The sequence below is a fragment of the Myotis lucifugus genome, unplaced genomic scaffold, assembly GCF_000147115.1.
Source record: "Myotis lucifugus unplaced genomic scaffold, Myoluc2.0 scaffold_382, whole genome shotgun sequence".
NCBI lineage: Eukaryota > Metazoa > Chordata > Mammalia > Chiroptera > Vespertilionidae > Myotis > Myotis lucifugus.
Genome location: NW_005871430.1, coordinates 728,079 through 790,572, shown reverse-complemented (window position 1 = coordinate 790,572; position 62,494 = coordinate 728,079). Strand labels below are relative to the sequence as shown.

At 43.5% G+C, this 62,494-nt stretch overlaps 2 protein-coding genes across 6 annotated transcripts; one reads left to right on the top strand and one right to left on the bottom strand.

The window, feature by feature from the left end:
* Positions 1–29,925: 29,925 nt before the first annotated feature.
* Positions 29,926–36,060, top strand: ACRV1 (acrosomal vesicle protein 1). 2 transcript variants are annotated; one of them, XM_014467164.2, is made up of 5 exons: positions 29,926–30,516; positions 32,560–32,763; positions 32,854–33,102; positions 34,883–35,002; positions 35,685–36,060. In XM_014467164.2, exons 1-5 carry the CDS (start codon positions 30,468–30,470, stop codon positions 35,807–35,809), a joined length of 747 nt encoding a protein of 248 aa, XP_014322650.1. In that variant the 5' UTR covers positions 29,926–30,467; the 3' UTR covers positions 35,810–36,060. The 2 variants fall into 2 exon arrangements, with proteins under 2 accessions (XP_014322650.1, XP_014322648.1); XM_014467162.2 differs by having other exon boundaries at positions 32,560–33,102.
* Positions 36,061–46,539: 10,479 nt separating this feature from the next.
* CHEK1 (checkpoint kinase 1) lies at positions 46,540–60,675 on the bottom strand. Of its 4 annotated transcripts, none has more exons than XM_014467160.2 (13): positions 60,485–60,675; positions 59,785–59,869; positions 58,576–58,799; positions 57,315–57,379; positions 57,157–57,226; positions 55,189–55,377; positions 54,410–54,514; positions 52,495–52,590; positions 51,699–51,807; positions 51,335–51,512; positions 50,946–51,077; positions 48,563–48,664; positions 46,540–47,266 (listed from the first exon to the last, which is right to left on the bottom strand). In XM_014467160.2, exons 2-13 carry the CDS (start codon positions 59,847–59,849, stop codon positions 47,171–47,173), a joined length of 1,431 nt encoding a protein of 476 aa, XP_014322646.1. In that variant the 5' UTR covers positions 59,850–59,869; positions 60,485–60,675; the 3' UTR covers positions 46,540–47,170. The 4 variants fall into 4 exon arrangements, with proteins under 4 accessions (XP_014322646.1, XP_014322647.1, XP_014322645.1 ...); XM_014467161.2 differs by lacking the exon at positions 60,485–60,675 and adding an exon at positions 59,990–60,196; XM_014467159.2 differs by lacking the exon at positions 60,485–60,675 and having other exon boundaries at positions 59,785–60,196.
* Between the last annotated feature and the right edge of the window lie 1,819 nt (positions 60,676–62,494).

The window sequence follows — 62,494 nt, the reverse complement described above, 5'->3', positions numbered from 1 at the left end:
CGGAGCACCACAAGCTTCCAGGCCCACACCAACCCCCATCAGATCTGCCAGTAATGTGTCCAGGCCCGGGCCCAACAAGGGCGTGCCCTGGCCGGAGCACAGACTCAGATATCAGACCCATCTAGGTCGGAAGCCTGGGTCCAGCATTTGAAAATGAGGCCATGGCAGGTTACATCATCTCTGTGCATCTCAATGTCCTCTACTGAGGAGAGATTTCCTCTACTAAGGAGAAATGATAATCATTGTGCCTAAGTCATAGAATGGCTGTAAGGAAATGTATGTATCTACATTTATATACTGGATGAATGTTAGGTTTCTAGCACAATATGCAACACAGAGCAAGGATGGGTAGATGTGGAGAGCGGCTACAGTGTTTGGACAGGTTCAAGCCTTGGACTAATGAGAGGGCACAGTCCTCTCATGGCCACGTGCAAGTCCCAGCTTGGAGGGCAGAGCCCTCCCAGCACAATGATAGCCAACAGCTAGAGTTGTAAGCTTGAACCTATGGTCCGAACACGTGGCCCCACGTGCCTGAGTGATGTCGGCTTGATAGAGTTCAGGTGCATGTAGTTGAGTAGGATCAAAACCCACCAAAATGTTGTAAACATCTTGACCACGCCCTTACTTGCCTCGTCGAATCTGGCTATAAAAGAAAGACACGGCTTGTAGTCCTTGGCGCTGTCGCTAGCTCTCCATCAGAGAGGACAGCGTCCCACCCAGACCCAGCTTTCATTCTCTTGTCTGTCTTTTCTCCATCCTTCACTGCTCTTCTCAGGGTCACCGAACCTGGCTGAGCTGGCGCGGCACATAAGGCGCCCAATGTGGGGTGAGTATGTCATGGCTGTGCCGGCTCGCCACAGGTAGACCTTTGCTCTGATGGTTCTTGTGGGGCCAGGGAGAGGCTGTGAGTAGGATGCCTGACTCCTCCCATCCCTCCTGTGAAGGACAGGCTGTTCCATGATGTGACCGCTGGCTGACCACTGCCAGCCCTTGTGCGAGATCCAGTTACATCCGGGGCAGAACAGATTGCTTTCTGTAGACGCCCTCAGAGACTCTCCGGCCCCTCCCTGTGGCCCATGCCTGCTAGTTCCTGGGACAGGCTGTTGCCCTTCCCCAGGTTAGCGTGTGAAGCTTTCCCCGTTGCTTGGGGCAGGTCACCCCTCCGTACCCCCATCCATCCTGCCCTGTCTTGACCCCTTAACGCCTGCTGGGTGGTGCTGAGGAAATCCATGCTGTGCTGCTGCCCAGTGAGACATATAAGCTCCCTTAATAAAGTCATAATGTCGTATTGGAGTTTGACAACTCTTTCTTTTGTCTCTCAGCCCCAAGAAATCTGACATAACCCCTCCCCTGAAGGAGCTGCTCTGTGAGGGAGTGTGAGAGGGTAGGATGGAGCGAGACCTAAGCTGGTCTGAGACACATAAGGCGTCTGAGGCTTTGTCTGTGGCCTTTCCCAGGTCACCAAAGAACAGTTGACATTCAATATACTTGGAAAATATGTGGATAAAAATTCATGTCTGTGTATATGTATACATCTCCATGTGTGCATCCATGCTTATGAGAAGTCTGCACATCACACATAACATTTAAAGTGTTAATCTCTAAGAAGTGCTTTGGCCCTAACCGGTTTGGCTCAGTGGATAGAGCGTCGGCCTGCGGACTCAAGGGTCCCAGGTTCGATTCCGGTCAAGGGCATGTACCTTGGTTGCGGGCACATCCCCAGTGGGGAGTGTGCAGGAGGCAGCTGATCGATGTTTCTCTCTCATTGATGTTTCTAGATCTCTATCCCTCTCCCTTCCTCTCTGTAAAAAATCAATAAGATATATTTAAAAATTAAAAGAAGTGCTTTGTCGGTTTTTTTTCCCATAATATTTTGGGTTTTAAATTTGTTTTAGACTTACAGAAAACTTACAAAAATTTTACGCAGTTTCTTACTCCGTTTCCCCTACTGCTCACAGTTCACATTATATTGGTCTATATCACAACTGGAAAAAAATATTCATTCATTATTATTGCCTAATGGGTGGTAGTCAGGTTTCCTTCGGTTCACGCCCAGTATCTTTTTTCTCTTCCAGGAAACTGTGTTTCTTTTACCCATCATGTCTCTTCACCTCCTCTGGACTGTGCCTGTTGTTGTTTTTGTGATATTGACAACTTTGAAGATGACTGTGCAGATATTTTGCAGAATGCCCCTCAATTCGGGTTTATCTGATGTTTTTCTGATTCGACTAGGGTGGTGGGTATGAAGAGAGGATCACAGAGGCAGAGTGCTATCCTCATCACATCATGTCAGAGGGACATGCTGTCCACCTGCCTAATTGCTATTGACCTTGGTCACCTGGCTGACACGATTGCCAGGTGACTCCACAATAAAGCGACTTTTCCCCTTCCCACATTGTACCTTCCGAAAGCAAATCATTGAGTGTAGCCCATTAATTCTTTTTTAAATTTTTCTATTACTTGGTTAGTGTTTTTTAGAATAGTTTACAGTAGTTAGGATTTACATTGCCCATCAGAAGATGGCTAATGAGGCAATTTTCATTTTTTTAAAATATTTTTATTGATTTTTTTTTTAGAGAGAGATGAAAAGGAGAGGGAGAGAGAAAACATTGATGTGAGAGTGAAACAAGAGCCGCCTGCCTCCTGCATACATCCCACCTGTAGGGACTGAGCCTGCAATCCAGGCATGTGCCCTGACCTGGAAGGGAACTGGCAGTCTTTTGGTATATGGGATGGCGCCCAATCAAATGAGCCACACTGGCCAGGGCTAAGGCAGTTTTTAAAATAAGAAAGGCGTCTTACTTGTCCTGCCTCCATTACTCTGGCTCTCCCAGGGTTCTCTTTACTACAACAAGACCTATCTAGACAAGTTGAATGTCGGCTGGAATGCCGGAGGTACGTTTTATCACTACTGGCGTTGTTCCCGATGTTTTAGAGGCCCCGATTTAGATTGTGTCCACAGTGGCTAAGCCAAATGGCCTTCCATTTTAGCTCATATCCTACCTCATTTAAAAAGGTAAATCCATAAAATATAATTCCATTTGACATTCTGAAAATAAAAATAGATTTTTAAAAGGTCTTCTCATGAGTTCCCCCCAAAAAAAATCAACCACGTAAAAATCACACAAAATGAATTTGTTCTACAAGAGAAACAAAATATCCTTCTCGCTTTGTTTTAATTTATAACTGAGAAAGGTAAGATTATATTTTATAAGTAATTTTTTCAAATATATTTTTATTGATTTCAGAGAGGAAGGGAGAGGGAGAGAGAGAGAAACATCAATCATGAGAGAGAATCATCAACCAGCTGCCTCCAACACACCCCACACTGGGGATTGAGCCCGCAACCCAGGCATGTGCCCTGTCCGGGAATCAAACTGTGACCTCCTGGTTCATAGGTTGTCGTTCAACCACTGAGCCACACTGGCCGGGCTGATAAGTAATTTAACACGACAATAATTTTCTCCATTTTTGTATCAAGACTGATAAAGAAAATGGAACGAAGGAAGAGGATAAGGACAGAAGCGCAACAAGGTGAAAGAAAAAGGGGTCAAAAGACAAGAGAAATGCATGCAAAAGTTTAGCATCTAAATCCCCTCGCATCTAAAGCTGATGATCCCATCTTCATGCCTTAGCCCTTGCAACCTTCTCGGACACTGAGGCCTGTCAGCCCATCTACCAGTTGGACACATTTTCCTGAATTTTCCACGGACCCCTCAGACTGCTGATGTGTAGAATGGAACCCGACTCCTTTCTGGGCACATTCCAGTCACTTCTGAGTGAGAGGGAGTAGAGGTCAGGTAGCCAAGGAAATGCAATGATGGTGAGGGACCAGGAATGCAAGGTGAGGAAGGCTGATGGTGAATTGCAGATGTGCAGGAAGCAGAGACTTGAAACAAGGGTGAGCTGAGAGTGTTCCACATCATGGGGGAGAGCCCGTGGGGCCAGGAAGAAAGTGGGGAGGGAAACGTGAAGGAGAGAGCAGTGCCCTGCATGCTCTTCAGGAGCCCATGTCGGGGGAACTAGGACCAGGGATGCCAGGGAAAAGACAAGTGGAGTGGATATCACCATCACAAAGAATTCGTTGATTCTATAACTTGTATTCTCGTCCCTTTCCTTGATATCGATTACAGAACTCTTGACCTTTACAACAAAATATTGAGATCTTCATGCCCCCGTAATGAAAAGACATCGGTGAACAATATTCTGAGCAGTCCAATTCGGTGTAGTTGTGCTTCCACCCATCTGGAAGAGAAGGAATTCATGTTCAGTGCCAGAGGACAATGCTTGGAACTCAAGTAAGAGGAACTTCCCTACTACACCAAGCCTGGTCCAGGCTACAGACACATCCACCTCTTAGCAAGGGCTTTCTCCAACTGGAGAGCCCCTACACGGTGTCTGAAGTCGGAGGCCTGCTCAAGACAGTAGAGCCTGGCTCAACAGCATTACCTTTCTCATTGAAAACGAAGAAATCCCTGGTTCTGCATCCTGGGCCTTGTTTCATGGTGCAATTTCCCTTGCCCCTCAAACAATGACCTTGCTTAAAATTGTGGCATACCATGCATAATGTGGCCGGATCTGTGGAAAATAGAAATGAGGGCTGACCCCAGGATTGAATGGGTTGAGACCAAGGTGGGCTAGGACAATGAGAGGGCTGAGGATTTCAAGGGTAAAGTACAGCCTAAAATACCTCCTCTAGTATACTCTTAAAGCCTGAAGGTATTCCCATCTGATGATGTCCATTGATTCTTTAAGTATATGGGACTTCAACACAAGGTTCTTGATTCCATTAAACATAAAGTGAAAGGTCAGACTTCCAGTCAAGATGGCTGGGAGGTAAATGTGAGTACTCAAATCATCCTACAACTGCATCAAAACTACAGATAAATGACAGGACAACTATTATTCAGAGCTGCCTGAAATAGAGCTGAATGGAAGTCCTACAACTAGGGATTTGAAGAAGAAGCCACAGCAAGACGGGTAGGAGGGATGGAGACGCAGAACAGGCTGGCCCCACACCCACGTGTGGTGATTTAAAATTAGGAGGGATATTTTGAGGAGTGAGAGATCCCAGTCCCACACCAGACCCCCCACCCCCCAGCCCAAGGTTCCAGTGCCAGCAAGAGAAGTCCCCTTAAAACCCTGAGGGGTGTGTGGCTAGTGGGATGGGTGCTCTCAGAGACCCAGGCAGTTCCTCTGAAAGGGCCCATGCACAGACTACTTAGACTCACTCCCTCTGAGCTCCAGTGCTGGGATAGCAGCTTGAAAGGAACCAGGGACATACCAGGAGGAACTGAATTATCAGGCATCAGGGCAAGAATTGGGAGGTAGCTTTCTGACAGACCAAAGGACTGGCAGAGGCCATTGTTTCTTTTGTGAGACCCCCTCCCACAGACAGAGCAGACTGGTGGGTGACATTTCTAAGACTCCATCAACCTGATTTTCTCCTGTCTAAGTCATTCCCTGAGGACCCATCCCACCCAACCTGAAGGCCCATCCAAGCTGTTTCCAGTGGCTTTTCCATACAACTGGCTTCTCTTGCCTCATGCTTTAGACTTTCCTAAAATCTCTCAAACTAGCAGCATCTGTCCTCTGTGTACCCCTTACCTCTTGCAAGGTCACAGGCCCAGCACTAGCAGCTTCCCCCCCTTGGTTCACAGCTCAGTTCCTCCTGGGCACCTCCAAGCCCAACACAAGTAGAAGTCATCTGCAGATAGCCCTGTCGCTTGTGCTGGGTGGCCCCAGGCAGGGTACAAGTGGTGGCTGACTTTGCACCTCATGGGAGGCCCCTGAGCCAGTGCACCTGTTGGAAAGCTTCAGACCACGTCAGATTACCACCCTCCCATCTCCATGAGTGACACACTGAAGGCATGGACTCCATGAGCACCAAAGCTCCCACTGAAGCAAGCCCTGCTCCGTAGGTTCGACTCCTGCGCAGTAGTTCCCTCGTTATAGTCGCAGCCAGTCCTCACAGCATTGGCGTGGGGGTCTTTCCGTCCCAGTGACACCAACAGCACTCAAGACTCAACTATGACAGGACAGTGCACACAACCACAGAGGGGCACACCTGGAAGCCCAGCTCAGGTGACTGGAGAAACTGTGTCCCTGGGCCCTGCAGGACACGCACTACACAAGGTCACTCTACCAAGTCTGGGAGATGTAGCAGCAATACCTAATACATGGGGGCAGGGACATAGGGAAGCCGACAAACTGTGGAGACAAAGGAACAATTCCAAAATAAAAATATTTTTTAAAAAGAAAAAGAAAGATAAAAATATGGGCAATAAAATGGCAATGAATAAGATGGGAGGGAATTAGGGGTATGGGTGAAAAAGGTGAAGGGATTTAGACGTACAAATTGGCAGTTACAGAATAGTCATGGGATGTAAAGTATGGAAGAGATTTGCCAAAGAACACAAATGCATATATGCATAGACAACAATGTGGTGAATACACGGGGAGGAGGGGAGGCAGGGGGAGGGGGAAAGACAAAGAAAAATGGGGGACATATGTAAAAGTATCAACAATTTAAAAGAATACTTTTAAAGAAAAAAAAGGGCATGGTCTCCCCTTACCTTGGCGCCATTGTGCAGAATATAATAAAAGTACCTGCTTACGTCCACGTGAAGCTAGAGATCTGTTAGAATATCATGAGACATAACAACCGTGCTGGCTCCAAAGTGGGGGTGCAGTCCCACAAAATTCCTACCACAGCTCCCCACCAAAAAAAAATCACTAGCTGTTCATGACAATGCACATAGCATGAAAGTATTGGTTCTAGTTAAGTCCTTCCGTGACCTGTTCCCGCTGGAGCACTGCCCCCTGGTGGCTGCTTTAGAGAACGTCTTGAGCAACCAACCATTGGCTCTGCCTCTGAGGGCCTTCCCAGCCAGTCCCAAAACCTTAAATTGAGAAAGGCCCACAACCCCAGTCAGTCCCAAAGGAGTGACTGACCCCACTCTGAGGCTATTTGGAAGGAACTTGAACCATTTTGCTGAGTGTAGTTAGGGTGGGACAGCAAAGAGAGACCTTAAACCCTTGCTGGTGATCATCTCAGAACCTCATCCTTGACCTCATTCCCTCTCAAGGGGACAGATCATCATCCCGGGAGTGCTCCCCTGCCCCATGTCCTCACCCTGCCCAGCTAGCCCAGGGCCTCACCCACTCCTTGGAAGAACATGAAAGGGAAGACTCCCAGCAGCAGCAGCAGCAGGAGCACAAGCTTGTCCATCTCAGTCCGGGACGGCAGGGAGATGCAGAGGGGCCTGGAGCAGGGAGCTGTGTCCCAGGAAGGGCTGGACAGGCTGCCCTGGGGTGCAGATGGGAGGGGGCTGGAGATCTGGACTGAGTTGCTCCTGGGCTGTGGGCAGAAGCTTCCTCTTACACACTGGCCAGTTAAATATTAATAAATACCCACTTACTCCCTAAGTGTCCCTGGGTGTTTCGCTGGCACCCAGGCCCAGGAAATGCTCCGCAGAGCCACCCCACCTGGATACTTCTGAGGACGGAGGATGTTCTAGGTGCCCCCTCCTGCTCCCTTGAGTCTGCCCCTGCGAGAGTCCACGGCCAGCGTGGCTTTCGCAGGTTCAAAGACTTGGAGGAAGGGCTGACACGCAAATGATACACAAGACGAAATATTATTTTTGACTACCAGGGGAACCAGAGGACAACTCAACTAAAGAAGTCAAGTTCTCTCTGTTGCTCCTTTCCCAGCTGCTTTTATTAGCTAGAATACACAATTGCCTTTAGGAATGCAAACAGACATATCAATGGTAACGTTTAGCAAACAGTAAGATTGTCAGGTTTGGGGGAGTTTGCTTTAGGCCATTGAGTCAGCAGCAGGTAATAAAATGTAGATATTCACCCTGTTAATATCAAAAGGAGTCCTGGTCAGCCTTCTGCCAGACTCCTCACATTTATATCAATTACTGTTGATCTTGGTCTCCAGCATGCCCCCTGAAGAATGGAGGCATGATTCTTTTTTTTTTAAAATATATTTTATTGATTTTTTACAGAGAGGAAGGGAGAGAGATAGAGAGTTAGAAATATCGATGAGAGAGAAACATCGATTAGCTGCCTCCTGCACATCTCCTACTGGGGATGTGCCGGCAACCCAGGTACATGCCCTTGACCGGAATCGAACCCGGGACCTTTCAGTCCGCAGGCTGACGCTCTATCCACTGAGCCAAACCGGTTTCGGCGAGGCATGATTCTCGACCAGATCAACTGGACCTCTCAGTAGTCTGACCCTTTACTGTCTGGACATCCCACTGCCCAGGCCCAAGAACAGGGCTGTGCTAAAATGCCCATTTCTTCTAGGTCCAATGCCCCTTATGACCACCTTCTCTCCTGCCTTTCCGCCCAAGCCAGTCCACAAACTGGCCAACAACCCATCTCAGGGCTCAGGTTGCTTTCCCCATAGATTCAGTGCTTCCACCATTATGTTCGCAGTTAGGACCATGGCCCAGTGTTGGAGAAAAAATAAATCATGGCATTTGTCAGTGACAGTGAAGTAGACTTTATTCAAGGGGCCGGTGATAATGGGGTTTGGTAGTAGGAGAGAGAGATCAATCTCACCTCTGATTACAAGGACAAGTGCAGATTTATACCCAAGGAGTAGCGTGGGGGTCAGTCATGCAACATCACTAAGAGGAAACATGAAATATCGAAGTAAAGGGTTTTGCTAAACTGACCTAGCAGGGTTATAGCTAAAACAAGAACAAAATATGTCAAGGACAGGATCCAGTCTGGGACTAGTCAGAGAGAGTACTCAGAGGACTTGACTCCTGTTTGATGAAAGTAGAGAGTTTTATCATCTCTCGGTACTAAACTGGTATTGAAAATCCACCCTGGTTATGCATAGTAAAAAACACTTACTTAGTTCTTTCTATAAACCAGATCTGCATCCCTTACTATCAGACAATACATCAGCCTGTCATAAACACATCAAATATACAGCATATACTATCTGAACAACAAGGTATAGAGGCCTAACAGATGGATAGATGGCCATGTTATTTTACAAACTATAAAACAATTCCTACTATGTTCAACTCTTTTTTCCTTTGTAGCCACTAAACACACAGACCCACGTTCACCAAGCAGGATGTATATAGATAGCGGCTCTTGCCGACCGCTGCAGGACTTGGTTGGAAGGCTCAACATTTGTACAGACACTTCTTCATCAGTGTGAACAAACCAGATTCTAAATATTTTTTCTCCATTTTTATTAAAATTTTCTACTTATATTTTGTAAGTAAATCTCGTCAGCTCACTGATCGTGCCTACTACAAATAGCCAAGCCTCCAACAGAGTGTTTATACATGGAGATCCCGTCAAGGGAAGGAGAAAGAAGCTAGAGAGAGATCCCAATGTGCAGAGTGCACACTAGAGAAAACCTTCCAGGGTGCAGGGCATCTCTCTCTCTCTCTCTCTCTCTCTCTCTCTCTCTCCTTCTCCATCTAGACACCCTTTCATGACACAGACCTTGACAGTCATGCTCACCAAGAAATCAGAAGAACTTGGCACAATGCCTGGTCAGGCTGTGCACGCGGTAAGCATTTCCAGCTAAACAAGGATTGATGGGACAAATGAATGAGTACATGAGGCTCAGCCAGCCACCAGGAGAGGGAAAGGGCCAAGCACCCACAGACAGAGAGTCCGGCTGCATCCCACACTGGAGAGCAGAGCGATCACGCATGAGCGCTCCCCTCACCACCTCCAGAAGACAGACGCCCTGCACAGTAGATTCTGGAGGAGTGTGGGGTGTGTGAGTAACTGAGTAACTTTGCTGAGTCGCAGAGTCACCTTCCTGTTCAGCCTGCCTCTCTAACAGTGGCAGTTGAATTCCAGGGGTCTCACAGTTCCCCAAGGCTACATCACCCCCATCGTAACTGTGCAAACAAGGGGGTGAGAAAGGGGTAGAAATGGGGTAAATTAGATATAAACCCATTGTTGGAGCTTCCAAGGAGCCGATTTGCTCTTCAGTGGCGTTATTTTACTGAAGATACACTGTTCTGTGCCAATTGAAGAATGTAATAATGATACTACATGATGCATAACGTGATATTGGAAAGTGACGTGTTATCCTGGGAGAACCTAGGAAAAGGGGGTGGGAAGGAAAGAAAAGAATGGTCTGGACAAATTTTCCTGTGGGAATGAATGCTCCACAAACATCCCAATGGTGTTTCCTAAGGCAAGCACAGTGGTGGGTCCTTTACTACGGAATTCTTTTAGCGCGAGGCACCTGATCTATCTAGGCTGCTCACAATGAACAAACTTTGACAGATTTATGGGCTGAGGCCCTATTAATAAAGGTCTGTGATGTCTATGTAATTATAGCAAAATAAAATGGAGCTGGTGTGTGACTGAAATGGCTCCATTTACATGTCTGATACCACACATGGGTCATTGAGAGACACCAAGGGTTCCGGCCTACCTTCATCCACTCTTCCTGAACACCATTCCGTAAGGTCTCTACCTCAGGTTGGATGGAAAGGTCATTTTTAATGGTAGAATTGAAGTAGGGGAGTCTAGGGGAGGTCAATGAGGAATTGGAAGCCTGATGGATGCATGTATTAAATTCATTCTGTGCCCACGAGTGCCTGCCAGACTCACAAGTTGGCAGAGATCTAATATTTAGACAAATCCATGCCTCTATTCCAAGTTAAATATTAATAAGTGCCCATTTACTCCCTAAGTGTTCCAGTCCAGGAAATAAATCACATGGCCCACCTACTTGGTCGTCAGGCACCATCTCTCTGCCTGTGTAGGAGCCTCTTTCTCTGCAGCAGCCAGACAGTGGGCACCCGGAACCACCACAAGCTTCCAGGCCCACGCCAACCCCCGTCAGATCTGCCAGTAATGTGTCCAGGCCCGGGCCCAACAAGGGCGTGCCCTGGCCAGAGCACAGACTCAGATATCAGACCGACCTAGGTCGGAAGCCTGGGTCCAGGATTTGAAAATGTTGAGGCCATGGCAGGTTACATCATCTCTGTGCATCTCAGTGTCCTCTATGGAGGAGAGATTTCCTCTACTAAGGAGAAATGATAATCATTCTACCTAAGTCATAGAATGGCTGTAAGGAAATGTATGTATCTACATTTATATACTGGATGAATGTTAGGTTTCTAGCACAATATGCAACACAGAGCAAGGATGGGTAGGCCTTTGCTCTGATGGTTCTTATGGGGCCAGGGAGAGGCTGTGAGTAGGATGCCTGACTCCTCCCATCCCTCCTGTGAAGGACAGACTGTTCCATGATGTGACTGCTGGCTGACCACTGCCAGCCCCTCATGCTAGATCCAGTTACATCCGGGGCAGAACAGATTGCTTTCTATAGACACCCTCAGAGACTCTCCGGCCCCTCCCTGTGGCCCATGCCTGCTAGTTCCTGGGACAGCGTATGAAGGGTTCCCCCTTAGCTGGGGCAGGTCACCCCTCCGTACCCCCATCCATCTTGCCCTGTCCTATGTAACCCCTTAACTCTTGCTGGACAGAGAAGTTTTAAACTGTACATTGAGAAAGATGATAAGATGGTGGCAGGTATTCTCACAGTCATTATATGAGAGGCATTTTACACTAAAGAGAAGACACAGAACTTTCTTTGCCTAAAAACATATTAAGCTCACTCGTCTTACAAAAAAATACTATTTCACTTTCTCAGTTCTTCCAAAACTTCTGGGAAGAGTTGCCCATACTCACTACTTCCTCCCATCATAGTCCATCCATTTCTCAACTCACTGTAATGTGGCTTCTGGCACCATCACCCATGAATCTTCTTGGAGAGTGACCTTCACCCACTTTTTAATTTTTTTAAATATTTTTATTGATTTCAGAGAGGAAGGGAGAAGGAGAAAGTGATAGAAACATCAGTGATGAGAGAGAATCATTGATAGGTTGCCTCCAGCAAGCCTCCTACTGGGGACCTAGCCCGCAACCCTGGCATCTGCCCTGACTGGGAATTGAATAGTGATCTCCTGGTTCATACTGTAAGTCGAAACTCCACTTTTTTGTTGTTAATCCTCACCCGAGGATATTTTTCATTGATTTTTAGAGGGAGTAGGAGGGAGGGGGAAAGACAGCGAGAAAGAAAAATCAACGTGAGAGAGACACATCGATTTGTTGCCTCCCGTATGTGCCCGTGCCCTTGACCTTAAACAAACGGGTGGCCCTTCAGTCCTCGAGCTAACGTTCTATCTGCTGAGCCAAATCGGCTAGATCCCACTTTTTTTTTAAAATATGTTTTTATTGATTTCAGAGAGAGAAAGGGAGAGGGAGATAAGGATAGAAACATCAACAATGAGAGAGAATCTTTGTTCAGCTGCCTCCTGCATGCCTCCCACTGGGGATCGAGCCCACAACCCGGGCATGTGCCCTGACTGGGAATCAAACTGTGGCCTCCTGGTTAATGGGCTCAACCACTGAGTCACACTGGCCGGGCATCACCCACTTTTTATGGTGGCAGCCTCTAGGACCTAAGATTCTTCCCCCCGTTCCCTTCTCCTCTCATGGGACAACCTCCTTAAGTCTCATGAGGTAAGCTCTCAGTAGGTCCAGAGTTTGTATGTAGCATCTAAAGCTGATGATCCCATCATTATGCCTCAGGGTTCGGAACCATCTTGGACTTTGAGGCCTCTCTGTCCACCTGACATTTGGACACATTTTCCTGAATTTTCCCACTGACCCTCAAACTCCTGATGTGTAGAATGGAACCCACTCTTTTTCTGGGCACATTCCAGTCACTTCCGAATTGGCAGGGTTACAGATCAGGCAGCCAGGCAGCCAGAGAAATGTGATAATCGTGAGAGACCAGGACGTGCAGGGTGAGAGGGGCTGGTGGTGATCGCAGATGTGCAGGAAGCAGAGCCCTGAAACAAGGGTGAGCTGAGAGTGTTTGGTGTCACGGGGAAGGAGCCAGTGGCCAGGAGGAAAGTGAGGAGGGAAGCATGGAGGAGAGAGCAGGGCCCCACATGCTCTTCAGGAGCCCACGTGGAGGCAGATAGGACCAGAGACGCCAGGGACAGGAGAGGGCCCGTGGCCATCACCACTGACAAAGGATTCATCAGTTAGTGCGACTTCCAAAGCAGCGATTTTCCTCGATACATGTTGCAGAAATCTTGACCTTGACAGCAAAAGCTTGAAACCTTCAGGTCCCCACGAAACAACTTCCAAGCCCTACACTCATTAGAGCAGTCCAACTGTGTGTGGTTGTAGCGCCACCTATCTGGAAGAGAAGGAATTCACACTCAGTGCCAGAGGACAATGCTTGGAGCTCAAGAGGACCTTCCCCAACCACACCAAGCCTGGTCCAGAGGACAGACACAACCACCTCTCGGCAAGGGCTTCCTCAGACTGGAGAGGCCCAACACAGTGTCTGAAGTCAGGGGCCCACTCAACACGGTAGACCCTGGCTCAACAGCATTACCTCTCAGGTGGGCAAAGAAGAGATCCCGCGTTCTGCATCCGGGGCCTTCCTCCACAGTGCAGGTGTCGTTGCCTTCCAGACACTTGCCCTTCTTAAAAACCTTGCAGACCATACACAATGTGGCTGGCTCTACGGAGAAGTAGACATGGAGGTTGAGCCTGGGCTTGAATGGGCTGGGACCACGGTGGGTTATAGCACCTGAGGACCCAGGAGTCTAGGGACAAAGCATGACTCTAAATACTTCTCCCACACATGATCTGGGGCAGGAAATGTCCCCACTGGATTACTTCCATTAGATATTTAAGGAAATGGGGCCTTTGATCATGGGAATCTCAAAAGCCATCAAGGATAAATGACTTAAGGTACACTAGCTTTGTGTGAATTGTGTGGTCTGAATTATATCTCATGAAAGCTGTTCTAAAAAAAAAAAAAACTTTGAGCAAGAATATGAGATGTTACTGCCAGGCAACGTGGGAGATACTGGGAGGTGAGATATAAGGGGAAAAGATATGGGTTCTAACGGGGCAAGTGAAATTTCCAACGTTGTCCCTAAACAACTCTAAGAAATAGTGTCTCCTTAATTTTTGTTCCCTCAGAACCTGGCTGAACTTTCCCTAGTACCAGTTCTGTGCTCACACGCTCATAAAATCTAGGAGAGGTTCACTAAGCAAACCCTCTCCCCTTAGCTATGTAGCCATGAGAGCATCTACGTACAGCCACTCTGGGCCAGGACCTCTGGGGAAATGGATGGGGCATAAGGACTAGACAGCTAGAAGATGAGGAGGCAGATTTTAGTATCCAAAGATTTGCTAGCACAGCACCAAAGTCATCTAAAGCACACACGGATCTATGTGAAAAGAGAGCTATGAAAATATTGGTTCAAAATAACTCATCCAGCCCTGGCCAGTGTGGCTCAGTTGGTTGAGCGTCATCAGTGACCAAGAGGTCCCTGATTCAATTCCCTGTTGGGGCACATGTCTGGGGTGTGGGCTCAGTCCCTGGTGGGACGCTTGCAGCTGGCAGCCAAGAGATGTCTCTCTCTCTCACCAATGTTTCTCTCTCTCCTCTCCCTTCCTCTCTCTCTGTAAAATCAATAAAAACATATTTATAAAATAAAAATAAAAGAAGTCATCCAATTGCTTCTTCCAGCTAGACCACTGCCCCCAGGCTGCTGCTTTAGAGGAAGTCTTAAGCAACCATTGGGCAAAGCTTGGAGCTCATTCCAGGCAGTCCGCAGCCCCAAAGCCCCAAATGCAGAAGGGCCCCCAGGACCAATCTGTCCCAAGGGAGTGACTGACCCCACTTGGGGGCTATTTGGAAGGGACCTGAACCATTTCCCTAGGGGTAGTTCGGGTGGGACAGCAGAGAGAGACCTCAAACTCTTGCTGGTGATCATCCCAGAACCTCATCCTTGACCTCATTCCTGCTCAAGGGGACAGATCACCATCCCGGGAGTGCTCCCCTGCCCCCATGTCCTCACCCCTGCCCAGCTAGCCCATGGCCTCACCCACTCCTTGGAAGAACATGAAAGGGAAGACTCCCAGCAGCAGCAGCAGCAGCAGGAGCACAAGCTTGTCCATCTCAGTCCGGGATGGCAGGGAGATGCAGAGGGGCCTGGGGCAGGGACCTGCGTCCCGGGAAGGGCTGGACAGGCTGTCCTGGGGTGCAGACAGTAGTGGGTGGAGATCTGGACTGAGCTGCTCCTGGGCTGTGGGCAGAAGCTTCCTCTTGCACACTGGCCAGTGGGTGTTTTGCTGGCACCCAGGCCCAGGAAATGTTCCCAGAGCCAACCCACCTGGATCCTTCTGAGGACAGATGACAATGTCTGTGCCGGCTATGTAATTACAGCCAAATAACACGGAGCTGGTGTGTGACTGAAATGGCTCCACTTGTATATCTGAGATCACGCATGGGCCACTTAGAGCAGTGGTTCTCAACCTTCCTAATGCCGCGACCCTTTAATACAGTTCCTCATGTTGTGGTGACCCCCAACCATAACATTATTTTCATTGCTACTTCATAACTGTAATTTTGCTGCTGTTATGAATCGTAATGTAAATATCTGATATACAGGATGTATTTAGGCGACCCCTGTGAAAGGGTCATTCGACCCCCAAAGGGGTCGTGACCCACAGGTTGAGAACCGCTGACTTAGAGACATAAATTAAATCTATGCCAGCAAAGGCCAAGGCCTCTAGTTAAAAAAGTCAACCAAAGGTCAAAGGGACGGTTCTTTCTTTAATGGGAATGAATTGACCCTGGATTCATTTACTAGCTTGGTTCCCCTGTAACCTTATAAGAAGACTAGAGGCCAGGTGCACAAAATTCATGCACTGGGTGGGGGCGGGGGGGTCCCTCAGCCCGGCCTGCACCCTCTCACAGTCCAGGAGCCCTCAGGGGATGTCTGACTAATACTAAGCCATTAGTCAGACATCCTTAGCACTGCCTCAGAGGCGGGAGAGGCTCCCACCACTGCTGCTGCACTCCCCAGCCGTGAGCCCTACTTCTGGCTGAGCGGCGCTCCCCCTATGGGAGCTCACTGACCACCAGGGGGCAGCTCCTGCATTGAGCATCTGCCCCTGGTGGTCAGTGCGCGTCATAGCGACCAGTCTTTCCTCCTTTCGGTCGATTTGTATATTACCCTTTTATTATATAGGATATGTCAACTGTTCTCTGAAGTGACTGTGTTGATGGCTCCAGCAACCCAATAGGAGGTGCATTAGCTGCATTACTAGTACCACTGCCCGTGGTTCAGAGTGAACCTGATGGGTAAGTTGCATCCAGACTGGCATGCCCCTTTGAGGACCTCAGGAGCTAAGCTCTGCTCCTGAGTTCTGGTGGGGCCACATCCCATAAATCCATCAGAGAAGTTCTGTCCATGTGAGCAGCCTAGATAGATCAGGTGCCTCGCACTAAAAGAATTCCGTAGTAAAGGACCCACCACTGTGCTTGCCTTAGAAAACACCATTGGGATGTTTGTGGAGCATTCATTCCCACAGGAAAATTTGACCAGACCATTCTTTTCTTTCCCTCCCACCCCCTTTTCCTAGGTTCCCCCAGGATAACACGCCCCTTTCCAATATCACGTTATGCATTATGTAGTATCATCATTATTACATTCTTCAACTGTCACAGAACAGCGTCTCTTCAGTAAGATAATCCTTGGAAGCTCTAATAATGGGTTTATTTATAATTTACCTCATTTCTACTCCTTCCTCACCCCTTTTTTCTGCACAGTTATAATGGGGGTGATGCAGTCTTGGGGAACTGTGAGACCCCTGGAATTCAACTGCCACAGTTAGAGAGGCAGGCTGAACAGGAAGGTGCCTGGTTGACTCAGCAAAGTCACGCAGTTACTCACGTAGCCCCCACTCCAGAATCTATGGGACATGCAGTCTGTCTTCTGGAGGTGGAGCAGCTATTGTGCCCTGAAGGGTCTGGAAAAGAAGACTGCTCAGAAATTATAAAGATCTGTTATCTTAGATGCAAAAGGACAACAGAAAGGCTCGCCAAAGGTAAAGATTAACCTTTGTCAAGGAAGCTACAGGCCTAGGACGTGACTACATGACATGACTCACTTCTAATTGGGAATTTTTATGTTCAGACCACTTATGTGGTTATTTTCAGTCTCTGAGTTTGTAAGAGACTTTAGACTCTCACAGGTTTATTAAGAACTAATAATTAGTTAGAATTAAAATAAAAGGTTTTGATAAAAGCTTTCAGTGATAATTACGTTATAATATATGTATATATTTTCCTAAACATAGTTTTCCAAAATCTATTAGTAACTTGAAACTTAAGAATTTTCCAAGATGAGCTACATAATAAAAAATTATTGAATATCTACATATTTTGAAATAACATAAAATACTAAAAACATTAATTACTAGACAAGTCTAAGTTTACTTACATTTGGTTTTTATTACAGAAAAACTAAGAAATAAATTTGGATGTTAATGAATATAGCTTGTACTTTATTAAAAATGTTTAATTGTGAATATATTTGCCAATAAATGAGCCTATGTTTCTAAAGTTATGAAATGTATTTATAAATTTGTCAATCTACAGAATATCGATTGCCTACTTTTTGGTTGTCATTGAAATTAAGGTTTCTGAAGTTAAGAATTCTAAATAGAAAGAAACTGGTTTCAAATTGAAGATATGTTTTTGAAGGAAAGTGGTTTGTCCTGAAGTTGGTTATTTCTGAGTGAGTTGAAAAGAGGCAAACTAAGAGAGATGAGGAAAGTTATGAAAGGTATGTGAAGAGGAATCTTAAGAGAGGAAAGTATATCTGTGGTTAAGTGGAATAAAATAGAAATAAATTCATTTAAGTAAATAAATTTTAATGTTAAAAATGTTCTCTTTTGCTCTCTTAAAAAGACAAAAGTTTTTCCTCTACTGATTGTTCTACTCCCAACACAATGTTATAAAAAATTTTCTGCTTGGAAGGCAAATAATCTGTTTTATTTGTTTTCTGTTTTCTTTTGTCTTAATCAGGTCCTTGATTACCTACTTAAGAAAACAATATTCCCAATCCTAACAACTAAAAGTTTGCTAACAATAGCTAACTTATATTTAGGTTTGATGCCTCTATTGCCACTTTGAGTAAATGAATAATTTAATGTTGTTTCACAATGATATAGAATCTTTTTTGGTCAAGTATGTCTGACAACTTTCCCAGAATTCAAAATTTAAAAAAATCTTTTAAAGCTGGAAATAGCTTTGAGGTATTCCAGTGGGCCCCTGAAATACCTCAAAGATTTGTTCACTCATTCCTTATAAAAAGAAATTCTAAACTAATTAAACCTACTTGATATGCTAAAACTACATGAGAAGCTTTGCCAAATAAATAATAATTATGATGTATTTGTATACATATATTTTTATTACTAAAATGAGTATAATAGATTATATAAAACTCTCAAAGATTCTATAAAGTCATGGTACAATATTTTCATTTGTAATTCTTGTTATCTTAAAATATTATTACAGAAAAGCAAATTCCTTTTTGCCAATTGTATTATAATCAGATCTATCACCAAAAAACAACATAGACACACACACAATTGACCATATTTGAGGGAACTGTACCCCTAAAAAGCATGAATCTTACTGTATGACAATGATGACTTAATAAATATTATTTTTCATTAAATGTACTGTGGTGACGTTGGTTAATAAGATTATATAGGTTTCAAGTGCACATGATAAATGATCAGTATATTGCATTGTGGTCCCACCACCCAAAGTCAAATCATCTTCTGTCACCATATATTTGGCCCCCTTTAGCTTTTACTACCCCACCACCATCTTTCCTCTGGTAACCACCATATTGTTGTCTGTGTCTGAATTTCAGTTTTATACCCACATGAGTGAAAGCTTGATATTATTGAAAATCATCTAAATAACTTAAGAACTTGTTAACTAAATTTTATAGGTCAGAGGATGCACTATAATGCAACCAATAAAAGATGGCAACATACTATAGATGTACAGTTGGAAAGATATCCATGATGCAACATAGAAAAAAAGTAAGATTTTTAACATATGTAAATGTATATATATTTATATTTAAATATGCACAGAGATACACATCATGACCTACCTCAGCTTTTAAAAGCCTGGAAAGATATCTGAAAATGTAAACGAGGTAAGTCCTTGCGTGATATGATGGGTTGTGAGGTCTACTTGTTGCTGGTAGAAGTGGGGTTCTTGCAGTGTCTTGAAGAAAGCATTTCCGGGAACCCACAAGGGAGGATGAGGTTTGTTGGTAAGATTTATGTGGGTGAAAATAGAAGGCTGCCCCCAGGTTCCCAACGTCCCCACTCCGTCCATCCTGCTCTGAAAGAAGTCCAATCTTGTCTTCATCAGGCCCAGGAATAGGGCCAGTGTCTGGACATTTTACATTATTGGTTCAGTCCATATCTGTCCTGATCGGCTAGCTTAGTCTGTGTCCGGCTGGCACTGTGCTCAGGCCAGCACAGTCTGCTCCCAGAACTCACACATGAATGAGGCAAGTGTGTGTTAGCAGCGGGGAGAGAGAGAACTTCTTTGTTAAGATGATTATCTTATCTTGGGCTTGGGAAGGACAAGGTGCTTTTTCAAAGTAACCTATCAACTTCCCAATCTTTCCCGGGCTTGCCGTTGGATTCTCCCCAAGCCAATCCACTTCCTAGATCTCCCGGGGTTCTGTGTCCCTTATCCAATCTGATGCTTTTCTCGAACTAGACAGACAGGCCTCTGTGGTCACCATCTTGGCTCCTGTTGTACATGTGCTCACTTCCCCCCCTGAAAGGGTGAGGGCTACGCCCTCCATCTTGCCCTGGATCCTCCGTTTTTGGGCAGCAGCCATTAGCCATGTGTTCAGCAAGGCTTCTTCCCGGAAGCCCAAGCCTCTGCTAGCCACACCTAGGATTTCTTTAAACTAACCAATGATAATCAAGGGAAGTGCGCACCATAGATACGACCACATCCTGTGTAACAAGACCCCGACTTGCGCCTGGCCAATCAGCAGGGCCCACAGTCCTCTCTCCTCCCCTTACTCCAACCCCCCTATAAAACCCCTCTACCCACAAAGCTCGCTCTCTCTCTCTGCCTCCTGCCGCTGCGTCGCGAGTGTGGTGGACGGGGAGCTCGAGCTAGCTTGAATAAAGACTCTTTTGCTTTTGCATCGGACTCGGCTGGCTCCCTGGTGGTCTTTTGGGGATCCTGAAATCTGGGCATAACCCCCCCTAGTCTGGGCGAGTGGACTGGGGGATTGAGAAGCTGATCTTTCCCATCCAGCTTTTTATGGGGGAGGGAGTGGTGTTCATCCCCTTGGGGGAGCAATGCTGGAGTCCCCTGGGGAGTGTGTGAGGCTATACCTTCCTAGTGCATTAGGCTTTTCAATATCTGGTTCCCTTTGCTTCCTTCCTTTATGAATATTTAGCTACCTACACTAACATACTTTTCCCAGTATTTTAAACTTTTCTAAATGGAATTTGTATTTAACTCATACAGTTAAAACATAAAAACAGCCCTAGTTGGTTTTGCAGTATGATACCTATTTGCTTTGTTTAACAATGGACAGGTTATTTTGATTTTCTGAATTATATAAATCATCCCATTCGATTAAATGCCTTATTGATTGTAATGTGAATATCCCATTGATTGTTATCTTACTGGTTTTAGAAAGCATATTTTTCTGTACCTGGGAAATAGGACAGCACAATTATCCTAAATTGTTTTAGTGGCCACAGATAATGCATTCCAGTTGACTCAGTGGTCGCAAGACCAGGACAGCGCAATTACTCTAAATTACCTCGATGGCTCTAGATAATGAATTCTTGGCAACTCAGTGGTCTCGAGACCCGAGGGCTCTAGATAACATGCCTAAGTTTAACCCAGGTTCCTCATTCCAGACCCGAGGGCTCTAGATAATGTGTTTGACCCTGAGACCCAAAACTATAATTAACATGCTTAATTCTGCTTCTGTAAACTGCTTTTTTGCAAACCAGGTTCCTCATTCCAAACCTTGAGATGTAATCAATACCTTTGTGATCTTTGCCTATATAAGTCTGGTTTTGCCACCATCTTATCACTATGAGATTTGGGGAATGGTCCCTCATAGTCTCGAATTGCAATAAATGTGACTCTTTAATGCGACTTCTTGAGGCGTCCTTCTGTGATTTGCGGGGTACATTACAACAGTTTGGCTCCATGGTTAGAGCTTCGGCCTGAAGGGTCTGAAAGGTCACGGGTTCGATTCCCAGTCAAGAGCACGTACCTGGGTTGCCGGTTCCATCCCCAGCCTGGATCAGGGTTTATTAAGGATGCATGCGGGAGGCAACCAATTGATGTGTCTCACATTGATGTTTCACCACCCTCCCCCTTTTCTCTCCCTCCCATTCTCTCTAAAACTTAATGGGAAAATATCTGAAAGGGCGAGGACTACACCCTCCATCTTACCCTGGATCCTCCATTTTGGGGCAGCCATGTGCTTGGCAAGGCTTCTTCCCGGAAGCCCAAGCCTCTGCTAGCCACACCCAGGATTTCTTTAAACTAACCAATGACAATCAAGGGAAGTGCGCGCCATAGATATGACCACATTCTGTGTAACGAGACACTGACTTGCGCCTGGCCAATCGGCAGGGCCCACAGTCCCCTCTCCTCCCCTTACTCCACCCCCCTATAAAACTCCTCTTCCCACCGGGCTAGCTCTCTCTCTGCCACTTGCTGCTGCATCAGAAAGGAGGGTAGGGGAGCCAAGCCCGGGCTTGAATAAAGACTCTTTGCTTTTGCATCGGACTCGGCTGGCTCCCTGGTGGTCTATTGGGGATCTTGAAATCTGGGCATAACAATATCCTTGGGTGACAATTAAGAAACACACATAAAAACAATTCCAAGCACACCAACCAAAATTATGTATGAAATTTATTAGGGAAAAGCTAAACAGTAGAAAGGGGGAAAGACTGAGAGAGAGAGACAGAGAGAGAGAGAGAGAGGGAGAGAGAGAGAATGTGTGTGTGTGTGTGTGTGTGTGTGTGTGTGTGTGTGTGTTTAAAACTTCCAGCCCTAAGACCTGTGAATAAGAGGGAAGCAAAATTGAAGCCACTGTGACCCTGGTCAACCTGGCAGAATAAGAGCCACTAAACTGAAGGCTCATTGACGGGAGGAACCAGATCTTATTCTTTGCTCTATGATCAGCTCCTAATTCAGGGGTTAGCAATCAGAAAATATTTTTTGAAAAGAGGATGATGGGTCTTGCTATGTGCAGCCAATGATAGGGGAAGAAGGGCGGGAGAAAGGGAGGAACAGGAGGAGACAGGATCTGAGAGGGAGCAGCAAGGGTCGGGGGCAGGAGAAAGCTTCCATCTGGTGGGTTAAGCTGTTGAAGCATCAATGCCTGTAGCTGAGTAGGAGCGGGTTTGGGGACGGGGAGAGGCTACAGGGGTATATGAAAGGGCTACATGGGAAGCCCAGGCTAGTGAACTGCAGATCGGAGCAAGGAGGGACCAGGTCTCTAAAGCCGGTTACAGAACGACACGTCATGGCAGCATTCGATAGTCACTAGAGTATTTGGTTTGAAGAGAGACATGGAGATACACAGGTCCCTGCAGCCCTGGTATCCATACTGGAACCTGTCATCTGGAGAGGAAGAAAGACAAAAAAAAAAACACAGGGATCTCTGATCTGTGGCCTCCAAGTACACGTGTTCGCCACGTAAGAAGCAAAAAATAACTGTTTGTTTTAAAAAATACCTGATTCAATGAATATGGAGAAGCAAACAGCACATTGCTTCTGAGAAGTCAGACTGCCAGGAGCTATCCCTCCCACAGCCCCTAATCTTGCCCTACCAGGGCCTCCCGTTCCCCAAATCGATACCATAAACAAGCTCCCGCAGAATTTATAGTCCAACTCCTGTCATCCCTGAGTGTGTGTGGGGACGACACAAGGACCCAGGGGCTCCCCCACAAGCACTTGTCTCCTGACAAGTCTCTTTATCTGGTCAAGGGTCAGAGGCCGTCCAACACCAGATCCAGACACTTCCCCAACTTCTTAGGGGAAAAAAATTCCACCCTCTCTGCCTCTGCCCCCAGGGCTCCTGAGAAAGCCACCGCCCTCAAGGTGGGGCCAAGTGCACCCAGAGGCGGCTCAGGCCCACCTACCTGCATACACCTTCCTCAGGAAGCACTCCTGGCTGCCCATGGCCTGGCAGGACCCTTCCCCGCGCTCACAGACACCAGTGGCGTTCAGTAGATCGCACTTGAAACACGTTAGACCTGAAAAGGCAAAACCAATATCATGAGGCTCGTCCGGCCCATTACCTCCTGCAGGTCAGGAGGGAGAGCACAGCCCCTGGCCCGGACGCAAGCCGCGCAATGACAATGGCGGACACTGACGGCCCCACCTGATGCATGCAGAAAGCAGGTGACTTCTGAGGGACCTGGGAGGAGGCATGGGTTTTTCAGGGTGCAGGGCTTGTGCCCAAGAACAGACAGGTTCTTCCTCACCTCCCAGGGGTGGACTGTGCTGCTGGAGCAGGTCAAGTTCTACCCCGCAGTCTGCCTGACCCCAACTGTAACGCCCATGTCGTTCCTCCCAGTCCTCCCCGTAGGAGCCCACATCCACTGACCACCGTCCACCGTCCACCGACAGAAGACTGTCTTTATACTCAAATGTGAGGCTCTCAGCAAGGAAGCTTGAGGAATTGGGGAGCATCAAGGTTAGAAATGAGCTGGAAGGGAGGTGGAGGCTTACGTAAAATGAGGACAAGAGGGGGAAGAAGAAAGGGAGGAGGAGCAGAGTGGGGGCCCAAAGTGGAAGAAGCAAAGGGGAGGAAGCCGAGGTGGGGGAGGGGGGGGAAGAGTGGGGTGGGGGGAAGGTTGCGGTCACCCCTGATGTTGAGGGTAGGTCCTTATGTCTTGCTACTCGTGTCCCCATGCCCCTCGATCCACAACACCCCTGTGGGTCTGCTCACCTAGACCCAGTACCCAGGGTCCCCCCAGATGCCCTGGAGAGGCTCACCTTGCAGGGAGCCCCAAAGCAAGGAGAGGCCCAGCAGCAGCAACAGCAGCCGCGGTGAAAGGCTGGTACCCATCTCCACCTCAGGACCAGGCAGTAGCTGAAGGTAAAACAGAGCTCGCTGCAGGCACCAACCCCTGAGAACCTGTCCGGCTTTATAACGGGAGGAGCAGCCAATGGGAGCCCAGGCAGAGGGAGGGCTGCCCTTCCCCAGGACCTGAGGGCATGGAGTTCCGCACCCCTCACTGGCCCTATCAGCTCTTAAATGGGAGAATTGTGGCTGCCTTACTCAGCCCCGGGACTTGGGAGATTCAGGTGAGAGATGAACCTGGGTGGGGCTCACGACACATGATCTTCCTTACATATGGGACTTCGTCCCTAAATGTGTGAGTCCAGCTATGGCAATCTCCTGATTTCACGGGAATGGATATGCGCCTAGACCAGTGGTCGGCAAACTCATTAGTCAACAGAGCTAAATATCAACAGTACAACGATTGAAATTTCTTTGGAGAGCCAAATTTTTTAAACTTAAACTATATAGGTAGGTACATTGTTATTAACTTAATTAGGGTACTCCTAAGGCTTAGGAAGAGCCACACTCAAGGGGCCAAAGAGCCGCATGTGGCTCCCGAGCCGAAGTTTGCCAACCACGGGCCTAGACTGTTGCTAATAACACACTGAACCCCGAATAGCAGATTTAGGTTTATTTTTCAAGACAGAGAGTTTTGTTTGTTTGTCCCTTGATAAATGTCATTTAAAAAAAATATATTTTCTTGATTTTAGACAGGAAGGGAGAGGGAGATAGAAACATCAATGAGAGAGAATCATTGATTGGCTGCCTCCTGCACGCCCCCTACTGGAGATCGAGCCTGCAACCCAGTCTTGTGCCCTTGGCAGGAATCAAACCTGGTACCCATCAGTCCGCAGGCCCACGCTCTATCCATTGAGCCAAACCAGCTAGAGCGATAAATGTCATTTTAAAACACTGATCTGGGGGAAATGTTTTGTAGCTTTGGTTTCAGGCTCCTCTGCAGCCCTCGGCACATCCCATAACGTGGGGTCCACCCTTCCCCAAGTGCCAGACTTCAAGAGCAAATACATCCCCCCACCCCTTCTGCATGGCCCTTCTCCCCCAGCTTAAGAAAGACCTGGAAACACACTGAAATGGGGGGCCAGCTCCACAGGGTACAGCACTCCCCAGCCCAGCTCTGAAGTCTGAGGAGGTTGTCACACACTCCATCCCAGAAGGACACGTGACATTGAGAGATTACCATATGCCAGACAAGGTTCTTCCAGCTGTCTCTCAAACACGGGCCTATATAGGTGTCATTATGATCTCCATTTTATTGATGAGAAAACTAAAAGGAAGTCATCGGTCCCAAGTGACAGAAGATACATGGCAGAATCAAACCCGGGTCTACAGGCTCCGTGGACCCTGTGTTTGTACTCACAGACCCAGGGAAAAGCCCTGAGATGGAAAATCTACTTTGGTAAGTTGAGGGCAGGGAAAAACAAGAAAGAAAAAAAAAAGTCTGGCCCCTCCAGTCTGGTCATTAACGAGTTTATTAAGGGAATCTTACATACAAGGAGTGTCTTAGATGAATGGGAGAAAAAATGGAACCTGGCACCGCTCGACGGGTGCCAGCAAGTTACACAGGGTAAAGGGGGGGAGACAGGCATGGGCACTAGTACCGAACGGGAATGCCACCACGGAGGGGAGATTACTAGTACGTGCTTGACCAGGTCAGGACAACAGCCTGTTCCAGGAACCAGCACACAGCAGGAGGCCAGGAAGGGATGCTGACTTCTCCGGAGGAACACCGGTTACCATCAGTCCCTAAGGGAGGTTGCAGAGAGCAGCCTCAGTTCTGGCCCAGGCCCAGCTCATGGGACAGCACAGTCTCATCATAGCACAGTCCCTCCACACCCGGCCCCTGTGCCAGGTGTCTGTGGGCCAGATGGATAGAGATAGGAAGTCTTCCATTTGTAGGTGGTGACTGGCTGACTGGCATGGATAAGACGTCCCAGGGAGTGTGTGAAGAGTTGAGAATTCATTCTCATCAGGAAGATGAGGTGGAGCAGTACGATTTCAGGAAAAGAGAGGAGAGAACCATGCATGTGCAGAGTGTGCTGCATACTCAGGAAAACACTGGCAGCTGTGTATGCCTGTGGCTTGGGAGGGAGCTTGCGATGCAGATGGAGAGGGGGTGGAGCAGAAAGATGAGCCTAAGGAAGTAGATGTGGGGATAGGTTGCAGAAGGTCCTGGTGGTAGCACTGCCCAGGGGAAGCAACATGCCTTCCAATTTTACTGCACCCTCACCCCCTCTAACTTTTGGGAAGCCTGAAAATGGTTGCCATGGCTACAACCCCTTTCCTAGGTCTTTTCATGGGGATTGCCATGCTAGGGATCACAGATACCCTCCATTCTGGCCATGTGAATCACATAAATGGCCTACGAGGTAGCCTGGCATTGGAATTTTGTGCAAAAGAGATGACAGTGAGAGGTTAGACCACTGAGATTCTCTCTTGAAAACCAAATGTGAGCCCTAGCCGGTTTGGCTCAGTGGATAGAGCCTCGGCCTGCAGAACAAAGGGTCCCGGGTTCGACCCTGGTCAAGGGCAAGGGCATGGGCATGTACCTTGGTTGCAGGTTCCTCCCTGGCCCAGACCCCAGTTGGGGATCGTGCAGGAGGCAACAAATCAATGTGTTTCTCTCACATCGATTTTTCTATCTGTCTTTCCCTCTCTCTTCTACTCTCCCTAAAAATCAATGGAAAATATCCTCAGGGTTGGGGGATTAACAAACAACAAAGAAAACCAAATGTGAGGAGAGTCAACAACACACACTAGGATCAAAAGACAGACAAAGGCACGCCTCAGAAGTCAAGGGTAAGCAGATATAATGAACATTCAGAAGCTGTGAGTAAGCAAAAGTTATGAATCAGTAGGAGTTGTGAGTAAGCAGAAGTCTCAAAATAGAAGGAATAGAGGAAAGTGAGTTTAGAACAAGAGCAGTAGGGACATAGGGAGGAAGACTAAAAGAAACGAAGTCCTACAAAATAACTAGAACTAGCACGGCCGTGTAGCCAGAACCCCATCTCAGGTCACAGATGTGTTCAGGTCTCCACGTGGCCCAGTCCGGGTGGTGTGTATTCCCTGCGTGGACATCTAAGTAATTTCCCATTAGTTAAGGTTTACTGAATGAGGCAAGGTGTCTCCCATCTCTTCTGTGTTCTTTTCTCTCTGTTACCGTCTCCTGGACTTCTCAGCTTGCTCACCCTCCTTTTGGCCCCAAATAGTGGTCTCAGCACATGAGGCTAAATGACTTTTGGAGAATTGTCTCTGTCTTTCTGTGTTTCAATGGCAAATTCCTGGGAAAAGACTCTGATCGGCTCAGCTCACCTTTTTGAGCCAGGCCACAAACATTACAGGGGCTGAGCTGGCTGATTCTTGTGGTCATTGAAGCGGTTCTCAACCTGTGGGTCACCACCCCTTTGGCGGTTGAATGACCCTTTCACAGGGGTCGCCTAAGACCATCCTGCATATCAGATATTTACATTACGATTCATAACAGTAGCAACATTACAGTTATGAAGTAGCAACGAAAATAATTTTATGGTTGGGTCACAACATGAGGAACTGTATTTAAAGGGCCAGAAGCTTGAGAACCACTGATTTAGGGGCACTGGAACTGGAACATTAGGACAAAAGAGATCGGGAGAGAAAGGAGGCGGGGACTGGAGCACCTCTGGATGTCTTAGTTCCAGAACGCTCCAAGTTCCACAATGAATTCTCCATCATCATGCTTTCTTATACGGTGTGCTCAGACACTCACAGGTTGGGCTTAGAAGTGCCAGGCTACTGGACATAGGAAAGAGATTTCCAAAGTAGAACTCGGGGAAAGCCACCGTGAGTGGGACTGGGCTATAGTCCCATAAACCCAACCTAAAAAAAAAAAAAAAAAAAGAGGAGGAAAAAGTTGGAGCACAGGGTTTAAGGAGAGAACAATCAGGCTTTAAGGTCCTGTCTCTCAATATGGGGGAGGGGTGAGACAGGGATGACCCGGAAAGGAATACTAATTGCAAAGAGGGGTGCTGCTAAACTTTAAACTGGGGGGTGGTGTAGACCACAGCGCCTCTTCCTTTCCACTAATTTCCACTGCTTCTGGCATCAAAAGTCTGACTCAATGTGATCTCATAGTTGTTTCTCCAAACTTACTCCGCATGAAAGAAAGGAACTATTGGTAGCGTGTTTTTTCATGCTCTTCTTTATTCCAAATGAGCCCAGCCTCTGACCTTGAAATCCTAGTTTTGTCCTCCAGCTCAAGCCAAGTTGGGTAGGCCTCCTCTGCAGCTTTTGTCCCTGGTGATCCTGCTTCTCCAACTGACCCAGGATCCTCAGCCAGCCCATTCTAGGGGCTCTCTATAGATTCTCGTCCAGGATGCAGAGAGAGGCCCAGAAAAGGCAATTCATGCATTCCTTCATTCAGAAAAAAATGTATTATGGACCTTTAATGTGGCAAATATGCTGCTAAGGTACTGGGGATACAACAGGGACTCAGGCAGGAACCTACTTTCAAGGAGCTTAGAGTCTAATGGAGGAAACACACACTAAACAGATAATTATAGAGTGATGAGTATCATCTACTCTAGATCCAGCACACTGTGGTCCAAGAGAGGCAGGCAGGGAAGAAGTAGATGAAGGCTGGGGGCTCTCTACCACCCAGTTCCCACAAAGTTCCAGCTTTATACCAGGGGGATGCCTCACTGCATCTGTCCCCTCAGCTTGGCTACTCCTGAGAAAGAACATACAGCTCAAGGCACAGCTTTCAACTATCCCTTGTTGATCCCTTTTCTGTGCCCATAGCATGTAAATTCTCTCGTTACCCATTTCAGTTTGCCATCTGCTTCCTGCCAAAACCATGGTTGATATAGACCTTTATGATGAGACTATTTACAGAAGTGGGCAGGGTTAAGGAAACGGAAGGAAGGAAGGAAGGAAGGAAGGAAGGAAGGAAGGAAGGAAGGAAGGGAGGGAGGGAGGGAGGGAGGTAGGGGGGAGGGAGGGAGGGAGGGAGGGAGGGAGGGAGGGAGGGAAGGGAGTTGGGGCATCCAGATTTTAGCACAGAAAGAAACTATCATTGTCTTTAGGCCTAAGGGGGCAGGGGAAGAAAAACATGTTACAATAGCCTGGCTGAGAGCTGGAACCATGAAGGAGAGGACACTCAACAGAAGCTCCATCATGGAAAGAATGGCAGGAATAGGAATAACAAGTACTTCAATCTCAATCTTTCCTTCTTTCTTTCCTTCTTTCTTTCCCTCTTTCTCTATTTCTTTCTTCTTTCTTTCTTTCTTTCTTTCTTTCTTTCTTTCTTTCTTTCTTTCTTTCTTTCTTTTTCTTTCTTTCTTTCTTTCTTTCTTTCTTTCTTTCTTTCTTTCTTTCTTTCTTTCTTTCTTTCTTTCTTTCTTTTCCTTCCTCCCTCCCTTCCTTCCTTCCTTCCTTCCTTCCTTCCTTCCTTCCTTCCTTCCTTCCTTCCTTCCTTCTTTCTTTCTTTCTTCCTTTCTTTTCTTCTTCTCCCTCTCCCTCTCCCTCTCCCTCTCCCGCTCCCTCTCCCTCTCCCTCTGTATGTGTGTGTGTGTTTCCTCCCTCCAATCTTCTATTGGCTACACCCAATCTGAATCCAAACCCAATCAGCACTCAGGGAATCAAGTTATAGAGTCAGCTCTGGGGTATGAAAGGGCGAGGGCTACGCCCTCCATCTCGCCCCGAATCCTCCATTTTTGGGCAGAGCCATGTGCTCAGCAAGGAGCTTCTTCCCGGAAGCCCAAGCCTCTGCTAGCCACACCTAGGATTTCTTTAAACTAACCAATGATAATCAAGGGAAGTGCGCGCCATAGATACAACCACATCCTGTGTAACAAGACACCGACTTGCGCCTGGCCAGTCGGCAGGGCCCACAGTCCTCTCTCCTCCCCTTACTCCAACCCCCCTATAAAACCCCGCTCCACACAAAGCTCTCTGCTTCCTGCCACTGCGTCGGCGAGCGGGGGGAGCCCGAGCTAGCTCGAATAAAGACTCTTTTGCGTCTTGCATCGAACTTGGCTCCCTGGTGGTGTTCTTTGGGGGATCTTGAAATCTGGGCATAACAGGGTACAGAGTCAATGAAGGGCTGATTTAGAGAGCCAAAGAGAAAATAACCAGTCAGCCACACTTCACTCCCAAGAACACTTGAAGAGAGGATATAGCTTTTAAATTTTATTACAAAGGCTATATGTTATTTTGATAATAAGATTTTTTAAAATAGGGCAGAGGGCCCCAACACACCGCCTTGCACGTGGCAAACACATAACCCGCACTGGCACAGTTTGATGGGTTGTTGGAGAACCTCAGAGCACAGCCCATTGTTAGCAAACATGGGTTGATGCTGAGGTTCTAGAACTCCCAGAAGCAGTGACTCAGCGCTGGGAGCTTCTGCTCAGTTTCTCTTCACAGCTCTCGGGTGCCCTCCACCGGGGTTCCCTCTTTCCCAAAATCCAGATGAAGTTTCTCTTGCTCATGAGTCTTTATCTGCTTGGATCTGCCAGAGGTGAGTCCTCTACCTTAGCTCCGGGTAGATCTTAAGGTGTTTCAGCCCTTGAAGAAGAAAGACCGATGTCTTAGTTACCGAAATCAGTCTGACTCATAATGAGGAAGAGCTGAACAACTTCAACTCTGAGCCAGTCAGAGGAGCCCACTGGCCTGGCCCAGGCCTGTTCCTACTTCGTTCAGCCACTCCATACTTGTACCTGATGCTCTGTGAGATGAGAAGATAGGTCTAGGCTTCTATGGAAGTCTAATGAAGGCTTGTTCCTGTGAACTGAACGCAAGAGATCCTGGTGCCGTTAATGTAGCAAGGAAAGCTACAAGGAGGCGGGAATGAAAAGTGCCAGAAAGCCGTGTCAGGACACAGCAGGGCTGGGGCCAGAGTTTACTGGCACACCTCTCGTTCCTGCCTTCCAGGTGTCTGTATTTCCTCTTTAGGACCCACATTCATGGTGGGCTGTGTTCCCTCCTTCTTCCTCCGGGAGAAGAGAGAGGCCATGAACTCTGAGCTGTTGGTTAGATGACAAAGCGTTGTCCTGTAATGTCAGTTCTCAGACATTTTGTTTTTGGATTTTTTAGATTTTTCAAAGGTTGACTCATAAACATAGATGCATAGCTACCAGGTGGTAATATATGTCAGCCCCACGGCAAAGCAGTGACTCAGAAACTATAAGGATGACTAAGAAATCAGTGTACTTTTTCAAGCTTCCTTTCTATAGTACAAATATCTCTTTGTTAAAGCTTCTGTTAACTATTGAAGAACCAGTCAAGCAGATAATTCTGTAACGGCCTTTTAAAAATAAAAACCTCCTAAAAGCCTTACTAAGTCTTACCTTTCCTCCTTTATCCACATATTATGAGCTTAGTTTTTCCAGGAAGTCATTGATTTTAAGGACTGCAGATCACCCAGAGTGAATAAATGAGTCAGAACTCTTATAGAGCTAGAGGATTTTGGGGCCATAGGCTACCTGTCTGAAAGATCTTGTAATTCCTCTCAGCTTTTGGCTAGGTTAATAACTCAGTCATTGTAGTTTGCTCTCCCTCCTCTAGGTTACTCAGTCAATTCAAAGAGTAATACTCAAATTCTATTGGGTGCTTCACTCGATAAAATGAAAGTCATAATTAAGGAATATCTGTCTACAGTCATTGATGAAATGGACTAAAGGCAGAAGGGACTGGCCAGAAGAGAATGCCCAGCTAAGAGTTTTGTAATTCCCAGTGTAAGGGGAGGAGAGGAAACTAAAATGAATTGAGCACTTTAGCAATGGACTAGGCATTTCACAATTTATCTTACTGGCTACTCATGACAAGTCCATGAAGTGGGTGTAAATGTTATGTCACAAGGAATCTCAGTTCAGATATATAAGCAAAGGATGTTTTTATCTTAAGATTGATAGCAACTTTGCTTTGAGTCTCCAACCCACATAGATAGGGGATTGAGTGCGGGGAAGAAGTTGAAATTGCCAAATAAAGGTGTCTTAATTCCATCTGGTAATGTTTGTGTTCAGTAGACATTTATTTTTTAATTAAATTTATCAGGGTGACATTGGTTAACAGGATCATGTAGGTTTCAAGTGTGTATTTCTTTGATACCAAGATCTGTATATTGCACTGTGTGCCCACCAATCAAAGGCAAATCATTTTCCATCACCATATATTAGGCCCCCTTCATCGCCCCCACCCCTTCCCTCTGGCAGCCACCACACTGTTCTTTGTGTCCACAGTTTCAGTTTTATATCTCACAGATGAGTGAAATCAGATGGTTCTTCACTTTTTTTCTGACTCACTTATTTCACTTAGCGTAATATTCTCAAGGTCCATCCATCCATGCTGTCTCAAATGGCAGTCTTCCGTCTTTTCTTATGGCTGAGTAGCATTCCGTTGTGTATAATTAGCTGGCTTCCTCCAGCATCTGTAATATCTTCCGTTGCCTGATACAGGCCCACAGGAAGCCTAGGACCCTTCCTCCACAGGAAAGTAGTCTTTACCCCGGACACGCATTCTCTCCTCCTCCTCATCTTTTGTTTCTGTTCCTTCTCCATCCCAGGAGCACCAAGTCAGCTGGATGAGCCTCCTGGCTCTTTGAATCATCAAGCTTCCGTCCAGCAATTTTCAGGTGAGCCCTTTTCACTTGCAACCCCTTCAGACCGCAAGGCTTTCTTTGACACTTCTGCAGGCCGGGACGCTTTCAGCAAGCAGGCTGCATTCGAGCACGCTTTAGTGGGACGCGCTTCCGGTGAGCACAGTTCAGGTAAGCACCCTTCAGGTGAGCCCGGTGTGGGTGAGCACGCTGCAGGTGAACATGCTGCGGGTGAACATGCTCCCGGTGAACCACCTCCAGGTGTGCAGGCTGCGGGTGAGCCACCTCCAGCTGAACAGGCTCCGGCTGAACCGGCTCCGGCTGAACCGGCTCCGGCTGAACAAGCTGCCGGTGGACAAGCTGTGACTGAACTGGCCGCCAAGGAACAACCTTCAGGTGAACAGCCTTCGGGTGAACACGCTTCGGGTGAACACGCTTCGGGTGAACAGCCTTCGGGTGAACAGGCTTCGGGGGAACAGCCTTCAGGCAGCCCAGCGGCAACCAGTGCAGGTGAGCCACGTGTGATGGGTGCCAGGCCTTGCCTTCAGTTGGGAAGGAGGCAACACATCAAGGGACCCAAGAGTGTAGAAGAGAGAATATAGTTCACAAACACTTCGCAAACCGTTCTCCCAGGGACTCTCTCTACAGGCGAACCCATTAGGAAGGTCCTCTTTTAAGAAAAATAACACAAATGCAAGAGGCCAGCAGGCCCTCCAACCTCACTTTACATAAGAAATTGTGACTACAAATGCTCACAGCTCCCATGGAAGGGGCTTCTGGAAGACTAATCTTCAAGAGCTTCGTGCTAAACCTGCCTCTTAGCAGACTGTTAGAATGCTTTGCAAACCCTGTAAAGAGCTATCTAGCCCAACCAGCATGGCTCAGTGGTAACCTATGAACCAGGAGGTTACGGTTCGATTCCCAGTTGGGGCACATTCCTGGGTTGCAGGCTTGGTCCCCATTAGAGGGGGGGCGGGGGGAGTGCAGGAGGCAGCCAATCAATGATTCTCTCTCTCATCATTGATGCTTCTATCTCTCACTCTCACTCTCCCTTCCTCACTGAAATCAATAAAAATATATTTTTTTTTAAAAAAAGAGAGAAATATCTAGCTTCCAAGCTGGTGGCTTTGGTGTGTGTTTTTGTTTGTTTGTTTGAACATAAAAAGTAGAACATGAAGATATTCTGTTAGATCCAAAAATAAGTTCCCAGGACAATGGCAATCCTTTGGCTCTTAATAAAAATGGGTTGTTCGAGGAATTAAAAACTAGATCCAAGGTTTGAGGCCTTAAGTTATTACCAGACATAAATACTTCATATTTTACCCCATTGCATAAGTAGTAGTACCCCAAATTTTCAGATGAGAGAAGTGATACTAACATCACATGGTTAAAAAATAGCAAACCTTGGATTCAAACTTAGGTCTGACAAAGTGATATATATATATATTTTTTTCACTTCTTATGCCCTTAACTAGGGAATTGGCAGTGGAGAGAGTCCAAAAGGCAACAGAGAAGCCTTTCAAAGAGAATGCCCTTTGTGACAAACTGACCTTCTCATAAAGGTCGACTTGAAAATGGAGAACAGTACAGACTCTTCATAGCAGCGGTTCTTAACCTGTGGGTCGTGACCCCTTTGGCGGTTGAACGACCCTTTCACAGGGGTCGCCTAAGACCATCCTGCATATCAGATATTTACATTACGATTCATAACAGTAGCAACATTACAGTTATGAAGTAGCAACGAAAATAATTTTATGGTTGGGTCACAACATGAGGAACTGTATTTAAAGGGCCAGAAGGTTAAGAACCACTGCTTTGTAGGGTTAGCAAAATGAGAGCATTCTAATGTAGCTTATTAGTCAAATTTTACTCCAAGGGTTTGTGCCTGTGGGTAAGTGAGAGTATGGAGGAGAGTACTAAAGGGCATCAGTCATGTAATAAGTTCTCCTTTGCTCCTATTGTTAGACATGGCAGACCTATAAATAGACATCTAATTATAGATGCCCAGGAAGTCAATGGGGATATTAATTGGAGCAAAAGTTAGTATCAGAGAGATACATTTGGGATTCATCAGCAATGAACATCATAGATGAAGCAGAAAGAATGAAGGGATTTCACTGGTAGAGAAGAAAGAATATGCTCTATGAGACACAGGGCCCTCAGATACCCAACAAGAACCAAGAAATGAAATGTGTTGTGTCCAGGCTCCAAGTTGCCCATCATCCATCCCCAGAGGTGTGACTCAGAGCTACCCAAGAGAATTTCATCAGGGCTTATCTTAAATTTTCAGGCCCAGCGATAAACTGCCACACATGCTCTTATATGAATAGTGAAGCAAAATGTCTTCGTGGAGAGGGATCCTGCACCATTCAGAATTCCCAGCAGTGCATGTTAAAGAAGATCTTTGAAGGTATAGTGGGGACTTCATGAGGCGATCTTTGCCAGCAAACACATCAACCAACTTGAGTATTCATGGGGAGTAGTTGGGTGGTGCGGAGGAGGAATCGAGCTGTGCTTCCCAGAAACTTGGAAATTCAACAAAACCTTATCCTTTCAAGAAGTAAGAGTAGAATTCCAGCTGCTGATGGAGAGATAGAGTCCCTTCCCAGCAGGTCTTAAAGGAGGCAGGAAGAATGACTGTCTCTTCTTACTAAAGAAATAGGAGTTGCCCCTTGAGTCACTGACTGTAAGCTTAGGACTGTGTCTATCTTGTTCATGGCTATATATTCCTAGCACGTAGCACAATGTCCAGCACATGGTAGGTATTTAGTAAATACTGAATAAATGAATAAACAATTGTCTACCAGTCTGTGCCCATAGGTTGCCAGAACTGTCAGAGTATATAGCTATACCTCTCTACCCTCATCCCCAAAATAAGGGATCTTGGTTACTTCCATCCTGTAAACCACATTGCCTGACTTCCCTTATAGTTTGTTTGGTCCCTCAATAGAGGGAGTGGGCAACAGATGGAGGGAAGGGCCTAGCAGAGGCAAATGGAACGGGAGGTCTCACTCGTGCCAGCATGAGGGCACTGGGGACCACGGGATGAAGGCTTCTGCTCGCTCACTACAGTCTGTTTCTGCTTCTTTCAGGTGGAAAACTTGAATTCATGGTTCAGGGATGTGAGAATATGTGCCCATCGATGAGCCTCTTCTCCCATGGAACCAGGATGCAACTTATCTGCTGTCGGGATGCATCTTTCTGCAACAAGACCTAGAAGCTGGTGCTCTTCCTTGCTGCTGGCTCTGACTCAGGCAGCAAAAGTCCTCCACCCACCTACTGGGCCCAGTTTATATTTCGTTTCTTTTCCAGTCAACAGCCAGTCACATGTGCCTCTGCCTGAGTGTCAGACTGGATGCTCCATACCATGCCTCTCCTACCCACTCGTCTCTGCCCTGTTTTCTCTGTCCCCCAAATCCATCTCTCAACATTCTTTTGTTTTTCAATAAATCCCGCATGGTTACAGAATACAGACTCCAGACAGATTTCTTTTCCGTCAGTTGCAGGGTCAGCCTAAGTGTCCTTCACATCACACATGGAAACAGATGCATTTTTAACCCGTTCCACACATTCGTCAAAGTGAAGGGATCCCCCAGGGCAGAGACCACAAAGAGGAATACCAAGTAGGTACTAACATTTTACAAGCTTAAACAGAGAGAGGGTCCCTCTCTGACTCCCTATAGGAACCCCATCCCCTTCTCCTTATCATGGGGTCCAAAATTCACCCCTTCTTTGACAGTGTTTAGTCTTCAAGAGTCTACTCTTAACATAATCATAATAAAATGACTCCTTTTTATCTAGTGCTGTATAAATATACAGCAGGTCATAGTGCTTAAATCTTTTCCTCATACACGATGTTACTGGATTGTCTCAGCCATCGAGGGGCAAGTGGGAATGCTATCATAGCCCCTCTCGCCTGGTATCAGTGTTCTATTCTCTGTTTCTGCTGTGAAGTTACAGAAAGGGGACTATGACCCAAGGAGTGTAGGCAGCCCACAGAAACTGGAAGAGGCAAGGAAATGCCTCCACGGAGGACCACAGGCTGGCTAACACTTTCATCTCAACCCACAGAGTCATGTGTCACACACTTGTGACTTACAGAAGTGGAAGATAATAAGTTTATGTTGTTTTAAGCCCATGCATGGTAATTTGTCACAGCAGCAATAAGCAACAAATACACACACCTGGACAGAAAACTAGCCAAGATATAGAACTCAAAATACCATAAACCAAAAGGATCTAATCAACATTTATACACCCTACCCCACTACAGTTTATACATTCTTCTCGAGTGCCCATGGAAAATACAAGAAAACAGACCATATAGTGGGCCACAGAACACACTTAAACAATAAGAGAATTGAAATCATATAGATGACTTGGAAATTAAGGAACATATTTCTAAATTCACAGGTCAAAGAGGAAGCATCAAAGGAAATAAAAAATATATCAAAAATAAGTTTATCAAAAATAAGCTTACTTTTGAAAAGGAAAATACAACATTTGTGGAACACAGCTAATACAGTGCTGAGGGGGAAATTTATAGCAATAAATAAATTTCTAAACACTTCAGAAAAGGAAAAAAAAGGCTCAAATCAATTAAGTTCCCATCTTCAAGAACCTTGAAAATGAAAAGCAAAATAAACCCAATGTAAGCAGAAGGAAGTAATGAAGGTAAAAGCAGAAATCAATAATACTGAAAACAGAAAAATAGAGAAAAATCAATAAAAGAAAGAGCTGGTTACTTGAAAAGATCAAGTAAACCTCTAGCAAAACTGACAAAAAAAAAAATACAAAGAGACCCTGAAGACTTCAAAAAGTTACTAAGGGAATACTATAAACAACTCTACACACACAAATTTGACAACTTAGATAAAGAAACCAATTCTTTGAAAAACACAAATTACCACAACTTGCTCATTATGTGATGAGTAATTTAAATAGTTTTATAATTATTAAAAATATTGAATTTATAATCTAGAAATTCCCCCAGAAGCAATCTCCAGGCTGTGATGTTTTCACTTGATAATTCTACCAAATATTTAAAGAAAAATTAACACCAATTCTACACAATCTCTTCCAGAAAACACAGGGGGAGAGAACACTTAGCAACTCATTTTAAGAAACTAATGTTACCCTGATACCAAAACCAGACAAACATAGTACACACACAAAAACAGAAAGAAAGAAAACCTATAGACCAATATCTCTCGTGAATACAGACAAAAAAATCCTGAATAAATATTATCAAATGGAATTAAGTATGATGTAGAAAGAATTGTACACCATGAGGTTTATTTGTGGGTGCAAAGCTGGTTCAATATTTGAAACTCAATGTAATCCATAATAGCAGGCTAAAGGAGAAAAATAAGTTTATCAAATCAACTCATACAGAAAAACACATTTACAAAAATTCAACAATCATTCACGTTAAACTCTCAGAAAAACTGAAACAGACGAGAGTTTCCTCAACTTAAAAACACACGCTACCGATAACATTATCCGTAAAGATAAAAAACAGGATGATTTCTCTCTAAGCCTGGGAACAATCTTAATCAACATAAGTTCCAGTCAGTGCAGTAAGGAAAGAAAAGGAAGTAAGAGGCATAAAGTTCAGAAAGGAAGAAATGAAACTGTCCCTATTAGCAGATGACATGATGCTCCATGTAGGAAATCTGAAGAAATCCAGAAAAACACTCGTAATTAGTTAGTCCAGCAAGGTCAGAGAACACAGTATTAATGTACAAAAATCAATTGTACTTCTATATGCTAGCAATGAACACTTAAACACCCAAACTAAAATACACTATCATTCCCAATGGCTTACAACAAGAGAACTATCTATATATATTTAAAAAGCCAGTGATTGGAACACCAGAACGACCACTATGATGCCCACTGCAGCCAGCGAACCGGCCAATATGGGGGTGGGGCCGGTCGGCCAACCTCCTGCAGCCCCTCCCCCCGGCCTGCCCCACCCCCAATGGGCCCCCACCACCCCGATTGGCCTGAGGCCCCTCCCCCCAGCCAGCTCCACACCTGATCGCCCCCCCCCCACCAATCGGGGGTGGGGCTGGCTGGCCAACCTCCCACCACTCTTCCCCCAGCTACTAACCCCTGATCGGCCCCCCCACCCCATTTGGGGGTGGGGCCAGCCGGCCCACTGCCCACAGCTCCTCCCAACGGCCAGCCCTGCCCCCAATCCCTCCCACCCCAACCAGGGGCGGGGCCCACCAGCCAATCGCCCGTGGCTCCTCCCCCCAGCCGGCCCAGCCCTGCTGAGCCCAATTGGTGTGGGCTGGCCGGACAACCTCCCGTCACCTCCTCCTGACAGGCCCGGCCCTGATCCGCCCCTGATCTGGAGCTGGGCCAGCCAGACCTTACCTGTGCACGAATTCGTGCACTGGGCCTCTAATGTAGATATAAATCTAATGAATATGCATAGGCTGTATAAACTGAAAACTACGCCGAACCGGTTTGGCTCAGTGGATGGAGCATCGGCCTGCAGACTCGGGGGTCCCGGGTTCGATTCCGGTCGGGGGCATGTGCCTTGGTTGCGGGCACGTCCCCACTGGGGGGCGTGCGGGAGGCAGCTGATCTATCTCATCAATGTTTCTGGCTCTCTGTCCCTCTCCCTTCTTCTCTGTGGAAAATCAATAAAATATATTTAAAAAAAACAAAAACTGAAAACTACACATGCTGATGAAAGAACTCAAAGGTATTTTAAGAAATGGAGAGATGTGTTGTGTTCATGAATTGGAAGACTTACCACAGGAAAGCTGACAATTCTCCCAAAGTTGATAGAATTTAGTAGAATTCCAACCAAAAGCCCAGCAATGAGGAGCAACATCATCAAGATGATGGACTAGGTAACTCCAGGCTCTCTTTTCCCTGTGGAAATATTTTTTTAATTAGAGATCGGAGAAAATAATTTAGTAGGAATGCTAGAAAACAGTCAAAGGTCTACAGCAAACAAATGAACACCCAATCAAGAAAAAGCCTAAACATGGTAGGAAGTTTCATGGTGTTTTTACTCATCCTTGCCCCACCCCCTTTTCTAGAGAAGATGGCAGTGGTCCAACTGCCAATACACTGCCCCCAACCCAATGGAGCAGACCCTGTTTGCAACGTGCTAATCTGTGTGGGGGCTGCCTGAGGACCACCCTGTTTTAATCAACTTCAGAGCTCAGGTAGGGAAAAGCAGAACAGCTCCGATCTTAGGCTGAAAAGCCCACGAGAAGCAGTAAGCAGCTCTTGTGAAAGCTGTAGGGGCCTACAGATGAGCAGGTGCCTGGGTAGGAGATTCTGGTTAGGTGGTGAGAATGTAAAGTGATGCCGTCTCTGTGGCAAACAGCGGGATGGTTCCTCAAAAAATTACAAATACAACTACCATATGATCCAGCAATTCCACTTCTAGGGATATAACCAAAAGAATTGAAAGCAGAGACTCAAATAGGTATTTGCACACCCACATTCGTAGCGGCATTATTCACAATAGCCAACAGGTAGAAGCAATCCAAATGTCCATCAAAGGATCAATGGATGAATAAAATATGGTAAACAAAAACGAAATGATTATGCAGCCTTAAAAGGAACAAAATCTGATCTGAAACATGCTACAACATGGTTTGCAAACATATTTTCCCAGTCTGTAGCTTGCCTTTTTATCCTCTTAATAGGTCTAAAAACAGCAAATGTGTGTGTGTTTTTTTCATTTCAATGAAGTTTGTTTTTCCTCTTATGGATGATACTTTTGTGTCTCTTAGACAGAGTATAATAATGCTTTGTCTAGGCCTAGATCTTGAAGATTTTCTCCTGTGTTATTTCTGAAAGTTTAATGGTCTTTTATTTTACATTTAAGACTATGATGTCCATTGACTGAACAATAAAATACAATGAAATGTTATTCAGCCATAAACAGGAATGGAGTACTGATACAACGTGGATGAACCTTGAAAACATTAAGTAAAAGAAGCCAGGCACAAAATTATATAATTCTGTTTCTATTAAGTGTTCAGAATAAGCAAATCAATTCAGACAGAAATCAGTGTTTCTCAGGGGCTGAGGGAGGAAAAAGTGATGACTACTAATGGGTAAAAGGGTTCTTCTGAAGTGATGTCAATGTTCTGGAATTAGACAGTGGTGGTGGTGGTTGCACAACTTTGTGAACATACTAAAAACCACTGAAGGGTACATTTTAAAGGGTGAATTTTATGGTATATAAATTATCTCAATAAAAGTTTTTAATTAAAAGCAAGTCCTAATTTTGAATTCAGAAACATAATTCTAAATAGCCCCTGGGTCAAAAAATAAGTCATAAAGAAATTAGAAAACCATTTGACACAGATAACAAAAATACAACACATGAAAATGTGTGGCATAAAGTGGTACTTAGAGGAAAATTTATGATTTTAAATGCTTATATGAAGCACATATAATTGACACAGGACTAGTATCATGAATGTATATATTTACAGAAAACACAAAGGATAGAGGAAACATGAAACTGTACCATAGTAATAAAATCAACAAATTCAGACAAAAGAAAATTATAGGGTAAACCAGCTGGATTATTTTACCAATAAAAATTGCAAGGGGGCCTGGCCTGTGTGGCTCAATAGCTGAGCCTTGACCAAGAGGTCACCAGTTCAATTCTCGGTCAGGGCACATGCCTGGGTTGTGGGCTTGATCCCCAGTAGAGGGCGTGCAGGGGACAGCTTATTGATGTTTCTCTCTCAAGATGTTTCTATCTCTCTATCCTTCCTCTCTCTATAAAATCAGTAAAAAACTTTTTTTTTAATTGCAAGGGGGAAAAATCAGAGAGAGGGAGGATGAAGGGGGAATTTATAGACCAAAAGTAACTTAAAAGACATCAGTCAAGTGCTAGTGTAGGCTTTATTTGGATTCTGATTCAAAACATACAGCCCTAGCCGATTTGGCTCAGTGGATAAAGCATCAGCCTGTGGACTAAAGAGTCCCAAGTTCGATTCGGGTCAAGGGCACATGCCCAGGTTGTGGTTAGATCCCCAGTAGGGGATGTGCAGGAGGCAAGCCCATCAATGAGTCTCTCTCATCATTGATGTTTCTGTATCTCCCTCTCCCTTCCTCTCTGAAATCAATAAAAATATAGTTTTTTAAAAAACATACTATAAAAAATAAGAAAATGTAAACACTGAATGTATATCAATGAAGAGTGGTAAGAAAAGGATAATCTTTTCCCTTTTCCCCCCTTTTTATTGAGTTTATTAGGATGACACTGGTTAATAAAATTATATAGGTTTCAAGTGTACAATTTCTATACTACATCATCTGTTTATTATATTGTGTTCACCACACCACATCAAGTCTCCTTCCATTTATTCCACCTATACCTCGCCTGCCCGATCCCATACCTTTCCCTCTGGTAATTACCATACTGTTGTCTGTGTCTATGAGTATATTTTTTAATTGCTTAATCCTGTCACATTTTTCGCCAAGCCCTGCAACTCCCCTCCCCTCTGACAACTGTCAGTCTGTTCTCTATGAGTCTGTTTCTATTTTGTTTACTACTTTATTTTGTTCCTTAGATTCCACAAATGAGTGAAGTCATATGGTACTTGTCTTTCTCTGACTGGCTTATTTCACTTAGCATTTCACTCAAGGTCCATCCCTGCTATCCCAAAGGGTAAGATTTCCTCCTTTTTTATGGCCAAGTCGTATTCTATTGTATAAATGTACCACTGCTTTTTTATCCAGTCATCTACTGATGGGCACTTGGGCTGTTTCCAGATCTTAGCTATAGTAAATAATGCTGCAATGAACATAGGGGTGCATATATTCTTTCAAATTTGTGTTTTGGGTTTCTTTGGATATATTCCCACAAGTGGAATCGCTGGTTTATAAGGTAGTTCCATTTTTAATTTTTGAGGTAACTTCATACTGCTTTCCACAGTAGCTGCACCAATCTGCATTCCCATCAACAGCGCACAAGGATTCCCTTTTCTCCACATCCACACCAATACTTGATTTATTGATAATAGCCATTCTGACAGGTAATATCTCATTGTGGCTTTAATTTGCATTTCTCTGATGATTAGTGATATTGAGCACATTTTCACATGTCTATTGGCCATGTGTATGTCCTCTTTGGAGAAGTGACTATTCAGGTCTTTTGCCCGTTTTTTAATAGGATTGTTTGGTTTTTTGGTGTTGAGTTTTGTAAGTTCTTTATAAATTTTGGATATTAATCTCTTATCAGCTGTATCACTGGTTGTCTTTTCATTTTGTTGGTTTCCTTTGCTGTGAAGAAACGTTTTAGTTTGCTTTAGTCGCATTTGCTTATTTTTCTTTGTTGTTTCCCTTGCCTGAGGTGATATTTCAGAAAAATTATTGCTATGAGAAATGTCTGAGATTTTACTGCCTGTTTTCTTCTAGGATTTGTATTGTTTCAAGTCTTACATTTAAGTCTTTAATCCATATTTTTATTCTTGTGTATGGTGTAAGAAGGTGGTCTAGTTTCATTTTTTTTGCATGTATCTATCCAATTTCCCCAACACCGTTTATTGAATAGGCTATCTTTATCCCACTCAGCGGTTCTCAACCTGTGGGTCGCGACCCCTTTGGCGGTCGAACGACCCTTTCACAGGGGTCGCCTAAGACCATCCTGCATATCAGATATTTACATTATGATTCATAACAGTAGCAACATTACAGTTATGAAGTAGCAACGAAAATAATTTTATGGTTGGGTCACAACATTAGGAACTGTATTTAAAGGGCCAGAAGGTTGAAAACCACTGCAGATGTTTTTGCCTCCATTGTCAAATATTGACTATAAAGGCATCAGTTTATTTTTAGGCTCTCCATACTGGTCCATTGATCTATATGTCTGTTTTTATGCCAGCACCAGGCTATTTTGATTACTATGGTCTTATTATAATATAGTTGGATATCACATAGTGTGATTTCTCCAACTTTGTTCTTTCTCAGGATTGCTGTGGCTATTTGGGTCTTTTGTGATTCCATATACATTTTTAGAATAGTTTTAGTTCTGTAAAATATTCCATTGGTATCTTAATAGGAATTGCATTGAATATACAGATTGCTTTGGGTAGTATGGACATTTTAATGATGCTAATTCTGCCTATCCATGAACATGGTATATACTTCCACTTATTTGTATATTCTTCAATTTCTTTCTTCAATGTCTTTTTTTTTTTTTTTTTTTTATATATATTTTATTGATTTTTTACAGAGAGGAAGGGAGAGAGATAGAGAGTTAGAAACATCGATGAGAGAGAAACATCGATCAGCCGCCTCCTGCACATCTCCTACTGGGGATGTGCCCGCAACCCAGGTACATGCCCTTGACCGGAATCGAACCTGGGACCTTTTAGTCCACAGGCCGATGCTCTATCCACTGAGCCAAACCGGTTTCGGCTAATGTCTTATAATTCCTGAGTATAGGTCTTCTACATCCTTGGTTATATTTAGTCCTACTTATTTTTTTTTTTTTAAGCAATTGTGAATAGGACTATTTTCTGAGTTTCCCTTTCTGGTAGTTCATTATTGGTATATAAAAATGTAACTGATTTCTGGATATTTATCCTGCTACTTTACTGAATTATTTATCAGTTCTAGTAGGTTTTTTGGTGGAATATTTAGGATCCTCTATATACAGTATCATGTTATCTGCAAATAATAAGTTTTATGTCTTCCTTTTCAATTTGAATGCCTTTTATATCTTCTTCTTATCTGATTGCTGTGGCTAGGACTTTGTCCCTGTCTTGTTCCTGACAAGCTTAAGGGAAATGCTTGTAGTTTTTGCTCACTGAGTATGATGTTGATTGTGGGTTTGTCATATAGAGCCTTTATTACATTGAGGTATGTTCCCCTATTCCCATTTTGCTGAGTTTTTATCATAAATGGGTGGTGGATTTTATCAAATGCCTTTTCTGCATCTATTAATATAATCATGTGGTTTTTAACCATCTTTTTAATGTGGTGTATCAAATTTATTGATTTGTAGACATTGTACCAACCTTGCATCCCTGGAATAAAGCCCACTTGATCATGGTGTATGATCTTTTTTAAAAAATATATATTTTTTTATTGATTTTAGAGGAAGGGAGAGAGATTGAAACATCAATGATGAGAATCATTGATTTGGCTGCCTCCTGCACACTCCCTACTGCGGATCGAGCCTGCAACCCGGGCATCTGCCCTTGACTGGAATCGAACCCGGGACCCTTCACTCTGCAGGCCAATACTATATCCATTGAGCCAAACCGGATAGGGTGGTATATGATCTTTTTAATGTATTATTAGATATGGTTTGCTAATATGTTGTTGAGAATTTTAGCCTCTATGTTCATCAGGGATATTGGCCTATAATTTTCATTCTTTGTAGTGTCTTTATTTGATTTTGGAATTATTTGGCCTCTTAAAATGAGTTTGGGAGTCTTCCCTCTAATTTTGTAAGGATAGGTGTTAATTCATCTCTGAATGTTTGATAAAATTCACCTGTTAAGCCATCCAGCCCAGGACTTTTGTTTATTGAGAGTTGTTTTATAATTGCTTCAATTTTACTAGCTATAATAATCTTTTCAATAACCAGTACTAAACGAATAGCCAATTATGGGGGAAAAAATGAAACTTGAGCCCTAACCAGTTTGGCTCAGTGGATAGAGCATTGGCCTGCAGACGAAGGGTCCCAGGTTCAATTCCAGTCAAGGGCATGTACCTTGGTTGTGGCACATCCCCAGTAGGGAGTGTGTAGGAGGCAGCTGATTGATGTTTCTCTCTCATCACTGTTTCTAACTCTCTATCCCTCTCCCTTCCTCTCTGTAAAAAAATCAATAAAGTATATTAAAAAAAAAAAAAAGAAACTTGACCTCTATCTTACATTATACACAAAAAACATTTTCAGGTAGATTGTAGATCTGTGTAATCCAAAACTATAAATAAATCTTTTAAAATATGGAAGAAATTTCTCATAAACTTATAGTAGGGAATGAATCCTTAAATAAGAAACAAAAAAAATGTTAGCCAAGGGAAGATCTTAATTGGACTACATTAAAATTACAAACTTCCTTACCTGGCTGGCATGGCTCAGTGGTAGGTTGAGCATCAACCCATAAACCAGGAGGTCATGATTCAATTACCGACAGGGCACATGCCCGGGTTGGGGGCTCAATCCCCAGTGGGGGGCGGGGGGGACAGGAGGCAACAGATCAGTGATTCTGTCTCATCATTGATGTTTCTATCTCTTTCTTCCTTTCCTCTCTAAAATTAATAAAAACAATAAAATAGTTATTTTGGGTCTTGACTATTAGACTAGAGGAAATGGTAGGTAGGCTGTAGCTACAAAAGTCTAGAACTCAGGGGAGGTCAAAGCCAGAAATGATTTGTTTTTGAGTTACTGATGGATGGATGGATAGCAATCTTCAAGAACAAAATTTCTTCATATTTAAGAATTTACTGGCTCAATTCCTAGGAGCCATCTATCGGTTCAAATTTTTTCCTCCTATGGGTATACACTAATATATGATAAACTTGGACAATAAAATTTCATATGTCCTTGACTTCAGACTAAGATGAGTGATTTTATAAATTACCAAGAAATAGGAATACAGGGTCTGAACCTAATACATTCAAGTTAATATAAAGTGTATTAGAATAAAGTCTTAGTAAATCTCATAGATAAAAGAATGAGGAATCAGATCTGTTTCTATTATAGCTTCCTTATTTCTGACTCCTTTTTTATCTCTAACCACCTGGAAGCTTAGTCACCAGTAAGTTCACAGAGTTAGTTATTTATTTTCAAAACAGAATTTATTTCTGTAATAAAGAATTAAAATATGGCTGTGAAAGTAGAGAATATAGAAAAATATTTAAAATGTGCAACAGTAATTTTAAAGGTAGTTATGCACTAGAGTTTATGCTCAACTTCTACTTGAAAGACCAATCAGCATTTTATATTTATATTTTATTAACTATAATGGGAAAAACATACCAACGTGTAATTCCAATGAATAATTATAATTCAATAATGGGTTTAGACACCTGGCCAGGCCCTTCTGAAAATGAGTACCAATCTTGGGGATATATTTTTTGAAGATAACTTCACTTCACAGACTGATAAATCTACTGTTCAAAAGCCACAAGGATTTCCTTTTTTCATTAATTCATCCACTTACTTAAATCAAGGTGGAAGCAATATGTACTTTTTAGGTAAAACCAAATGTGTTGGTAAAAATGAGACAAGCATATCATCTTTCATTATATTGGTATAAAAGCTGGTAAACTCATATATCCCCAAAGCTTGGTTTTCACCAGGTGGGTCTCAAATTCAGACACTAAACACAGATGAAAAAGTATCTAATGAATGTTATCTATCCCTTCCCCAAAGTCTTATTTACAATTAAAATATAAGTATCATTTTTATGCAGAAAATACAAAATAATTGGAAAATGGTTGACTAGGAGGAAGACAACTCTTCAGGGACTATTGTTTGCAGATTAGGATAATCTTCTCTAGGAAGAATAATGTCAACATAGCAGCACTATATTCACCAGGAATCCCAAAGCCGGTGGCTCTATCAGGTGGCAGGAAGCCAAACCTTCTGGCTGCTCACAACATCACTCAGCTTGCCTTTAATCTTCAGGAAGTGTCTCTTGAATTCCAATCCATCACCCTATGTTAGGAATAATATAAAAAATAATGTCAAAAAAAAAATCAAAACCTCTGTGGTGGTATGCAGAGAAAAACATCTACAGATGCGTCCAGCTACCATTCCCCTTAGGTCCTCTGAGAAAGACCAATTATCTTGGGAGAAGAAATGGCTAAAATAAATAATTCTGACTTGATTTTAGGGCCCATCACTGTTCTCACAACACTGGACTCAGAGCAAATACAATGACAGCCTGTCTGTTTTAAGCACTGATATCTCGGGCCCTAAGTCATTGTTTTCCATAGGTATTGGAAATTTGTAAACTAAAAATAAGCTACGGAAGCCTTCTCAAAATACTGTGGCAACAAAGCCAGTGATTCAGTTATTAAAAAAAAAAAAAAACACCAAACAAACATTATCACACTAGGATCTTAATAATATAATTCCATACCAAGCATCTGGACAACAGTAATGCAGCAAATCTCCAATATAAAGAATGTGACCTTCTCCTCTAACCTCCTTTAGAGCTCATACAATCTCTCAGGAAATAGAGAAGATGCTATTTTTGTTTTATATATACCAAAGGCTTTAAAACTATATATAACCTCGGCTCTAATAATTTCTAAAGAAATAATCATAAATGTGAGTAAAACTCTATGTATCTGGATATTACGCATAGAATTATTAACAGATAATGGTTCATTAATTACAATGTGCAAACATTTCTGACAAATCACAATTTTTATAGAATATATAGGAATTCAATATATTTATAAATGCCATGTATAAATAAATATAACATCTTAAAATAATCTCCACATAAACTCTCCATAGTATATACTATTAGTAGCAGTAGACTACTATAATGAAATATATCAAAATAAATCTGGACCTAGCTGGTTTGGCTCAGTGGATAGAACGTCAGCCTGCAGACTGAAGGGTCTCGGGTTCAATTTCAGTCAAGGGCATGTACTTTGGTTTCAGGCTCGATCCCCAGCCCCAGTCAGGGCACGTGTGGGAGGCAACCAATCAATGTGTCTCTCACATCGATGTTTCTCTTTCTCTCTGTCTCCCCTCTCCCTTTCACTCTCTCTAAAAAAAAAATCAATGGAAAATATACTCAGGTGAGGATTAACAACAATAGAAATGTGTGTTCTCTCTAGATGATAAGATTAAACTTGATTCTGAGTTCCTTCTTTCAACTTTTTTGTATTTTTTTTGAACTTTTTTTGTATTTCTTTAAATTTCTACAATGAATATGTAAAAATACTCTTTAAGCAAAACAAAGTTTTTAAAAAAGATATGTGCTGTTCTATATACCTTAGAAAGCCGGAAGTCAACCAAGATCTTCTCATCCATTTCTACCAAATTCACTTTGAAAATCAGCTTATTGTTTCTTCTGTCAGTTGTTGATACAGTAACCTAAGGCAATAAAAATAAGGTTAAGCCAGATGTGTGGGTGGGAAGCCAAAGGCAGTGGGATGACATATTCGAAGTGCTGAAAGAAAAACTGTTGAGCTGGAATTCCATATCCAGCGAGACTATGCATAAAAAAAAAAAGAAAAGTCCCAGTTAAAATATGAGTTTGGAAGTACCAGAATTGCCCAAAAAGAAATTCAATAAGAAGACCTCTATAACTGTTGTTTAAAACACCCAGTCTGTGATATTTTGTTATGACAGCCCTTGCAAACACATATGTTCACACAAAAGCTTGTATAAGAATGATCACAACATTATTCAAAATAGCCTAAAAGTACAAACATCCCAAATGTCCATCAACAGATAAATGTATACACAAAGTGTAGTCTACCCATACAATGAAATATTATCAACGCATAAAAAGGAATATACTATATGTACTGCTAAATACTACAGCATGGATTAACCTTGAGAACATTATACTAAGTAAAAGCAAACACATAGGGCCATATATCATATGATTCCATTTATATGAAATGTCCAGAATAGGTAGTCCATAGATGGAGAGTAAATTAGTGGTTGGCAGGGAATGAAGAAAGAAAGAGTAATAAGTGACTGCTAATAAAGAAATACAACTTATTTTGGGGATGAGAAAATGTTCTGGAATTAAATGATGATGCAAGTTGTACAATCTTGTGAATATGCTGAAAATCACTTTAAAATAGTTAAAGCAATGATCTTCCTGTTATGTGAATTCTATCTCAAGAAACCTACCTTTAAAAAAAAAGAGTGAATTACTTATACAAGTAATCAGGCTGGCTTCAGATTTCTGCACAGTGGCATTTTCTCCTAACTTCTAATTTTTAAAGCTCACATATCGGCAGAAAAACTGAAGGAACCGTATAATAAAGCCATACCCTTCATTGGCCTTACCGACCTAAATAAGTATGTGGTGTAGGGTTTTTTTATGTGGTTGGTTGTTCCTTTTTAAACTAAGTTATAAACAGCATAAACTTCACCATATTTCTCCTACAACCCAAGACATTCTCTGACAAATTACAATTTTATGATCATACCCAAGAAATCTGACACTGATACAAAAACATTACCTAATATAAAACCCATATTCAAATTTCCCCAATTGATCCAATAACATCTGCTATAGCTTTTTTCCTTTAAATCCATGACCTAGTGATTGCATTATTTATCAGGCCCCTTTAGTCTCCTTTAACACTAGGAAATATTCCCCTATTGGTTTTTCACAATACTAAGAGTTTTGAAAAGCCTAAAGATAATAGAATGTCAATGTTCCAAATATGCTATCCTATATAATAAAAGCCCAGCAACCGAACGGCAGAACGACTGGTCGACCAGTCGCTATGATGCGCAATGACCACCAGGGGGCCGACACTCAACGCAGGAGCTACACCTGGTGGTCAGTGTGCTACCACAGTGGGAGCATCGCTCCGCTGACCAGGATGAGCAGCAGCTCCTGCTGTGAACCTGGAGCCAATGGGCAGGAACCCAGGCTGTGATCGTTGCCTCCTCACCCCAGGCTCCTCCTCCTCCTCCTCCTCCTCGCTCCCTGCCACCTCTTCCGAATGCCCGCAAGCCACACAGCGCTGCTGCTGGGCTCGCAGACCTGACCCTGGAGGCTGGGAGGTGGGTTCATGGCCGCCATGGGACTGAGGCCTACTCCGTTGCCTCTCAGTGCTATTGTCCCTGGGCCTGGCCCCGAATGGGTCCCCTGGAGAGGCGAGTGCTCTGGCTCCAGGGAAGATGCTGGACCAGAGAACAGACACTCAGAGGGCGGGTCCATAGAGAGCAGACACTCAGAGGGCAGGTCCATAGCCACTCGGCTGACCGGGATGAGCGGTGCTCCCACAGTGGGCCATGCCCCCTACCAGTGCACAAATCCTATGCACCGGGCCTCTAGTAATGATATAAACAAAAACTGGTAGATGGGAGCAGAGGACACGGAGAAAGTATGGGATTGTTAATGTATTCATCTTTCATAGAAGGAAGTCGATTGTTACTTTTACAATTTAAGTATGGATCGATTTTGAGAAAATAATTACTTGAGTCTCAATGTTTTCAATAACTTAGAGAAGTCTTTAAAAAATATTTAAGTTAAAGAACATTTTACTTAAATTCCTTCAATTTCCATTGTTTCTTTTTCAGACTAACTACTCTGTATTTTAAAAATATAATGATGATAGTTTTTTAGTCAAATATTTAAATTTGTCTTCAGGAAAAGATATAATGAAAAATGAATGAAATATACCTGATTCATACAACTCTTCTTCCATTGATAGCCCAATTTCTCACAAGTCTCTTTTAGGCATTGGTAAGATTTGTCTGCATCCAATTTGGTAAAAAATCGTGTCATTCTTTTGACCAAGCGCTGCCAGGGGTTCTACATGCCAAATAAAGAAAAGCAGAATAAATCTGTTATCACCAAAAGGAGACATACAGCTATTTAGTCTTAAGATTCTTTTTTCTGTGATTTAAGGTTCTTATACATAAAGGTCTCTTCTAATTATTTCTTCCTTGTCAGAAAAAAATCGATATAAAGTGTTAATACTTTAAGATTTATACATTTAAAAAAGAGACTTTAAGACAATAAAAAACACATGGCTTCCATTATTCACCTTACAAACTAAATTCTCTTACCTGTGAGGATCCCGGGGTGCCAAGTAACTGACTATTCAGAAGCATGTGATCCGGACATGTGGGCTGGGAGAAACTGATCCCTTGTACCAGTTTATCAATGTATAACGGGCTGGTGTCCCACAAGGAAAGACCTGTCCGTGGTTCTGGCTGGGAACTGGAGTACTTCACATTTTCTTCACTAAGACATTAAGATATGGGGAAATATATAACTTTAAATAAAATTTCTCAGGCTTTTTAGTATCACATTATAACTCTCACACCAATAACAGTGATAATCACTATTAACATAAAATACATATAAATATTACTTTACATGGGGGATATCACCTTCAACAGGCACTTGGTGTTGATTAATTAATCTTACCTGGAAGCACTGTTTACTAGAGAGATATCCAAATTGGACTGAATGTGTTTAGAGAATCCACCAGGAGACTCTGATACACCACCCGAAGTGACTCGGGGCCTCTTTGCTCCTATAAAATAAAATAAAATAAAATAAAATAAAATAATAAATAAAATAAGTAAAATAAAATAAAATAAAATAAATAAAATAAAAACAAATGCTTTCAAAGTCTTCTATGCCGATACTTTTAAATTAATATAACTGGCAATCTGAAGAAGTGAAACTACATCTGAATTCATTTAACACCAAAATACTTATCCAACAAATAGTGGCTCCTTCTACACGATTTTATGAGAAATGTGGTCGTTTTGAACCGACTGGGCTTCACTTGTCAAATTATACAAATACTGATCAGTAAGTGTGTTCCACGTGTGGAGTACAAGGCCATAATTTTATTGGTACCCTTTATGGTAATAGAAAAATGTTCTATGAGGGCAGAGAAACCTAGCTAAAGAATGAAAACTTTAAAAAAATAAAAAAACACAATTTATGATTATGGCAATGAACATTATGAATCTGCTCTATCCAACATTCCTTGCTCCACTGGAGAAGCTGTAACAAGAACACTCATTAAACAGAAGATGATGCCACTATCAATTCACGGTTACTATCCTCAGCTGGATCCTCAACTACAGTCCTGTGTTTTCTCTCGACAGTTTCCTCTCCCTTTCTCCACAATGATTATTTCAAAACGTCTGCACTCTTGTCAAATTCCTAATTTCACAGAATAAAAATAGTTGTATTTTAAGGATACTACCTTTCTTGAGTAGTTTGTTGTACCATCTATCTTTTTTGATGTCTGGGATGGTAATCCTTACTGATGGATTCTCAACTAGGATTTTATGCAGCAGAGCTGAAAACAAAACATTAAGACAAACATTTACAAAAGAGTCATGCAGATTAGGAAAGCCTATATAGCTTGTGGTATGGAACACATCTCTCTCTTGTTCTCCTTATGTCCAAATATCATTTCTGGGGAATAGAAAGAATAAATTATTAAAGCTACTAAATTATTGCTTTAATTTCATGCAGTTGTTCTTTGCTACTGTCTATATCTTAGAATAGTCTATCCAGGTCTGATTTTCAATTATTTGCAGATAGTAGCATAACAACCAGGTAGAAATGTTCCTCCCCAGCTGACAACATTAACAAAAAAGATACAACTTATCCATTTTCAATACCAAACTTGTTCCAATGTCATGTTAAGTACTCATTCACACAGTTTTATTTTAAAAATTTACTTTCCAGCATCCTAATTACCTTGATAACGAATTCATATATCTCCAACCACAAAAATAATTTTCTAATGGACAAAAGGTTTAAATAAAAAAAAAAAACAGGTAATGGGGAATTTTTTTTCTAACATGAGAATAGAAAAGACCTTTCCAAACATGACAATATCGCCAGGGACCACAAAGGACAAGATAATAGATTTAAATAAGTAAAAATACACAACTTATTGCATGTCAAAATAGCATAAATAAAATAAAAGCACATGACAAATTGTGAAAAGTATTTGTAATAAATGCAAAGATTGTAAGGTAGGAGAGGGTAAGTAAATGGTGATGGAAGGAGACTTAACTTGGGATGGTGAACACACAATACAATATACAGATGATGTATTACAGAATTGTATACCTAACACCTATATAATTTTATTAACCAATGTCACTCCAATAAATTCAATAAAAAATAAATACAAAGATCTGATGACATTAATACGTTTAAAAAACTAATAAATACATTGAAGATATACAATGTCATTGGTACTAAATTTAAAAAACAAAAAACACTGAATATATTTTTATAGGCCTATTAAAGTAAATATTTTTTAAGGTAAATTAATGACATTGTGATGAAATATATGAACTTTCTGAAAAACAACTTGGCAAAGTAAACTAGAATAATTAAAAACTACAAATGTCCTTCACCCTGTAATTCCACTTCTGGGGTTTTATTTTAATGAAATAAGTTAAAGGTATGTGCAAAGATTTAGTTATATGGATGATCACTATCTCTCTTTCATAATAGGAAGAAATTAGAAAAAAATCTAGATCTCTAAAAAAGTGAACCGGATGAGTATAATAAGGAATGTCCATATAGTAGAACACCTTCAGAGTCTTTATAAACAATGACGTAGGCCTATAATTGTAATCATAGGAAAAGTTCACAAAGCATTAACTCACACAAAAAAAGGTAACAAAATATTGTGTGTACGTAGTGTAATCTCATTTTTTGTAAAAACACACATAAATACATATATTTTGCAACAAAGTACAGAAGCATATATCAAAATATTAAAATAAGCTATTTCTCAAGGATTATAGGACTGGTTTTTAAAAATTTTTTATTGCCTGGCCAGCGTGGCTCAGTGGTTGAGTGTTGACCTATGAACCAGGAGGTCAGGGAACCATGCCCAGGGTGCAACTCGATCCCCAGTGTAGGGCTTGCAGGAGGCAGTCGATCAATGATTCTCCCTCATCATTGATGTTTCTCTCTATCTCTCTCTCTCTGAAATAAATTTTTTAAAATTTTTATCATTTTTATATTTATTTACAAGGATTAAAGATTACTTATATGATAACTTAAAAGTTAAAAAGAAAATGTAAGAAAAAATAATCAAACGGCACTACACTTCATTATCCAAGAAATCAGTACTTTCAATCAGTTACCTAGAGGAGCAGAATCGATTTTTTTCCAAGGGTTGAGGTATGTTTTTTTTTCTTTCCAATCAGAATACTCCTGACAACTGTCACTGGGCTGGTCCCATGGCAATTCTAAAAAAGAAACAAGTTTCCTGAGCGTTCATGTCATTATGCAGTAAAGATTCCAGGGAAAATAATTAACAATACAAATCCATTTCCTCCTAGTTAACTCACTATCGTTTTCAAACTAAGAATACCAGCTCACAAAAATGTCAGAAGCACTCACAGATAGATGAGCCAAACCACTTCCTGTTCTACTCTTTCCAAAAGTATTCACATAAATCTTAAAAGCGAGAGCTACTGTTGCATTTCGTTTAATAGCCTATACATACCTCATTTTTAAAAACCTTTGTGATTAGCCGAAACCGGTTTGGCTCAGTGGATAGAGCGTCGGCCTGCGGACTGAAAGGTCCCAGGTTCGATTCCGGTCAAGGGCATGTACCTGGGTTGCGGGCACATCCCCAGTAGGAGATGTGCAGGAGGCGGCTGATTGATGTTTCTCTCTCATTGATGTTTCTAACTCTCTATCTCTCTCCCTTCCTCTCTGTAAAAAATCAATAAAATATATTTAAAAAATAAATAAATAAAAACCTTTGTGATTAAAAGTTCCAACTTAATTATAAATAATTTACTATTAAAATCCTGTCATATAAATATGGATGCCCTTGGTTTATTTCATTAATTTTGGAATAACAAATCTGTCTTTCCACGGGAGACGAGTTTTATCATGATTAAATAGCTCTTACCCCCAGCCAACATTGCAGTAAGTACTATTCCACAGGACCAAACATCAACTGGTTCTGCATGAAATTCTTTTCTCTTTAGAAGTTCTGGAGCAACATAAGGTAAAGTACCACACATCTTGTTCAATAAACGCTCACGGTTATTATGCCGAAACACTGTTGCCAGGCCGAAGTCAGAGATTTTGAGGTTATCTAAACCAAAGGAAAAAGAGATGGCACTGGATGAAAACGTTTTGTAAGTAGATATACTTAAATAAAGCTTTATTGGACAATCACTGGTGTCACCCAAGGTTTGTAGAACTTCTCTGCCTTCAAACGAGGCAACAAAGAAATTTTTAAAAAGAAGAAATAAAAGACATCATCAGCCAGCAAAAATCAGTGGAAGAACTCATCGCTTCTGCTCATTCAAGAGAAATATATTTTTTTAAAAAAGAGAAATATCGATACACAAACAGGTTAAAGAAAGATACTGAAGTCAGAAGGGGCTGCCCTTCTGGAAAGGGTACTGGAGACTTAGGCTTAAAAGCAGAGCCTGGCCCTTTACTGGGTTGTGCAGCAGGCAGGAGGAGACATCAATAATGTATTAGGTACAACTTTCCCAGCAGCAGGCAAAGCCTGTCGGCTGGTAGAAAATTTCCATGTAAAGACACACCAAAACTAAAGATCCACAAACCACCAGAACTTCTTGTCAAAGTGGCTACGCTTAGAAAAGGGGGAGGAACTCTAAAAAAAACAAACCAGAAAAGCAAATTTCTGCTCTAACTTCTCATCTTCCACACACATAAACTGCAGGTAAAACTCAATTTAACTTATACTTGGTGAATGCCTACTGTAACAAAATGACACTGTGCTAGCCAATGTAGTTAGATAAATTACTGGAGAAGGCTAACAACAGACAACTGTTGCAAGGGTTATGAAAATATAGGACATTACAAAATCTTATAGCAAAGGAATCAAATCTAGTCTTAGGAATTAGGGAAGATTCCCTATTTTCAACCTTTATAGGGGACAATCTGGCAAAAGATGTTAAAATCTGAAATATTCACACACTCTTTGAACTAGTAATTTCTATTTCTAGGACTATGTCCACAGAAATACTCCCTCAAACACACAAACTTAAGGATATTCATTTTATTTGTAAATAACTTAAATGTCCATCAATAAAGAAATGACTAAATCTTATAATACACATACACAACAAAACTATATAAGTAATTGTTTTTAAATAAAGGTATAGCTATATGTACTGACACAGAATTGGGTATAAGTAAAAAAAAAAGGCAAGTGTCATAAAAAATATTCATTATACGACCCAATTTTTATATTGGGTTTGTGCACAAATTTATAGACCAGTCATCACTGTTTTATTTGTTTTAAAAGCTACAAAAATAACTGTCCCAAAATAGGGGAATAATTCTTTAAAAATCAATTCCATCTACAATGTAGCATGTAAGCCATTGATGATGTTTACCTGTATTTGAGTTGGAAGGTAGCTAGTGTAATTACCTGTTAATATCTATATATGACAATCTTAATAAACCAATGACATTGAGTCCCAAGTTACTTGTAAGTAGTAATCACTGAAAATACTAATGGATGACCTCTGTATATCCTTGGATTTTGCTTTGCTATTCCCTGAAATTTCAATAATGCAAAAGCCGTCAAACAGCCTTGTATGACTGGTATTAAAATAATTTAGGTTCCCTAACCAGTTTGGCTCAGTGGATAGAGCATCGGCCTGTGGACTGAAGGGTCCCAGGTTTGATTCCAGTCAAGAGCATGTACCTTGGTTGCAGGCACATCCCCAGTAGGGGGTGTGCAGGAGGCAGCTGATCGATGTTTCTCTCTCATCGATATTTCTAACTCTCTATCCCTCTCCCTTCCTCTCTGTAAAAAAATCAATAAAATATATTTAAAAAATAAAATAAAATAAAAACAATTTAGGTAGCAATCACAAAATGCTAAACTTACCCCTTTCATCCAATAGGAGATTTTCTGGCTTAATATCCCTGTGAGTTATTCCAATATCATGCAGATAAGTCTAAGAAAGCAGAGGGAAGAATATTAGAGTTTGGTAACTTACGTCACTCACACTAATTTTAAGTAGAGTTAGAGTCAACTGTACCTACCACCCCAGCCATGAGTTGATGGAAGAACCTCTGAGCATCTTGTTCAGGCATGCCTATGTCTGGCTCTATAAGAATTCATGATGAAAGTTAGTTTACCAGGTAAATGTAATCAGGAATCAACCACATAACCTCTTAATGCTAAGGTTAAACATTTGTGATTGTACTTTAGCAAACAGAATCCTATGCTAACAATCAAAAAGACTCTGGATTCCACTAACACATATAATAACAACCTTGAAAGTCCCCGCTTATCTTATATTAACCATTATTTATTTGGTCTTTCAAATTCTCCCCTAATTTCATCAAAATGTCATGCCAAGATTTTTCCACTCCTCAAGTGTAATTGCCAAAGTGGAAGCTTGGGCAAAACTAAGCTAATTTCACTAAATATTTAACAACAGATTTAAACTTCAGATAACCTCTCACACACAACAAAGTCATGAATGCCTGTGATGTTTCTTTAGGAACAGTTTTAAGATGTATTCTATTGTCAGTCATCTTTTTTATATCTTGATCTCCCTTATTAACTCATGATTTCTTTTACACTCAACTCTCTCCTAAGATAAATACTTGTGATTCTAATAATCAATTTTAACTGTTAATACCATAGCTTTAAATAATAAACTTAGAACCACAGAATATATTTTATGTACTTCTCTGTGTTCTATAAAAGCAATCCTAGAAAATTCTACATTATTTCACTTGAACACATAAAGAAGAAACATAGTGCCCTAACTGGTTTGGCTCAGTGGATAGAGCGTCAGCCTGCGGACTCAAGGGTCCCAGGTCTGATTCCAGTCAAGGGCATGTACCTCGGTTGCGGGCACATCCCCAGTAGGGAGTGTGCAGGAGGCAGCTGATCGATGTTTCTCTCTCATCAATGTTTCTAACTCTCTATCCCTCTCCCTTCCTCTCTGTAAAAAAATCAATAAAATATGTTTTTTTTTAAAAAGAAGAGGAAACATAGTAACATGCTATCATTCTGGATCTCTAAATATATACAATGAGACTACACTTTATCATTCTTAAAACGTACAAAGCAACAATACCAACCAAATCACTTATGCAACTTGGGAAAAAAGTTTTGATGACTTTTATGCTTTCATGTGTTAATATAAGTTGCAAAAACAAAACAATTTATTCCAATTTCTCTGTTGCATAACCAACTCCTAATGGACAATGACCACATAGCAGACCCAAGTTCAAGAAAGAAATTTAGAAACTTATTTAGGAGAATAATTATCTTAAATCCTTTCCATACCGATTCGATCAAAAAGTTCTCCTCCACTGCAATACTCCAGAAATAGATATTGGATATTGCCTTCTCTCCTGTGACCATAGAATTTCACTACATTCTCATGATTTAACATTTTATTGATACAGATCTCTTTCTTAATATTGTCTGGACAGTCTATGGCACGCTTCATGTCTACTATCTTCACTGCAACTGCTTCTTCAGTTCTTCTATTCACAGCAAGCTGAACCCTAAAAAAGAAAGGTTGTAACATTCCAGACGCCTGAATTCTGTTTGTTTTAAAACTTCAAAAAAGATTAAACACGACCCATCCAGAATTATTGCACTTTTATAAATGTATCCACCAAGGAGAAACCGTGGGGATGGTTTCTGCCATGTTCTCAAAAGATACTCCTCCTTTCTGAAATATGAGGTACAACAGACAATGCACCAAAGAAGTCATTATGCTATTGAACCAAAAGTCATTCAATAAATGCTTGAGAAAATGAACTCAACTGGGATAACCACTCTAGGCCACATTCCATATACACATGCTCTATTCATTTAATTCTAATAACATCACCTAACATTTATCAATCCCGCGGTAACTGTTCTCAGCACCGATGGGGTCAGTACCATGATTTCCATCTTACAGCTAAGAAAACAGAGGCAGCAACAGTATCAAGAAGCTCGCGGCCCCGGCCGGGTGGCTCAGTTGGCGGGAGCATCGCTCCCTACACCAAAAGGGTGCAGGGTCAGCCCCTGGTTGGGGCACAGAGGTTTCCCTCTCACATGGATCTCTCTTCCTCTCTCTCACTCCCTTCCTCCTTCTCTAACACCAATATATACAGACGCTGCGATGAGGCTTAAGAAGCAGCAGCTCGCCTAAGAACAAAACAATGATCGGTATGTGACAGGATGATGATCTGACACCAGGCGGCCTGGCTCCAGAGTCCGTTCATTTGTTCATTTGAAACACGATGCCTAGAGCTCAAGAAGGAAGCGGTGGCAGGAGAAACGGACGTCGGCGCTGGACAAAGTCAAGGTCAAAGAAAACAAAGTGCTTGCAAAAGATCGCACAACTTCCGTTCCCCAGAAGTCTGGGATTTCACAGGCGGAGGTCCGTTTCCTAAGGCCCCGCTGTGTTAAAATAACTCCAAAACGACGCACAGGGACTCAAACGAGACAGAGGGGGGCAGAGCAAGCGGGAAAGCAGGGGGGAGGACGCGGACTCACTCTCCATAGGCACCTTCCCCCAGGGTCTGCACCAAGTCCCAGTCTTCCACGAAGGGCACGGCCATGGCTCCGCTGCGCACCGCGGCTGCAAGGGGCGGGACCCAGAAGAGAGGGGGATGAGGTCGGTGAGCTCTGCGTCGGCCAAGGGTCCTCCATATAAATAACAGCTCTTCTTTCCCCTGACACCCCATCACCCATACCCTACCCCCGTCTAAACCACAGGCCAGTCTCCCAAATCCTGGCGTCCGGTCCTGTAAATCCCCATCCCCACGCCCAGCGAATGCGCAGGGTCGGCCCCCCGTCCGCGGAGGAACTGTAGCAGTTGTGATGGAGTCGGGGGACACTGCCTCGCGGTGGATGTAGAGAAGGGGTAAGAGGGGACTAGGGGAGGGGGAAAGATAATCACGATCACCGCGGCCCCTCCTCCCCACCCCACAGTGTCCCCCGGGGCCGGGTGGAGCCCGGGGCGGGGCCAAACTGCCCCGAGGGGCGGAAGGCAGGGCCGGGAGGCACGCAGACTAGCAGCCGGGAGGTCTCTGCAGTCCCTCTGCCTCCGGCGCCCCGTGCCACCCTCCTCCGCCCTCCGGGGCCGCCCCTCCGCGGGAGTCTCTCCGAACCCCTCGCCGTGCTCTCCTAGCTCGTGCGGACCCCGAAACTCCTCTGCAGACTCCCTGCCTACCCCACCCGCCGCCCTTCTCACCAGGCCGTCCTCTGCCCGCCACCGCAGAAATCCAAATGCAGCGCTTTTCCCGCCAAAACTGGAGCGCGTCACACTGTCGCAAACGCGCGCGCCCTTGCCGTAAAGCACGGAGGCGCGCTTTCCGGTTGGCGAAGTTTGGCAGCTGGGCGGCTCCGGGAGGCCGGCGCGGCAGCCCCACAGGTGTCAGCTGCGCCCCGGCTATTGTGAGGTTCGGAGGTGCTGGTGCCGAACGCACCTCGGCGGAAGCTCTCTGCGCCCAAACGCGTGAGTCCCGGGCGGCGCCGGAGACCCGGGAGACGGACGGGCGCGAGGCTGGGTTTCCACCCGTGGGCGCCACGACGCCGGCTCTGCGCCTCCGGGTATCTGCCCCGCGACCTGTCCGGTCCGGTCACTTGGAAGTGAGGCGCAGACCCCCGAGAACGGGGCCGGGAAGGACGAAGGAAGCTGCGGGGGCCTCAGGCCCGCCCCTCGGTCCCTGGCAGAGGCGGCCTCGGACGAGACCTCCTGCGGTTGGAGGGAGAGGATGACCCTGTGCGGCCTGAATGGGCTCCACGGCAGCACCTGGGCCCCGCCGTTTGCAGGAAGAGCCTCTGGGTCGCTTAGTCCCACCCGCCTTCTCATTGGGAGCGTGGGAGACGCAGGCAGGTAGGTAGCGCAAACACGCTGTTCTGCCTCATGGTACAAAGCACATTGTAAGTAACCAGTTTAAGGAGGGAAGTAAATTCGGGGGAAATGGGCCTGCTTTAGGATAAAATCATACGGAACACTCAAGTAGGTATTCCCCCTTGGCAATACGTGACCGGGAACTCAAGGCACAGGCAATGTCATCTCCATTAATTTCTCCAGTTCTTAAAACGGCCACATACATTGATAGTAGCTCGATTGTGTTACTGGTAATGGAGTAAAATAAGTATAAAATGTTACACAAAAATGCACAGTTAACCAATGTCACCCCAATACATTTTTAAACCCGTATTTTAATATTTTAAAAAATAGGTTCTTATCGATTGTAGAGAAAGATAGAAACATCCATGAGAAACATGGGTCAGCTGCCTCCTGCACACTCCCTGCTGGGGACCAGGGGACCAAGCCAGCTCCCCTGGCATATGCCCTCCGGACTGGGCCTTGAACTGGTGGACCTCCCGGTGCACAGGTCGACCCTCAGCCACTGAGCCACACCAGCCGGTCCAATAAATTTCACTTTTAAAAATGCACACATCTGCTTTAAAACAACACCAGAGCGTTTCAAAATGCCTATTGGAGACGTTTTTAACCATGACTTCACCGGTTAGGCTTCCTGTAATAAAGCTTTCACATCTTTTACTACATCTTCTCTAATTTGTGCACTGTGTGCTGCAAAGACTATGAAGGAAGGAAGAGGAGGACAGTTTCTGTGTGTGTGAATGGAATTAGCCTGAAAAAAAAAAGGGAGGGGGGGCATCCCCGTTTCAGGTAGAATACAGTTAAAGACAGCCCTGTGGGAGAATGACTGCACACAATAGCCTCTGTTCCCTTCTGAAATAGTAAATTTCAGAAGAAATTTAGAAATAGTTCCGTTACTAAAATAGTAAATCTTTAAAAGGCACAAGAGTATGAAAAACGAGATTTTGGAGGTGGAAAGTCTTTAGATAAAGATGAATCCTAGAGCCAACAATGGAAAGCAGAAAAGCAACTTGATTTACATCACAGAACTTCCAAAGGGCTCAAGTTGAGTTAGTGACACCAGGTAACTGAAATGTAGGTGAAGGTGGGGCTATAGAGGGTAGGTTGAAAGACGAGGTAAGAAGCAAATAGACCCTTGGGTCCTCTCACTTTGTCCCAAAGCTGGTACAGGACATGGTATCTGAGCTGGAGAGCATCAGGCAGTTAAAGGCTTGGGTATCTTACTGAAAACAAAGGCATTGAGTGTCAGTTTATGCAAAGAAGTTTACCGGCTGCACGTCTGACATGCTTGCTCAAAAGCCTTCTTTCCCCACTTAGAAATATGGCAGCCTGCCTTGTATCCTTGGA

Bases quoted from the DNA above. Each gene is read 5' to 3' on its own strand.
- ACRV1 (XM_014467162.2), top strand. From the start codon at position 30,468: ATGAAGTTTCTCTTGCTCATGAGTCTTTATCTGCTTGGATCTGCCAGA. The intron at 33,103-34,882 runs GTGAGCCACGTG...TTAAATTTTCAG, and splicing joins CCCAGCGGCAACCAGTGCAG to GCCCAGCGATAAACTGCCAC. The intron at 35,003-35,684 runs GTATAGTGGGGA...TGCTTCTTTCAG, and splicing joins GTTAAAGAAGATCTTTGAAG to GTGGAAAACTTGAATTCATG.
- CHEK1 (XM_014467159.2), bottom strand. From the start codon at position 59,975: ATGGGGTGTCAGGGGAAAGAAGAGCTGTTATTTATATGGAGGACCCTT. The intron at 48,665-50,945 runs GTATATTTCATT...TTATTGCCTTAG, and splicing joins AGAAGAGTTGTATGAATCAG to GTTACTGTATCAACAACTGA. The intron at 47,267-48,562 runs GTATATAGAACA...TTCCTAACATAG, and splicing joins TTGACTTCCGGCTTTCTAAG to GGTGATGGATTGGAATTCAA.